The 70,056-nt window shown below is 34.5% G+C and overlaps 8 protein-coding genes, 1 non-coding gene and 3 pseudogenes across 10 annotated transcripts; 7 read left to right on the top strand and 5 right to left on the bottom strand.

Annotated features, from left to right (window-relative positions):
• Positions 1–489: 489 nt before the first annotated feature.
• LOC107633538 (uncharacterized) lies at positions 490–2,086 on the top strand. Its single transcript, XM_016337152.1, has 3 exons — positions 490–1,386; positions 1,490–1,643; positions 1,731–2,086. The coding sequence occupies exons 1-3, from the start codon at positions 490–492 to the stop codon at positions 2,084–2,086; spliced, it is 1,407 nt and encodes a 468-aa protein (XP_016192638.1).
• A 2,885-nt stretch (positions 2,087–4,971) lies between these two features.
• LOC148572294 (uncharacterized) lies at positions 4,972–5,691 on the bottom strand. The gene is made up of 2 exons (XM_088507442.1): positions 5,383–5,691; positions 4,972–5,313 (listed from the first exon to the last, which is right to left on the bottom strand). The coding sequence occupies exons 1-2, from the start codon at positions 5,689–5,691 to the stop codon at positions 4,972–4,974; spliced, it is 651 nt and encodes a 216-aa protein (XP_088363568.1).
• A 16,306-nt stretch (positions 5,692–21,997) lies between these two features.
• Positions 21,998–24,875, bottom strand: LOC148572293 (uncharacterized). Its single transcript, XM_088507441.1, has 4 exons — positions 24,768–24,875; positions 24,221–24,710; positions 23,544–23,938; positions 21,998–22,777 (listed from the first exon to the last, which is right to left on the bottom strand). Exons 1-4 carry the CDS (start codon positions 24,873–24,875, stop codon positions 21,998–22,000), a joined length of 1,773 nt encoding a protein of 590 aa, XP_088363567.1.
• Positions 24,876–25,761: 886 nt separating this feature from the next.
• LOC107630882 (calnexin homolog) lies at positions 25,762–30,008 on the top strand. Its single transcript, XM_016334159.3, has 6 exons — positions 25,762–26,167; positions 26,265–26,334; positions 27,855–28,984; positions 29,108–29,179; positions 29,285–29,401; positions 29,526–30,008. The coding sequence occupies exons 1-6, from the start codon at positions 26,063–26,065 to the stop codon at positions 29,655–29,657; spliced, it is 1,626 nt and encodes a 541-aa protein (XP_016189645.1). The 5' UTR covers positions 25,762–26,062; the 3' UTR covers positions 29,658–30,008.
• Positions 26,984–27,069, top strand: LOC148572292 (small nucleolar RNA Z221/R21b). Its single transcript, XR_015908950.1, has one exon. It is a non-coding gene; the product is annotated as a small nucleolar RNA Z221/R21b (small nucleolar RNA).
• Positions 30,009–32,540: 2,532 nt separating the features above from the next.
• On the top strand, positions 32,541–34,514 carry LOC107630881 (succinate dehydrogenase assembly factor 2, mitochondrial). The gene is made up of 4 exons (XM_016334158.3): positions 32,541–32,808; positions 32,878–33,004; positions 33,867–33,935; positions 34,043–34,514. Exons 1-4 carry the CDS (start codon positions 32,630–32,632, stop codon positions 34,187–34,189), a joined length of 522 nt encoding a protein of 173 aa, XP_016189644.1. The 5' UTR covers positions 32,541–32,629; the 3' UTR covers positions 34,190–34,514.
• A 1,579-nt stretch (positions 34,515–36,093) lies between these two features.
• On the top strand, positions 36,094–37,426 carry LOC107633537 (uncharacterized protein At4g14100 pseudogene; annotated as a pseudogene).
• Positions 37,427–38,443: 1,017 nt separating this feature from the next.
• On the bottom strand, positions 38,444–40,868 carry LOC107634603 (uncharacterized; annotated as a pseudogene). The gene is made up of 6 exons (XR_015906998.1): positions 40,403–40,868; positions 40,262–40,311; positions 39,679–39,976; positions 39,395–39,582; positions 39,103–39,285; positions 38,444–38,901 (listed from the first exon to the last, which is right to left on the bottom strand). The product of XR_015906998.1 is annotated as an uncharacterized LOC107634603 (transcript).
• A 6,279-nt stretch (positions 40,869–47,147) lies between these two features.
• Positions 47,148–48,629, top strand: LOC107633536 (uncharacterized). Its single transcript, XM_016337151.1, has 2 exons — positions 47,148–47,430; positions 47,710–48,629. Exons 1-2 carry the CDS (start codon positions 47,148–47,150, stop codon positions 48,627–48,629), a joined length of 1,203 nt encoding a protein of 400 aa, XP_016192637.1.
• Positions 48,630–51,734: 3,105 nt separating this feature from the next.
• On the bottom strand, positions 51,735–52,597 carry LOC148572291 (serine/threonine-protein phosphatase 7 long form homolog). Its single transcript, XM_088507440.1, has 3 exons — positions 52,131–52,597; positions 51,969–52,059; positions 51,735–51,881 (listed from the first exon to the last, which is right to left on the bottom strand). Exons 1-3 carry the CDS (start codon positions 52,595–52,597, stop codon positions 51,735–51,737), a joined length of 705 nt encoding a protein of 234 aa, XP_088363566.1.
• A 4,546-nt stretch (positions 52,598–57,143) lies between these two features.
• LOC107630880 (putative beta-1,4-xylosyltransferase IRX10L) lies at positions 57,144–60,028 on the bottom strand. The gene is made up of 4 exons (XM_016334156.3): positions 59,576–60,028; positions 58,566–58,954; positions 58,156–58,397; positions 57,144–57,896 (listed from the first exon to the last, which is right to left on the bottom strand). The coding sequence occupies exons 1-4, from the start codon at positions 59,679–59,681 to the stop codon at positions 57,383–57,385; spliced, it is 1,251 nt and encodes a 416-aa protein (XP_016189642.1). The 5' UTR covers positions 59,682–60,028; the 3' UTR covers positions 57,144–57,382.
• A 6,971-nt stretch (positions 60,029–66,999) lies between these two features.
• The window catches only part of LOC148572290 (uncharacterized), a 5,778-nt pseudogene continuing 2,721 nt past the window's right edge, over positions 67,000–70,056 (top strand).

Raw genomic sequence — 70,056 nt, 5'->3', positions numbered from 1 at the left:
ATGAGAATTCCTGATCTTCACCCCGAAGTCCATCTCCATGCCATTAAAAGTGGCCTTCGTCCAGGTAAATTTCAGGAGACAATTGATGTGGCTAAACCTAAAACTTTAGCCGAGTTTCGTGAAAAAGCCAAGGGGCAGATAGACGTTGAAGAACTTCGGCAAGCACGAAAGACAGAAAGGTTGGCCACCAGCAAAGATGATGATAAACCGCGGGATAGCAAGAAGGCCTTTAAACCAGTCCCCCGTTATGAGTCGTACACCCAGTTCAACACAAAGAAAGATGACATTATCAAGGAAATACTCAATTCCAAATTAATTAAGCCTCCCCGTAAACCTGGCAATTACCCAGAATAAAAAAGCATTGATAAATCTAAATATTGTACCTTTCACCAGAAACACGGACACACAACAGATGAATGTGTGATTGCCAAAGATCCCCTAGAGCGCCTCACAAGACAGGGCCACCTTGATAAATTTATTGTAGGACATATGCAGAAGAAAGCAATCCCTGGCTCTGACCCCTCAGCAACAGGACCATCATCAAAAGAAAAAGATAAAGCCTTGGCCCAACCTAGAGGGGTTATCAACTGTATTTCGGGAGGATACGCTGGAGGCGGACACACAAGCTCGGCCCGAAAGCGCACTTACAAGGCCATGTTGACGGTCACAGATGCCCCTAAGGATCCTCAGCCGGTTCAGGACTTCCTAGAAATGACTTTCCGATCTACCGACTTTAATTGTGCTGATACCAACTATGACGACCCCGTTGTAATTTCCGTTCAATTGGGGGACTTGATAGTCCAAAAAGTATTACTTGATCCCGGAAGCAGTGCCGACGTGTTATTCTTTACCACGTTTGAAAAAATGAAGTTAAGTAGCAACATTTTGCAACCGTATCTTGGAGACTTGGTCGGATTTTTAGGAGAACGAGTCCCTGTTTTGGGTTCTGTGTGGTTACAAACCACACTCGGTGAGCAACCATTATTTAAGACACAAGACATTCAGTATCCTATCGTCGACTGCTTTAGCCCTTATAACCTTATATTAGGCAGACCATTTTTAAATAGATTTACTACAATTGTATCCACGGTTCACCTTTGTGTTAAGTTTCCTGTGCAGGACAATGTAGTAGCTACAATCCACGGTGACCTTCATGAAGCTCGGCAATGCTGTAACACAAGCTTGAAGCCAATCAAAAAGAACAACACGGCACGGGTTAACTCCATACAATCTGAGCAACCAATGCTGGCCGAGCTAGACCCTAGGGCCGACTTTGAGGATCGGCCTATGCCAAATGAGGAATTAACAAAGGTTGCCTTAACCAAAGACCCAATGAAGTTCACTTTTGTGGGAACTTCGATCAATATCGAAGACAACGACCAACTCGTAAGTTTTTTGAGAGAGAATGCCAACTTGTTTGCTTGGACTTCCGGCGATATGCCGGGAATAGATCCATCTGTTATTACACACAAATTGGCGATCAATCCAGCAACTCGGAATCTTACAGAAGAAGAGAAATCTCGGAACAGAGAAGCGACTTGCATCCTTGGCCGAGGTTAAAAAGCTCATTGATGCTAATTTTATCAGAGAGATCAGGTTCACAACATGGCTAGCCAATGTTGTTATGGTAAAAAAGAGTAACGGTAAGTGGCGCATGTGCGTCGATTTTACTAACTTAAATAAGGCATGTCCTAAAGATGCTTATCCTTTACCTTGCATTGATACTTTAGTTGATAACTCTTGTGGTTATGGTACCTTGAGTTTCGTGGACGTATACTCTGGTTATAACCAAATTCTCATGCATCCATCAGACCAAGAAAAAACGGCCTTCATAACCGAGTATGGTAATTACTGCTATAATATTATGCCTTTTGGATTAAAGAATGCAGATGCAACGTACCAAAGGCTAATGAACAAGGTCTTCGAGCACCAAATAGGTCAGAATATCGAGGTGTACGTTGACGATATGGTCGCCAAAACTATAGTCGGCAATTCCCATATCCGCGACCTGGCTGAGATTTTTGGACAGATCCGACAATATAACATGAGATTAAATCCTGAAAAATGCGTCTTTGGTGTCCGCTGAGGAAAATTCCTCGGATTCATCCTCACAAGCCAAGGCATTGAAGCAAATCCAGAAAAATGTCAAGCAATACTTGACATGCAGAGTCCAACAACAGTAAAGGAAGTTCAAAGACTAACAGGAAGGCTAGCCGCTTTGTCAAGATTTTTACCCTGTTTAGCGCTTAAATACTTTAACTTTTTCCAGTGTTTAAAAAAGAATACAAAACGTTTTGAATGGAACGAAAACAGTGAAGCTGCATTCACGATTTTGAAACAATTTCTTTCAAAACCACCTATTTTGCAAAAACCAAAATTCAACAAGCCGTTATATATATACTTGTCTATTACTGATATGGCAATTAGTTCTGTCCTTATAACAGAAACTGACAAAGGTCAACGGCCGGTTTATTTTGTGAGTAAGTCATTACAAAGCGCCGAGCTTCGCTACCCGAGGCTGGAAAAGCTCGCCCTGGCCTTAGTCTTCTCATCAAGACAACTCCAACCATATTTCCAGAGTCATACAAGGACAACCTCTTCGGCAGATTCATTCTAAACCCGAATGCGTAGGTAGACTTATCAAATGGGCCATCAAGCTTTCAGAATTTGATATTCAATACCAACCAAGGGGATCCATCAAGTCCCAATACTTGGCCAATTTTGTTGCCGAACTCACAGAGCCATACCCGGACAAAGAAAGCTCGGAATGGACCTTGTTTGTTGACGGAGCATCAAACCCCCACGCATCTGGAGCGGAGATATTATTAGAAAGTCCAGAGAGCATAATCCTGGAACATTCTCTATGGTTCTCTTTCAAAGCCAGTAATAACTAAGCTGAATACGAAGCCCTCATTGCTGGGCTCAGGTTAGCCATCGATTTACACATCACTAGCTTAAAGGTCTATTGTGATTCGTTGTTAGTAGTTCGACAAGTAAATCAAACTTTTCAAACAAAGGATCAAATTTTGTCAAAATATTTAGATATTGTTCAACAGTTGATAAGCAGTTTTTCAAAAATTGAAATTTGCCATATCCCTAGAGACCAAAATAACAGGGCAGATATTTTATCAAAGTTAGCCACTACACAAGCACACACAGCAACACTCTTGCAATCAACTTTAGATAAGCCAAGCATTCACACAGTTAACATTTTAAGCATTTCAAGTGACAAAGGTTGGCAGCTGCCTTATATGCAATATCTCCGAGATGGTTCCATCCCTGAAGGGATCTCAGATGAGAAGAAATTTAGAAGATAGGCCTCTTTCTTTACACTAATGAATAACTTCATATATAGGCGGCGATATTCCCGACCACTTTTGAAATGTTTAGACAGGTCTGACGCCGATCTTGCATTAACTGAAGCTCACGAAGGAATTTGTGGAATACACTCTGGGGCAAGAAGCCTGGCACAGAAAATACTTCACGTCGGTTTTTACTGACCGACGTTGTGGGAAGACAGCAGACAAAAGGTCAGAACTTGCGACCATTGTCAAAAACATGCTCCGATCATCAATATACCGACCGAACACCTCCATCAGTCAATGGTAAGTTGGCCGTTAACCAATGGGGAATCGATATCCTCGGGCCATTCCCCACTGCCCCAAGACAGGTGAAATATTTGGTAGTCGCCATCGACTATTTCTCTAAATGGATCGAAGCACAGCCTTTAGCCAGAATCACATCCTCCCAAATGATATCCTTTGTTTGGAAAAATATCATATGTCGATTTGGTATTCCTCGTCATATTGTAACTGACAATGGTCGGCCGTTTACCGACCATAATTTCCAAGATTTTTTGCAAAATCTAAGGATAAAGCAACACTTCTCATCTGTAGAACACCCACAATCTAACGGATTAGCCGAAGCTACTAATAAGGTCCTCCTTCATGCCTTGAGGAAAAAGCTCGACCATGCCAAGGGACTTTGGGTCGTGCTTGTTCCAGAAGTACTGTGGTCATACAATACTACGATGCATTCAACCACCAAGGAAACCCCATTTCGCTTGGTATATGAGTCCGAGGCAATGATTCCGCTGGAGATTTCACAACACTCCATGCGAGCACATGCCGAGCACCATGATCAGGCTCACCGAGCAGAGCTTGACTTAATAGAAGAGGTTAGGAATACAGCAGCCATTCGCCACTAAGCTCTACAACAGCAGATTGGCCGACGACATGCTAAAAGGGTCCAACCGAGATCATTTAACATTGGATATTTGGTACTTAGAAAAACTGAAGAAGCTCACCGACCTTCCTCCCACGGAAAGCTTGCAGCAACCTGGGATGGCCCTTACCGAGTGTTGGAAGTCCTCGGACGGGGAGCATATAAACTAAAACAATTGGATGGCACAAGAATCCCAAATACATGGAATGTCAATTCTCTAAAGCAATATTACAGTTAGCAAGAAGTAGCATGCTAGTACTCTTTTTCCTAACTTGAGATTTTTTTCCCAAAAGGGTTTTGCTCAAGAAGGTTTTAATGAGGCTAGCTTACCTGGAGTCAATTGTAAAGGTAGTGCTTTGAATAAATTTTACCTCTATTTATAAACTTTTCTGACAACATATTCTTCTTATAAGTCAAGTCAATTTCAATTTGTCAAACAATATCAAAAGTGAATTTGTCATCTCACCAGAAAAACAGACGATATGCTAGCAATGCTTAAGCAAATCACAGTTAAACAATCCCTTTCAAGGGTATCCGATAAAGTAATTAGGAACAACCAACACCTAATTACACAGATCAATTAAGGACAACCAAAACGAAACAGTTATCATTCATGGTTCCCGGATCAAAGCAAATATAAAAACAACCAAACGATGTACATTCAAAACACAAAACAAGTTAATCAACCAAATTATCACCCCCCCTCTTCAACAACTTCTTCATCATCCACAAGCTGACCATCTCGAATCACCTTACTCTTTCAAATCCTTCAGCAAAGGCATCAAGAATATCCCCCTCTTTACTGCTTTCAAACTCCTTCATTTGTAAGGTCAACTCAATAACTTGCTTGTTTACGTCTTCCAGGTCATTATCTTTCTTTTTTATTAACTCAGCAACCCTCTCACGACTTTCCTTCTCCACTTTCAGCTCCCTTTCCACCTTAGAAAATTTTTTCTTCAATTCAGTCAGGGCTAGTTCCTTTGAACTCAATTGTTCCTTTAAAACAGCACCCTCTGCAGTTTCCAGTACAACTTTCTTGTGTTTTTTCTCCTGACTGCGGCCAATACAGGCCAAACGAAATCCCAGCACCTATAATCATAAGCTTAGAATTAGAATAAGCATAATCCTTCAAAAAAAGGTAATTACTGTAAACTTGACCTGAAGAAATTGATCGACACTTATATCCCCAGCTTCTTCCACCCGAGCTATATCTGAAAAACTTTGAACAACCTCGTCTGCAACCACATTAAAAGGGAACCCCCGATCCCAAACCGATGATCCATCCCCGTCGTTTTCAAAAACATGAAGTTTGTCTTGTTTTACTGTAAAGCTCGACAAATCTTCGAGATGCACCACTCCATCTTTGTTCTGTTCACCGTCGATAACAATCATGTCCGACTTTCTCTTCTTAAAGACAATCCCTTTCTTCTTGGGTGGGGGCTGGTTGACTTCACCCCCGACATCCATCTTTTCTGGGTTTAACGAAGAACCTTCGAAGTTCTTTGATTTAAATCGAGCTCTTAATGTAGAGGCAGACACTCTAGGAAATTTTCCAACTATATCATAAAGCAAATAATAATATCAATAAAACACATATTCAAATATAAATAAATATCAGTAAAATCTGATCATCTCACCAAAATATTTCATCACAGATGACTTATCCTCTTCCTATGGAAGCAATTCAGACACAGATATCAAACCTCCCTTATCTACCATCTCAATTAGAAATGATATGATACACTCGTTTCGACTAGTTATCAGTTCGGGACCCAATATATGTTGCGGTTGGCAACACCAATACAATGGGAATTTTTCCCCCAAATGCTCATCTAGATAAAACGAAAAATCCTCATCCACTGACTTCACCTTCAAGAACATTTCTTTGAAATCCTTGAAAGAAGATTTATATAATTTACAAACAGAAAAGCCAGGAGTACTATTAAAGTTGACCCACAACCCCTTCCACACTCCCTCAGCTTGGAACAGTGAAAAGAAAAGCTCCAGCTCCGGTTCAATCTCAAGAAATTGCATCAAAACCTGGAAGCACTTTATAAATGCCCAGCCGTTAGGATGAACTTGTGATGGAGCGCAGTTCATTTATTTTAGAATGTCGCATTCAAATTTTGTAAAGGGGAGTTGAACGCGTAATTCTTCCAGTACACAACTATACATAAAAAAGCTTTCAAAGTCCTTTTTCCTATGAAAAACACGATCAGAGCGATTGCATGGGAGCAATTCCAAATGAAATACAGGTTTCACTATCCTAGCTAGCTTAACCTGATTCACACTATCTTTATCAGAAAACAGGGAAGCCCGTATTTTGACGTCAGCATCAACCCAATCGTAAGACTCATCGTCTTCAACCTTGGGCAACAGTTTCCCTTTCTTCTCACTCATTTTTTGATAAAATCAGAAAAATGCTAGCAAAAAGAAAAAGAATAGCAAGAAGAATGTCACTAACCTCTGGTACTCATTGTGTTTAAAAGCTTCTGTAGATGTCACTTGGGTAGGCACACCAAGTTTATTGCAGGAAACAAAGAGTTAACCCCCTAGCCATTCATTTACTTAACTCTTTGGGTCCATAATCAAAATCCATACCATTAAATGAAACTCACTTTCGACGGTTAAAAACAAATCTTGGAACTTGTACCCATCTAGGAAAAATAATAAATAAAGTTACAAACGTCTCAAATAGTGGGAAGCCTTATAATTACAACCTCCCGTGCCCAAGCCTTTCCAGTTACCTCCAAGTAACTTTAAATGAGATATGCTGACCTGGGGGCTGTGATACCCTATGTACCGAGCTATAACTCATTAATTGTCATTCATAAAAGCTCAACCTATCTCTTTAAAGTCAGGTCAAGCTTGGGGGCTGTGATATGACCAGTAAACATCGGTTACAAGTTATAGCTCGGAAACGTCTAATTCCTAGTCATAACCGACGTATTCATAATAGCCATAATCAACCTTCAATCTATTAATTCTCTCCCCGGGCGTTACAGCACAAGGGAAACGGCCGACCTTGTCCGCTAGAGTATAAAACGGACGAGAAAACTTTAGAAGGTATGCAACTTCTTTTGAAAAATAACTCTTATCTATTCAACACTAACTTGAGCGTCGGAGTGCCTTTACAGGTACCCACCTTCACTGTTCCTCCATTGCCGATGTATATCACGCTCCAACTGAAAAGTCTGTCGATCTTCGCCAGAGGACGAGCTATACCTCGGATTAATCATGCAAGAACAATTTTAAAAACAATAATTATAGTTATGCATGATTGGTTCAAAGTAAAAAATTAATAAAGATTTTTAGTATAACTAATAATACATTTTCCCCTTTTTATATGGATATTTTATTATAATGTTAATAAAATTTGTTTGTACAACTAATAATATTTGAACGGATTTAGTTTTTGTATATTAATAATTTAAAATTATACGAAAATGAAGTCATTATTTATTATTAGCAGCATTTTTAACTTAATTATTGATATCTTTTTAGTTTTACTGGAAACTAATATAAATAAGTCTATAAATAAAAAAAATAAAAAAATTTAAAAATGACATATTCAAATTAAATAAATGTAACAAAGAAATTTAGATCAGCTTTTAAATTTCTCATAAATTGATCTAACCAAATCCTAATATTAGAATTAAATTATTTAAATAATATGTAAGCTATTCAAATTTAAACTTTAGATGCATATATATTAGAATCATTTTCATAATAATCAAATAAAATAATATCATCAGTTTGAACATTTAGATTTCTTACAAATTTAAACCATCATATTATTAAGAAAGCATCATTATCTGTTATCCATATAATGAGCACACTGAAAAACTAAATTAATATTTATTTCCCTTAATAGCATTACATTAATATCCCAGTCGGGTGATAGTTTCTTAAAAAAAGTCACAATATATTAAAAAAATATTTTTTATTATAAGAAATTTAAAAGAAGAAATTTTGAACACGATACCAATCTTTCAAGTTGCATCTCCAAGTTTAACATAATTGTTCGAAAGCTGAACTGAAAATTTTTAATATATTAGTATTTGATAGTGATAATTTAAATTTTGTGTTTTTAGCTTAAATAGCTTTAGTTTTAAAACTTTAAATAAGTGCTTTAAAATTCATCGTATTTTGGACATTGTTTTTTCTTTAAATGTGTGGATACTTTTTTTTTTGTTTTATAGGTCAAAGACTAATTCGTTATAAATTAAAATTTTATTTATAAGTTTGTTGTTGAAAAAATAGATTGTTGTAACACAAGGTGAGATTCAAACATCAACACTTAGACTTGATTTGGTAAAGCTTTTCGAAGAGTTATTTGTATTTTTTAAAAGTGCAAGCACCTTGTTTTGTGTCTGGTGAATTAAAAAGCTTATATGCTTGTACTTGCAGTTTTTAAAAGTTACGGGTACTTTTTAAGGGGAATGCTCCCATAAAGTTGCATAAAATATTTTTTTAAGACGCTTACGTGTCGTCATATTATTGGACGTTTTAATTAACCGTTTTTTTTTATTTTTTAACTAACCAAAATAAAACCAATTTTTTATAACAATAATCAATATTCTGAAGACTGACCGGTCTAACCGGTTCAACCGAGAACCAGCGTGAAAAATGGTCCGGTCCACTTTCCAAAACCTACCCCTTCCCTCTAACACCCACCCCACCCCCAATTCGTGAATCACTATCACTATCCCCCTGAACTCTGAACCCAAGGTCAAACTCACCCAACCAAAATCATAAGTTCTCCTTGCAACGGTTCTGCCGCCGTCCGTGCTGTCGGCGCCTCTGCTTCCTCTCTTGTAGCTCATTGTCCTCCTTCCCCCTATCCCTGTCCTCCCTGGCTTCTCTCGAACTTGGAGCAGCTTGCCGCTGTGTCGCCACTCGCTGTCGTCTCGCTGGTCGCCGTCCATGTCTTCGTCGAAGGTTAGCGTCACTGCCTTCACTTCTTCGGTTCTTCTCTTCCTTTTATGCCCTGTTACTGATTTTTGAATGTGAAACTATGAATGGATTAATGAAAAATCAAATAATTGATTTTGTGCTATTGCTCTTTTTTTAATTCCTGAAATTTTTGTTGAAATTTTCTTGCTGCTGCTAAAAATAGAAATCAAATCATTATTGAAATTTTTGTTTAGCTTTATTGATTTCAGGTTTAGTGTGATTAGGGATTACTTGTTACTGTTTTGTAACGATTGTTGCTTAGTGCTAAAAATGGAAATCAAATCAAGTGTTGTTTGTTGCTGAAGGATAATTTTTGTTACTAAATGCTGAATGTTGTTGGTAGTATTAATACTGTGCTGTTATTAATTTTCTGGTTATGTTGCTGTGGGTTCTGGGTTCTGGCTCTGGTGTGCTGTTGTGTGTTTTATGGCTCTGCTGTGTTGATCATCTTTCTCAATTGTCAATGTTCACTCTTCACTTGCATTGTGTTGATCATCTTTCTCAATTGTCAATTTTTTTTATCAGAACTGAGAAGAAAAATGGCAATCTGAACCAGCAAAAGGATGTCCTTAGCATCAGTGTGTTCTCACAATCGCAGGAACAAGAAAACTAACTCTTTTTCTGCCCTCTAGTACCTCTTCATCTTTCCTTCTATTTCTGCACTCGTTCATTGTATAGTAAGTCATCCCTTTGGATTACTAGCATAATTGAATTAGAGATTTAAGAGAGATAGTTGATTTCTTAATACTGAAAATTCACCTTTAGTTTTGATCTAATTGTTTTATTTAGTAGAAACTAATAGAATATCTTCATGGCTTTATCATTGTTGTTTTCTAAGTTATACTAGTTTCTTGTTAGAGAATTAATGCTAGCTAGTCTGGCCTTCCATTTTGCACAAATAGCAATATGTAAATACGGCCATTTTATCAAAACTATAGTCACAATTAGAAATTTAATTTAATAGTATATGATGCAGATATGCCTACGATACAGATATTTGAGCTAAAACAAAGTATTTGTACATTATAGCATATGTTGCGGAATAGGATAATAACAATTAAGAGTATTGAGTATTGATATACTTGTTATCTCTCTTTGAAATGTTACTTTCTGTATTTACTGTTTTAATTTAGCTTTGCATTCTCTCAGGACTTCTTGAAACAACGTTTTAATAAGGAGGATATATATTTTAGGTAAGTTTGTTTGATTATTTTAAAAAGACAAATTTCAGTTAAATACATTTTTTCAGCATCATTTTTAAGCATCAACCTTCATTCACTAGCTTAGCTTGCATATTCTTTGCATTTGATAAGACCAAGTATTTTTGCTACTTCATTTGCTGATTATTCTTTATTTCATCTAATGGATCGGAGCAAAGAATTATCACAACGAGTAATAGTCAGTCATTTTCAAAGGTTTTAATTAATTAATACTAATAGCTTTTAATCGAAAACTGATATTTATTGCCCTTTGGTTAATTCATCTCATTAGGGTGCAATGGATGTTGACTCGAAACCACTCAATTCACAAGACAACGTTGAAGATTGCATGATGACTGGTATAGAAGAAAATGTTAACTGCACTTGTGATTGCGGTGGGCCGGTGGCAGCAGTAGTAAGTGTGTCTGTGACGGCCAATGATATTATAAACCAGAGCTACTAGTAAGTAGTGAGAAAAAATGGACCAAAATCAAGTGTGACCATATCTCTACTAAGTCAAATTTGACCAGAGAAATTTACTACTATCGTAAAATCAAATTTGACCTATTTATTTGCCCCTTTTTTTTTCTATTTATTTTCATTTTTTTCTCCTGGGCTTGCCTCATGATGAGCAATTATTCTCGGATTTTGCAAAATAAATCGTAGAATAGCTAACAATTTCTGTTTACCAAAAATTGGGTCCTTGTATTAATCTCTTAAATAGAATTTTTGAATTAAATTTTGATAATAAAATAATATTTTTAATTTATTCTTTATTGAAAATTTCGTTATTAATTTGTTTTATATAGTTATTTTGAGATTTTATTTTCTGGCGTATTGGGTATAATTTTATTTTGATACTTTTTATTTTTCTGCCTACGCATAGGTGTTTTGTAAGACCCAGAACTTTTAAAAAGTATTATTATGATCAAGTCTCAAATCATATAGTTATTTATAGCCTTAATTTCGAAAATCAGTTTATTAAAGATGATTAAGGCAAGTTTTGATTTATTGGATTTGAGATAAGTTATGATTATTATCCAATTTCACAATTATTGGATTATTTTCTATATTTGAATTATAAAGTTGATAGTTATGAAATAATAAGGATTTTATATGATTTGGATTAGATAAGTAATATTTTAAATATTAATATTGCTATTTTAGAAAAATGAAGAAATTAAGTATATTATTTCTAATTATTTGATTTGGCCATTTTATTGAAAATAATTTGTGAAATTGGTGAGCAAATGATATTTTCTATATATAATTAGTGTTGGATTTAATTTGGGTTTCAATTACTATATTATTTCCAATTTTAAGTGAAATTACCAAAATGCCCTTAACCCTAAATTTAAAAATGAAACCCTAAAGCCTCCAACCCAGCAGCCGAAACCCTACCTGCCTTCCCTTTCACCCACGGACAGCAACACCCATGGTTTCCCCTTCCACGACTGAAAGTAGCAGAATCAAAGAGGGAAAGGGAGATTGAGCTGCAGCGAGAGCGGGAGGAGGGAGCTCATCGCTGCCATCGCGCCGCGCCGCCGCAGCAGTCCATGTTGCCAGGGTCACCGTCGCACCACCATGTTGCCACCGATTTGCCGCCGTCGAAGTTTCCTGCGTCGCCACTAGTCGTGCAGAAGAGGGTTTGAGGGGAAGCAGCTGTCGTGCGCAAGCCAGAGGAGCTCATCCTCGCCGATCTGTCGCCGTCGGGGTCACCGCGCCGTCGTCCTTGCCAGCTCCGAACGAGAAGCACGATGGGGCTCCGTTTCTGTTTCCCTGGTCCGCCGTGAGTGAGCGACGTTGGGAGAGAGGAGTCCCTGTGGAGCCACGAGCTGCGTCGGTCGCCACCACGTCGCGTCGGAGAGGAAGGCTGAGACTGAGCGCCGCTGGGAGAGAGGACGACGCGAGCTGGAGGTCCGGTCACCGCTGTGCTATGGAGCAGACTGAACCGCGCCGTGCTGTTGGGGTTCTCACCGTCGCCGGAAAAGGATTCAGGCCGCCGCAGGTGTCGCGGTCGAAAGAGGAAGCTGTGCCCTGTGTTTTGACCGCCGGGAGTGGTTCTGTGACTTCCGGGATCACCGCCGGAGCTCCGGGCTGAGCCTCTGCCACTTGAGACCCTGCTGCCGTCACCGGAAAAGGTTGCCGGTAAGGGTTTTAATTGTGGTTTCTGTCCTTTTTGAATTCTGGGAATACTATAGTCACTGCGTGTTGGTTTCAGTTGGCGCGATCGGAAATTGTCGTCGCTACCGCTTGAGGTGGCTTCCGGGCTGCCGTTGAACCGGTTTGAAGACCGCCGCTTGTTCCGGTTCAGTCGTTCCTTCTTCGTTCGGTAAGCGTTTTCGATTTGGAAGCTCTCTAGTTACTATTTTGTCATTATACACTAAGGTTTTGCGGCATCAATTGCTATAAGATTGAGTTTCTATTGTTATATGTCGCGATTAGTGTTGTTGTGGTTACCGCGAGAGTGGCTTGGAGCCGAGGTTGCGATTGTTGGCAATTTCGGTTTAAGAGAGGAGGTTCCGGTGACGCGTTTGGGTTATGGTTTGCGTTTTGAGGTAGGGGCGCTTTTCGAAAACTACAGTTTATTATTGGAATTATTACATATGGATACTGATGTGAGATATGGTGTAATTAGTGATTGTATCTGCCTTATGTATTATTTGATTGACTCGAACTATTATGGATGTTGGCTTGGCTGAATTGTTGTGTGGCTTGTGAAATGTAATGTTTGAAGTTGATTCTTTAAATATTTGAAATGAGTTTAATCCGTTGAGGATTGGTTTGAATTGAGTCAATTATTTTGATGATGTGAAAGATAGAATGCTCTTGAAATCCAGCCTGGGTTGCTTTAATTGCTCTGGTTTTGATAAATGATTTATTGCGGAACCGATTCTTTAAAGCTTTATAAATGAGTTAAATCGGTTGATATTGAGTTGATTTTTGAAATGGTTTCCTTGAGGTATGCCATTGAGGCGACTGTTGGATTTAGCCTGCTTTTGAATTGATTTCTGGTTTTGAGCTGTTGAAAAGGAATGAGAAACGGTTTAGTTGGGACCCGAATCGGGTGGCAAAAGTCCAAGTTTTAGGGGAGGTGCTGCCGAAATTTCTATAAAATCCGAGTCTTTATTGAAATGTTGTCTGGAAAATGATGAGTTAAATACTTCTGCTATTTTATTTGAATTATCAAGAAAAGGATGATTCATGCTTTCGAAATGAGTTATTAAAGAGGAAATTGTGATTTAGTCTTGCTTCTTAAGAAAGGCATTGTATCTCTTTCAAGAGAAAGTTATTTAGATGAAACTTGTGTTTTAAAGCTGTTTGAATGCGAAAAGGGTTTATGCCTTTGAATTTGACTTGGGGGTTTCAATTAAAGAAGTTTCAATGACTTTGAAAGAACCTGAATGTCTATTGACAAGTTTTATTTTGAAATATTTTGAGAAAGGTTTTAAGTACTCTTTGAACTCTGAACTTTTGCAAGACTAAAACAATTTTGAACAGTTGAAACGCTTTAGAATTTAGCATGGGGGTTGAAGCTGGTTTTGCCTAAGTAAAGGAAACGGCTTTGAAAGAAGTAAATGATTACGTGACTCGGTTTGGCTTAGATCCTATTTTATTACTCAAATCGGAAAGCCAAGGTTTTAATGATTTTAAATGAATTCGGCGAAATGAGTTATGCTATTCTCCCCTAAAGACTTGGGACTCTGCCGAGAAACTTTGTTATAAAATCCCATTGTGGGATGGGTGATTTTAAATGTTCCCAAAATGAATCTTTAACTTTCCATAGTTTTGGAAGTTTCGGAAAGAGGATGCCGAGAGCGGCTTTGTTTTAAAAAGGGAACTCACTTTGAGTAAATTTGGCTTATGAGCCTGAGATGATTTGAGAAACGAGATTTCTAAAAGCCAAGGCTAAAAAGAGTTGAAGTTTGATTTCAAAGTGAAATGGCTTGAGAAAAGTGATTTGTGGCTAAAATGCCGGTTTTATGAATTTGATGATGTTGAATGGCGGAAGTGCTATTTTGTTATGGGCCGGAATGGCTGTGTATGATTATGAATATTGGCTGGTTCTGGATTGAACCGTGAGCCGGAATGGTTATGTATGATATTGATTTATGGCTGATTGCCGAATGAGTTATGGGCCGTATGGCTGACTATGAATTATGAATTTAAGCCGGATGGCTGAGATGGATGTTGATCCATGACTGGGACTGAATGAATATATGCTTGAAATGCCTAGGCAGTAGCAAGGGTTGTGGTTCGTCCCACTTGCTTCAGGTCAGAGATTGTGACGCCTGGGTAGTAGCGGTAGTAGTGGTGATTCCACTCGCTCCAGGTTGAGCTTTTAAACACCCACCTGGGTAGTAGCCGCAGTAGTGGTTGTTCCACTGGCTCTGGGTTGAGCGGGTAGTAGCAATGGGGTTGTAGCTCAAACCTACTTGCTCCGCGAGGGGTGTTTCTGTCCATGGTTAGCTACCAGGACGTGTCGGGTTGGCTATATAACCGACAGATGATATCATCAGCCACTAGGGACAGGCATGCATCATATGCATTTATGTGACATTGTTTGGGTGTGCATATTATACTTGGTTTGCCTATGTGATTAATTGCTAATTGTTCTACTTGCAATAACTGTTTGCTTGAGCTTGCATCTTCCTATTTGTGTTTGCTACTGGGACTCTGTTGGATTGTGGTGATTGGTTGATGGTTGGATTGTTTGGGCCTAGGGCCGTGGTTGGAAGGAGATGAACCGATGGTTGATTTTGGTTTCGTGTTTCTGGTTTGGAATAAAATATGAAAAGCTATTTTGGTACAGTATAGATAAACCTTTTTGAAAGGCTTTGATGTTTTGAGAATAGAATGGTTCCTCTTTCAGAAAAGATTTCCGACTTTACTTTTATTGTAAACCGTTGTTTTTGAAAAGAGGCATAAGACGGTTATTAATCACTGGTACGGTTTATCTTCATGTATCCTATTACAGTAATTCCCAAAAACCCTCTACTGAGAACCCTTTCGAGGATGATGTTCTCACCCCCTACATTTTTCCCCTTTCAGGATATGGGCGCAGAAGTCACGAGGAGTTTATTTAGTTGTTGAAATGTTCTGTATTGCTTTAGATTATTACTTGTTGTACCCTCGCCATTATCTTGATATATTCTATAAGAGAGATAGGCATTGTATTGGTTAATACTTGTAATGTTATTTATATATATATATATATATATATATATATATATATATATATATATATATATATATATATATATATGGATGTACTCTTTATGAGTCTATGTGAGTTGTATGGTATCTATGGATGTACGTTATCGAACAAAAGTATTTTTGGAGCGGCTTTGCGGTTTAAAGTTTTAAACAGGCTCATATTTTAGTAGTAATTAATATAAGTGTCGTCGTAATGTCCGAACTATCAGAGTCGCGCAGCCGGAAGTGCGAGCTTTGGTAGTTAGGGTGTTACATGTTCTATGAGCGTACAACTATTTAAAAAATATTTTAAATAATATTAAATCTTTTTTATATTTATTTTATACAAAATCATAAACAGAATAACTTTTTGTAACTACAATTAAAAAAATATATGATAAAATAATCATTAAATATAACATATATTAATTGAATTGTTACGATTAATAAAAAAATTAGTGTAAATAGATACATAATTAATATATAATTATGAGATGAATAGTATCCTAATTTAATATCAATTAAAATGATCATTAGATTTATGTATTAAATTCGTGAAAAAAGAATCAAATATCATTTATATTTTCACAAATTATATGACATTTTTAAATTAGGCTTTTTTTATTTAAATAAGCATAACAAAATAATTAATTCCCAAAATGTGCATGGATGAAAATTTGGAACAAAATACGTATGACCATCTCAGAAGCAGTACACATAAAATGGAGCTTTCAATTCACTTGCATCACCCACGAAATGGAACTTCGAAAGCAGGCTCGGCGGACGCGAAGTAGAGCTTGCAGGTCTCCTTCCAAGCTGGGTGTGCTAGACACGAAATGGAGATTTCAAGTGGGGTACACATGAAATGGGCACCAGATTCTGGTGTACCACAAACGAAATGAGCCAACTAAGTGTATACCGCAAACGAAATGGAACCAAAATTAGGCTATATAAACGATGCTGCCACCGGGTGTCTTGCCACAACTTCAATTCACTCTTTTTTTACTCTCTCTTTCTCACCGTGAAACTCATTTTCTAAAATTTTGTTATCTTCTACTTTTGTTGTTAATATGGCATCTGAACACATATATCTAATCGTATATCCGAATAGAGAAATCTCTCATACATTTGAGAGTGTAACATTTATTTGTGATGATCCATTTTGGATGATGATTCCTCCACAAATATTTTTGCAACAACTGAAAAATTTGATTCTCATGAATACTATGATGATTGGAAAAAAGAAGATCAGTAAGTTGGCTTACAGAATTCCAGTTGCGTTAGCCAATTCATTTGCTTATCAGAAAATGAAGATTAAATTCGACTAGCATGTTTCGATGATGTTTTCTTATCATCGTAGTATTGCAAGCATCTATTCCATGGAACTTTGCGTGAATATTCAATATATTGGTGATAGCTCATCTAGTTCGAATAATGTGAAAGAAATTCAAAATTTCGATACAGCTGAAGCCATTTCCATTCTGAAAATTGGTACGGTAGAAGCCATATAATATATTACCTTGTAGCTAACGGAAACATATACGGACTCGTCACGTCTAATACCCAAAAAGGAAGCCTGTAGTATATCCATGACATTAGCAACGTATGACAGCCAGCCATACCCTCCATGTTATAATCTATTGCTAAGCACATGGCTCGATATAACCAACAGAGAACGGCGTTGCCTCAACTATAGGTACTAATAGCGTCATAGTTGGCCAAAAGCGGAAGATAACGGACGTGAACCGTGTTGTTTGCCTTGCCCGGTAGTAGAACGTCGCCCAACAAATACAAAATGTAACAACATGCATACCGTATGGCGGCTTCATCTGGAGAGTCAAGCAGCATCTGTTGGAGACGACTCCTGAGCTACTTTAATTTTATGTTAAACATCGTTGTCCTGATATGTCCATCAGGAACTTCACCGAGGAGTTCTTTACACTATTGCCATATATCCCTCTGGTGGAACTTACTCTAAGACCTCAGAGTGCCGCTGACAGGCTCGCCATCAATTGGTAACTCCAATTGCATTATGACGTACTCCAAAGTAACAATACACTCACCCCATGGGAGGTGAAATGTGTGGGTTTTAGGACGTCATTTTTTTACAAGGGCGCTTATCAATAGGTTGTCGTATTCAAAACATTTTATCAACGATGCATAATAGAATTCAGCTCTTCTTGGATACGGTTCAAGTATCTGCCGCCTAATCTCCATACTTGGATCCGGCTGATTTGAAGTAAAAACGTCAACTAGTGTGCCATACAGAATAAGCACACGTGTTGGCTAAAATAGAAAAGGATGAAAACAAGATTATTCAAAATAATCTAAGATAAAATAATAATAAAATTACTACTAGCAAGACTACTAATAGCATACTCGACAAAAAATATTCACATAACTGCCTAAATTTATACATTTTTTATGGTTTAATTACTTTGTTGATCCCTATAGTTTCGCAAAATTTTCAATTAGGTCCTTATACTTTTTTTCCTTTTAATTGAATCTTTGAACCAAATTTTATTTTTAATTGGGTCCCTATACTTCTTTTTCCTTTTATTTGGGTTCCTACTTCCTACACTATTTTTTTTTAAATTGGGTCCTTATATAATTAAACCAATTACTGTTAAGAGAGACCTAATTGAAAACAAAAAATTGGTGCAAAGACCCAATTAAAAAGAAAAAAAGTATAGAGACCCAATTGAAAATTTTGCAAAACTATAGGACTAACAGAATAATTAAACCTTTTTTTATCAATAACAATTATTTTTTAATTAATAAAAAAATTAACCTTTAGATGTAAATGTGTAGAAATGTAAAACTCATCCAACTTATTATGATTTTTTTTCAACATTGATTCTACTACTGCTCATTTTAATAAGACTTTTTTACCACACCACAATTTTTTTTATCACACAAAAAATATTTAGTTTTCCTCAACACTCTGTCTCTCCTAATCCTAATGACCCGGCGAATTGGTCCCCTCCCCCTTCACCCCTTTTATATTAATTCAGGCACAACCCTCCAAATCCTTGCCACCTAAACCATCCACTGCATGCTCGTACGGAAACTGTGATTACTGAAATTTGCTGCCATTATTGCTACCTCGTCATTTCGTACCTGCCACCACTGTCTTGGATTAATTTGCATCTGTCTCCCCTAAAGACCTCCAATTCGTGGCTGATGCTCAAGAGGTGGCCATTTCGTGTCTGTCTCGTCAGGAATAGCATGTGAGCTGCACAGTCAATCCTGTCAGCTCTATTTTGCTAGCGCTTGTCCTAGAATATAGTGCAATTCCATTTCGTGTATGCTGCCCCTGAGTTGGTCATGCACATTTTGTTCGAACTTTTTATCTATGCGTATTCTAGAAATTAAGCATTTTTTAAAATTTATTTAAATAAAAAAGCTTTAAAATTATGAATATCTAACCATTAAACTCCTTAAAATAACAATAATTAGAACCTAATTAATTCGTATGTACATGTGCGATGCTAAACATAATTGGAACCTAATAATTAGAATTATAGTCTCTTAATAAAAATAATTTTTCATTTGAATTTTGAGAATAAAAGAATGTTCTAAATAATACCAAACGTAAATGAATATAATATATAAATTTATATAATAAAATAGAAAGAATATGTATATTAATATATTAGTATACAAACGGTAACAATTATATATTACTAAAATTATGATGTGTGCATTAATACTTTAAATCAATTTATGGAAGAAAAGTATATTATTACATTATTAAAAAAAGATAATATTCTAATTTATTATTATTTACATGCGTTAAATGTGATATATATAAATTGTCCCACAATCATACATATTTTTTAAAATTAGAAAATTAAATTATTATATATAACAAAATTACCATGACTACTAAGTTATGTTCTAACATTTAATTTAATATATTGTTAAATGGAGTATTATCTAAAATTTTTAGATATATTTTATATTTTTTTATTTTTTTGTAAGTATGATCTTATTTATAGTTGTCAGAACCGAACCGGTGATCAAATCGGTCAGACTATTGGGTCATTGGGTTATTGGTTCAATCGGTGAGTCACTGATTGAACCGATTAACCCGGTCTTATATAAATAAAAAATAAAAAAATCAAAATACATATTTTTATTAATATTTTAAGAATATCTAGCTATTTTAAAATAATATGGAATAGAAACAATAAGTATTTTGTTAATTTTATTCTATCATAAATATTTTTATTTTATTTTTATATTAAAATAACTATTATTTTTAAATTTTAATAATTTATTAATTAGTTTATATCTATTATACTATTATATACTACAAGTATTTATTAAAAAATAATACTAATAGATATTATATAATTATAAAAAAAAATAAGTGAATTTATAATTATTGTTAAATAAAAATATTATTAATTTAAGAATGAGTGAGTTTATAACTAAAATTAAAATAAAATAAATAAAAATAAACTATTTGATAAAAGATATCTATATGTATTTTACATATGTATTATTAAAAAACTAAATAGTTTGGTGGCAAAGAAGGACGATTTCTTTTCAAATGGCAAGGATTCGAAATTCAATTCACACTTTTTGAAAAATTTTAAAAGTTAAGCGGTTCGATCAGCCCGAATTTACCGAATTTGACCGGTTCTACCAATTTGTTATGAGTTTGACCGATTTGTTCTGGTTCTGTACTTTGTGCGGTCCAAATAACGGACCGGACCGATAATGAATCTGGTTCACCGGTTTTTCGGTTGAACTGGCCGATCCAGTCCGATTTTAATAACAATGATCTTATTAGAAATATCAAGATAATGTTCGAGCATAAAATTTGAAAACTTAAAATTATAGTACTTCGAGTGTGAAGTGCAAATCGATTTGAGACACAAACACAAAAAACTCCAATCCAAATAGTTCTAATTGATGAAAAAGTAATTATAATTTGTATATCAATAATAAATCAATTATATATTTTATACGATTCTTTCTTTTGATATTATTTTATAAAGGTGTTCTGTACAGTGTACAATTAAAAATTTAAATATATCTCTATTTGAAATAATTGTAAAAATATTTTTAAATTTGATGTAAAAAACTGTTTCTAAATTTGTCTTAATGTGTTATAGGAGTAGACCTAAGTTAAGATTCACATTCTGTGAGAATTTTGTAAAACAATTATCAAACATATGTATAATCACATAAATAAAAAATATGTTAAATAAGTTAAATATGTTATAAAAAATTTATTATAGATACATATTTCAAACATAAATATAAATAAATAAATATTTTATGTGTATCGCACGAATACATATATTAATTTATTTTTAAAATAGCTAATCAAATTAATTCAATATTAACTATTTCTTTTATTCTAAAATAGATCAATTCTATCATTATTAGTATTACATAAACTAATATTAGAGATATAAACTAAAATTTTAGTTACTTACAAAAGAATATGTATACATATTTTTTCATAAAAATCAAGATATTTATTTATTATATACTCGTTTTTTTATTAATTTTTTTATTATATACTTTTATTTAGGTTTTACTTAAATAACAAAAAATATATGAACTTCATTTAAAGTTAAAGTATCGATGAATTTTTTTTAATTAAACATATCTAAAACATAAATAAAAAAAAAAACTTTTTTCATATATCACACAAATACATACACCAATTTAAAATTGTATTATATTTTAAATTTTTTTATATCAAATTATCTGCTGTTTTTTTTTTCTCAAAGATAGATATTATTTTATTATTATAAAATAATAATATTTCCATAAGGAAGTACAAAAGAAGTTGGGTATTCCCAATTATCACCAAACTTGATTCGAAGACATATAGCTTAAGAAAGAGTAAAGTAAGAATAAAAAGAAATTATTAGCATTCATCAGGTATGGCTATTGAGTTCACGCACTAGACTGCTGGTTTCTTGCACTATCTTCGGCGCTGGGTTTATTAGCTTCTCAAAGACACACCTATTCCTCGCTTTCCAAGTACTCCAACATAGCGCCACAATGAAGAGGATCTTTTGTCTACCTTCGATTTGAGTCGCTGCCCAAGGTAAGACTCGTTGCCACCAATTGATGAAGATATCCTCTTCTCTCTGGCATAAGTCAGAGGTTATTAAACTTAGACTCCAGATTATTGAAGATAGAGGACATTGGAACAAGGCGTGAGAAATTAATTCATCTTTCAGCATGCATCTTGGGTAAGTGGCGGGGGTGGTTGCAAACCGGCTATGGATTTGTTGCAAAACCGGAAGCTTTTCATGAAGACTCTTCCATAAAAAAATCTTAATTTTATGAGGTAATTTCAATTCCCAAATGTTATTCCATACTCTGTGGTTCTGTATGTTATGAGGCATCAATGAAGTAGGAGAATGAAAGAACCCATAAGCAACTTTGTATCATGACCCAACTTCATATATACCATATTTTGTCCAACACCAATTAACTTCATCCTCCTTCTCTGTTGGTTTGATGGAAAAAATTTTATTGCATATATCAACCGGAAAAATTGACTCAATCAGGTTTTTGTTCCAGCTTCTATCAGGATTTAGTAGCGCACTAACATAATACACTTGCAGATTCGGTAAGATTGTCACTGCAGCTTGAGGGACATTAAAGGGCAATAGTGGTGGGAGCCAGGGATCATGGAAGATGTGGACATTAGCACCAGAGCCTATTTTCCATAACAAGCCTTTCTCAATCACCTTGCGGCCTTCAAGAACACTTCTCCAACCCCACAACGGTATGCTTCCTATCTCTGCATGTAAGAAATCTGTATATCTGAAATATTTAGCTTTGAACATTCTTGACAGTGTAGAATTAGGGTATTTCATTAGACGCCAATATTGCTTGTTCAATAAGGCCAAATTTTGTGCCCTTAGATCTTTGATCTCCAACCCTCCATCTTTCTTTGGTCTCGTCATTGTGTCCCATTTAATCCAAACCATTCTTCGTTCTGCGCCTTTTTGACCCCACCAAAATTGCGAGAGCATGCTATGAATCTCAGTTAACAGCGTATCCGGGAGCTTGAAACAAGAGAGTGTGTAAATAGGAATCGCTTTCCCCACTGCTCTCAATAGCGTGTGCCTGCCACCTGAGGACAATAAACTTCTTTTCCAATGCATAATCTTCTTCTGAACTTTATCCTTGATAGCTCCAAAGGTTGCTTTCTTTGATTTCTGAACTATGGAGGGCAGCCCCAAGTATTTGTCATGGGCTCCGATATGTTCAATATTTAGTGTTTGCGCAATTGCTAGTCTTGTGTTCTAAGGTGTGTTGTGACTGAAAAAGATGGCCGACTTGTTCAAATTGACTTTTTGCCCACTGAAACCCTCGTAGATCTCTAGCAATTCCAAAATATTTTGGCTTGTATTAGGTGAGCCCTTGCAAAAAAAGGATTGAATCATCAGCAAACAAAAGGTGATTAACTGTTTGGCATCTCTGATTAACTTGAACTCCTTGAATTAATCTGTTTTGCTCTGCCTTGTGTAGCAAGAAGGAAAGCCCTTCCGCACAAAAAAGAAATAGATATGGAGATAGGGGGTCACCCTGTCGGATGCCCCTATTTGGCCTAAAGTAGCCAAAAGGTTGCCCTTCTACAACAACAGAGTAAGAAACAGTCGTTACCAATTCCTTAGTCCAGTTAATCCATTTAGCATCAAAGCTCAGCTTTTTCCTGATGTACCATAAGAAGTGCCATTCAACCCTATCATAAGCCTTGCTCATATCTAGTTTAATAGCCATCTTATGATCTGCTACACTTCTCTTATTTTTCAAATAGTGCATACATTCGTGGGCAATTAGAATATTATCTGAAATGAGTCTACCTTTGAGAAAAGCACTCTGATTTGGGTTTATGATTTTATTCATAATACCTTGTAGTCGGTGCACCATAACTTTAGAAATAATTTTATACATAACTAAGGACAAACTAATCGATCGTACTTGAGTAATGTCACTGACATCTGGCACCGTTGGAATCAAACAAATTTGAGTATGGTTGAATCTTTTTAGAATTCTGCCACTGTGAAAGAAACTTCGCATTGCCTTAAAAACGTCACCTCCAACTATATCCCAGAAAAAGTGAAAAAACATAGCTGTAAACCCGTCATCACCAGGAGCACTCTGAGCATGAACACTGAACATAGCTCTTTTGACCTCATCCATAGTTACCGGCCTTTGGAGCCTACGGTTCATGGAAGCTGTAACCTTAGGCTCCAAATCCTCCAAATATGGATTCAGATCAACCAAATAAGAAGAAGTAAAAATATCGCAGAAGTAGTCTTCAGCTACCTTTGCAATATCCTCCGATTTTGATGCAATCTCATTGTTCCTCCCAACTAATCTCCAAATTCTGTTCCTTCACACCCTTGATTGAAATTTATGGTGAAAGAATCTGGTGTTCTGATCTCCTTCTTTTAGCCATTTGACTCTAGATTTTTCTCTCCAATAGCTCTCTTCTTTCATATATGCTAGCTCCAACTTCTCTTCCAATCTGGTAATCTCCTATTCTCCATTGATTCCAGCCACCCGCAGCTCCTCTAGGCTAGCTTGAAGGTCCTCAATTTCTTTTCGAGAGTTTGCTTTGTGAGTTATCTGCCATTGAACTAATCTATGTTTACATTCTTTCAACTTTTGGGGCAAGGAGAACATAGCCGAGCCTACTACTTTTATTTTCCACACTTCGCTGACAATTCTTTTGACAACATCTTCTCCACACCAACGTTCCTGGTATTTAAAACGCCTTTTACTATGCCAGGATTGAGGTTCAATTTCCATCAAGATAGGAGCATGATCCGAGCCTGATTCTGTGAGCATGTGCACCACTGCATTTGAAAACTTCAGCTTCCATCCCATCCCTACTAAATAGCGGTTAATCCTCTCCTTCACCAAATCCTCTCCTTGTCTTCGGTTTATCCACGTGAAAGGCCACCCCACCATTCCAATATCCACTAATTCGTTTCTATCAATAAAGTTAATAAATATTGCAATGGTAGTTGCTGATTTTTGGCCTCCACTCTCCTTTTTCGCTTGACTTATTATAACATTAAAATCTCCCGCTATTACCACTTTTTCTTCCAGTTGTTGACTCATTGTTGTAAGCTCCTCAAACTGTAAGGCTCGAATTTGTTCCAAACAGCTCAAATGGACACCAATGAACGTTCATACCCCATTGTTTCCGAACTCCTTAACTTCAGCTGCTACAAAGAATTCCCCGCTGTTTATAATTTGAACATTGATGCTATCCTTCCAAGCTAGCGCAAGTCCTCCTGCCATTCCTGACGGGTTAACAATATGCCATTTTTCATAGCTGCATGCCCGGAGTTTTTCTTCCACCTGTCGAGATTGGTTCTTTGTTTCACTTATGAACACAATCTCGGGGGAGTGGGATTTACATATCCCTTTTAGGGTGTGAATTGTCAGGGGTCTCCCCAAACCCCAACAATTCCAAACTATAGTTCTCATGGCGCATTGGGTGCCATTTGTAGGCTGGCACCCTCCACCCCCTGTTCAACTACATTTTCATCCTCTGTTCTTTCTTTCTTTGTAGATCCTTCAACTATACCACTCATCAACCTTTTTTTGGATCCAGCTTTAGTCTCCAACCTTCCAGTGCCTTATCTTGCTAATTTTTTTCACTTCCTGTCTTCCTCTGTTGTGAGACATTGCCCAATAGTAAATTGCATAGGTTGTCCTTCATCCTCCTTGACATTGGACTGACCAGCTATGATAACCTCCATGCATTTTGTTCTAGAGTTGGCTGATTGAGGTGTCTCAGGTGCTACCTTGTTGCCAGCGTTTTGTGGTTTCAAACTTTGTTCCTCCTCTTACATTGACATTCCTGCAAATTCCTCCAATAAACAGTTTAAGACCGACTTTTTCTTACGTTGAGTAGTCTTATTCTGATTCTGGGCTGAATTGTTAAATGTGTTTTTTCTTTAAGAGTTAATTCGTATTTTTATTTGACTGGTTTTAACCCATTCGCCAATATTATCCTCTTTTATCCTATCACTCTATGTGTCCTTCAAAAAATCATGACAGTTTTTCACCTCGTGCCCCACAAATTATCTGCTGTTAAAAACCTCAGCAAGTGTATTATGTATTGATTATTTGATTTGGTAATTACTCCAAAATAAATGAAAAAAGGCGGATCATGGGATATATGGATTTTGATATTTAGGCGCAGGCAGCACGACATAAGAGTGATGCAAAAAGGCAACGTGGCAAGATATTATTGGCTAATGTCACGCGGCGCGTTTGATCATTGGTCGAAACAGCTCTAAGCTAAGTGGGAAGCAAGTCTATAAAGTGGAACAAACCCGAAATGGGGATGCTGTCATCTCCCTCACTACACGCTGTTATTTTATTAGGAAATTCTAGATCTCACTGTTGTTAAGATTTCACTCTTATTATCATTTCAAGATTAGGGTTTCACTGTGAGTCAGCTAGAGAGAGTGAGAATCATGGGAGAACGGAAGTTAACCCCTCCGGGGATCGTTACAGTGCTTCTCCTCGTCTGCGCTGCATCGTTTCAGCTCCTCCGCGCTTCAGATGACGTCGACGACGCCGTATTTACTCTTTCTCATTCTTTTATGCGTTGGATCTGTGTTTTTTGCTTTTGCTTTTGCGTTGACTGATTTTGTCTGTGTTACGCATGTGCTTCAGATCTTCTACGAGTCGTTCGATGAGAATTTCGAAGGCCGTTGGATTGTGTCGCAGAAGGAAGAGTACAATGGTAAGCCCTAGCTCATTTATTTCCTTGTTTGTATGATTGATTTGATTGTAGTTACTCTGAGTTTAGTTCTGATTATTTTACTGGCTGTTTGTCGAAAGTGTGATATCAACATGCTTTTGTGTGTTGTCTTCAATTGATTACTGTATATGCTTGTGTTATTATGATGAATTTCAAACTTAAAGAAGAAAGAAACTAAACGAATCTCACTCAAAATATTGAAATCCGAATCCACCAGACTTCTCTCTGGGCAGTTTGACGGAGTTCCTTCTATAAATGCTTTACGAATTGTAGAAACGACTAGCATTTTGATACATGGTTGGACGAACCGACGATGTTCAAAAGTATACTTTCTAGGTCTGTAATTTTGGAATGGCAAAATTTATTAGAGGAAGTGTAATCAAAGTAATAAAGAGATCCTATTGGCTTATTTGATAATATTCTTGCAACAATTTTTTTAAATAAATTAACGACTGTTGCTGGTCAGAATTTTCGCCAGATACTAATAACTAATAAGCATGTAAAGAAAGCATGAGTATTCTAGAGAGATCAATAAATTGTGGTAACTTTTGTGTTACTTCTCTCTCTAAGTCAACTCTTTAGATACATTTTTTGTGTTGTTTTTGTCGTTGCATTGAACATAGAATTTCGTGGGCTGTGATGAGTACTAGAGGAAGTCATGCACCACTCTGATGATTCAGTGTTGACAAGCTTCTCATACCCATTAAATCTGAGCCCTCCTTTCTTCAGAGTCCATTATTGTCTTTTTTCTTGTGGTTCATTTTATTTTTCCCGTTTGATTTTACTGCTATCTGTCATGTGTGTTGTGTGGATGGTGTCTGGAAAGTGGAAAACAAATTGAATGAAGAGGAAATCAAGTGATGTGGGGTTTTGTGACCCCAACCATGATGCGGACTGTATAGCTTATATAGCTTCTGGAGATAAAACTCTGGTTTCTGATGGTTTCTCTTATTCATAATTCCCTTTCTTCCTCTTTTGTCCCAATATATATTTTCATTTATACGCTCGGGTTCTCTCAACTTTACCTTGCTCATTATATTGTGTGATTGTGGTCAATGATTTTTATTCAAGAAAACTTAGTGTAAAAATGGAATCTATGTAAAGATCAATACCATTTATTTTCGGCAAATATCTCGTTGCTACAATTTTGTTTACAATATACATCCTTAATTTCCAAATGATTGTGTGTAAAGGAGAAGGGCCTCCTCTTATCACCTTGAGATAAGTGCTTCTCAGTCTGTATTTTGGAATTTTGCATTCGAGTCCTTGTAATGTCTTCTTTATATTTAGACTTGTATATGCAACAAGTTTGGTGCACTTGTTTCCCATAGTGTGGGGTGCTTTAGTAATGCATATTTGAAATTTCACCTGTTGTAAATTGACATCATAGATGTTTGAATTTAAAATTAAAATTACCAAAATGCCATTGGAAACTACCGTGATGTATAATTTTTTTTTACCTGAAAGTTGAAATATTTTTTTATTTGCTCCCTTTGTTCTAGGTGCGTGGAAGCATGAGAAGAGTGAGGGGCATGATGATTACGGACTTCTTGTAAGTGAGAAAGCAAGGAAGTATGCTATAGTTAAAGAACTTGATGAACCGGTGACTCTCAAGGATGAATCAGTTGTTCTTCAATTCGAGACTCGTCTTCAGAATGGTCTTGAGTGTGGTGGTGCATACCTAAAGTATCTTAGACCACAGGAGGCTGGATGGAAACCCAAAGGATTTGACAATGAATCTCCTTATTCTATCATGTTTGGTCCTGACAAGTGTGGAGCTACAAACAAGGTGCACTTCATCTTCAAGCATAAGAATCCCAAGACTGGGGAGTATGTTGAACACCATCTCAAGTATCCCCCTTCCGTTCCATCTGACAAACTAACCCATGTATACACTGCTATTCTGAAGCCTGACAATGAATTGCGTATCTTGATTGATGGGGAAGAGAAGAAGAAGGCAAACTTCTTATCTTCGGAGGATTTTGAACCTGCTCTTATCCCTCCCAAGACAATCCCAGATCCTGATGACAATAAACCTGAGGACTGGGATGAGAGAGCTAAAATTCCAGACCCAAATGCTGTAAAGCCAGATGACTGGGATGAGGATGCACCCATGGAAATTCTTGATGAAGAAGCTGAGAAACCTGAAGGATGGTTGGATGATGAGCCTGAAGAAATTGATGACCCCGAAGCCACAAAACCAGAAGATTGGGATGACGAGGAGGATGGTGAATGGGAAGCCCCCAAAATTGATAACCCCAAGTGTGATGCCGCCCCTGGTTGCGGTGAGTGGAAGAGGCCAATGAAGAGGAATCCTGCTTACAAGGGAAAATGGCATGCCCCTCTCATTGACAACCCAGCTTATAAGGGTATATGGAAGCCACGTGATATTCCAAACCCAGACTACTTTGAACTTGAAAAGCCTGATTTTGAGCCCATTGCTGCTATTGGTATTGAGATCTGGACAATGCAAGATGGCATATTGTTTGACAATATCTTGATAGCTAAAGATGACAAGGTTGCAGCCTCTTATAGAGAGACTACATGGAAGCCTAAGTTTGCAGTTGAGAAAGAGAAACAGAAGGAAGAAGAAGAATCTGTGGCTGCTTCAAGTGGTCTTGCAGACTTGCAGGTAATGATGTTGATTTGAGTGTTTTCCAGCTGTAACTCATTTTTACTGTGCAGCATGTCTCTAATATGGCTCTTCTGCCCTCTCCTATTTCTGATGCGTTATTTTATTTTTTTAACCATGCAGAAGAAGGTATTTGACCTCTTATACAAGATAGCTGACATTCCATTCCTGAGTGATTACAAGCTCAAAATACATGTAAGATTATCAACAAAATACTCCTATCTTTTGTGTATGTTTGTGCACACATCCTGTTATGTTGCACTCATTGGAGTTTAACGTGAATCCTGTGCTTCTGAACAGGATCTCATTGAAAAGGGTGAGAAGCAACCAAATCTCACTATTGGAATTCTCGTGTCTGTTGTGGTTGTCTTCTTGACAATCTTCTTCAAGCTCATATTTGGGGGAAAAAAGAAGCCGGTGAGTAATGAAATTCATTGATGTATGATTGTATCTTACCCAGTAAAATTGGTCTCCTCCAGTATTTATATTTCGGACAGTGTGTGTAGAACATTATGTTAATCCGTGGGCATGTCTTGTGTAGGCAAGCGTAGAGAAGCCAAGCCCAGCACCCAAAGAAACTAAGGCCAATGAAAGTGGCGTAGAGAATGAAGAAAACAAAGAGAAGGAGGAAACATCTGCTGCCGCACCACGTAGGAGGACAAGGCGAGATTGAAATGGTTGAAAACCTTTTCGCTCACGGGGGCTGCCGACCAAGATCATCAGAATAGAAAAATTTTGAGCTTAGTTGGACAATAGGTGTTTAGTCCATAGGCACTTTGTTCTCATTTTTATCCTTCACCTTATTTTAAAGTATGCTATGCATATGGGAGTGTAAACCAGATATGTGTTATGCCGGTCGTTTGAGGACTTTTTTGAAGCTAATTGAGGTTGTAAAATTATTTTTCTCTTAATTGTTTTTGCTTATAACGGTGAAGAGAGATCCAATCATCTAGCAAGTAGCAACACTTGTGTGGTTTAATGACATTGTAAGGTGCTTAAATGAAATTGCTAGATTTTAAAGAAACAACTGAAAGTTGCTATTTAGAATTGATAGTTTGTTTACAGGTAATGTTTACTTTAAAAATTCATCATTTAACTCACCTATTTGTTTCATCTAGGCATCAATCAAATTTTCAAACAATCAAATTACACATCTTCTCAATTTTTGTTTTATATGTTTAATCAATGTTTTAGCTAACTTTCAAGGTAAATTACTGAGTACTGAAAATTGTATATTAATTAAAATAATTCAAAATACCTAATTAGTAAATTCTAGTGGCCACTTTAACATTATGCTCATTGGAAATAGACGTTGGCAGAGTGATTAGCACACTTATCAAATTTTAAAAGTGATTAGCATGCTTTCAAATTTTAAAATTGTTTGGAGTTTTTTTCGCTGACATCTTTCAAAATTTTTTTATTAGTGCGAATTTTCTTTTTAATGAGTAATCATAAAAAAGTTTTATAGTTTCAAATTTAATTAAGAGTAAAGAATTAACCCAATCCCTATCTATTTTTACAATGATGAGACGATCCTTATCCAATAAAAAAGAGCACTTCGATTCTCAAACTATCATGATAATGTTGATGATGGTAGAGAAGATAATGATTATAAAGTATAATTGTACAATAGAAATAATAAAAGTAAAAATTATAATGATGATGATAAAAATGTGGCAATAGTGATGGTGTAGTTAGTTTTATTATTGAAAAAAATTTTGAGAGGTTAAAATCCCATAAATTATAAATAAAAGTATGGGTAAAGACCTAAAGTATTAAATTGGTCTTCTATGTTTGAAGGTAATTTTGTTTTGGTTTTAAAGTTTAAAGTGTCCTATGTGAATCCAAAAAGTTTTATTTTTTTTTTTTTATAATTTAAATAAAATATTTTCTATAGAACTAAAGAGAATGATAAATAAATGTATTGATACATCTACGGTTGATTTTTTGCCTCTGGAGCTTGTACTTGTTCTCCAGATTATCAATCTTGTTTCCGTTAATTATTTAACTTTGACCTTACAGTGAGACTATATTGAAGCTAAATGAATTTTTTTTGGATTCAAATAGGACATCTCCAGTAGGGAACTCATTCCAGTTCCTATTTATGGCCTACCTGTCATAAAAAGTAACTCTACATCAGCTTTTGCGTCATAAACAGTAAATAAGAACTCAAAGCATCTCTCTTCTCCATTAGGAGGAACTAACTTTAGTTTCTGTTTGTGGTCCCACTTAATGGATTTGGATTTTCTAAAGTTTAAATTTCACTTTAGAGAGTAAAGTGTGATCTCTCACCATTGATTTCATAGGTGGGACCAAATAATAAATATGAAAGAGAAAATATTCAAGGGTAGAAAATCACACTTTACTCTCTAAAGTGAAATTCAAACTTTAGAGGATCCAAATCTCCACTTAATTAATTAATTAAAATACTTAAAATTAATGTAATTATTTTTTCAATAATATTATTTAAATTTATAAATTTAAAAGTAATTCACTATTAAAAGATATTAATATTAAAAAAATTCATATATAACAATAAATATACACTATATAATTTGGGATTACACTAATTTATAAAATTACTTAATACAAATAAAAACATAAATAATTAATATAAATTATTAATTAAATAAAGATATAATTATTTAATATAATTAATTATTATAATTATTACTAAATTAATTATTATTTAATAATTTAAAATAATTATTTAATTAATTAAAGTTTTATACAATTAATTATTTTTATAATAACTTACCAAGTGGCAAGTTATTATTGGACAATATGAGTTCCTAATCAAAGGTACTCACTCTTTTCAAAAGCTGTGTAAGAACTCCTTCTCTCTTCTCTCCAACGTTAAGTTCCTGCTCCTGTTATAGGTTTCAACTTCTTGTTTGTTGGAGTTGCTCTTAAAATCTAAAAGATTATGTCCAAACGTAAGGGACTAATTTAATACTTTATTCTAAAAATATAAAATTTTATAAAATTAATTTTTATTACTATTTAACAGATTTTTTAATAAAAAATCATATTATCCCAAATAAAAAGTTGGAGATCGAAATCTCCCTTATTTTTAAATAAAAATGGCCTTGTTTGTAAAAATAGATAACCACTAAATTGAGTATTTACTCTTTAATTAATACACAACAATTTTTGAAATGAGAATGCTAGACAATGAATTGAAATTTAAGTATTTGTTGGGATGATATTAAGTTAAAAGATTTTTTATTTTTTATTTTTTAGTGTGTTTGATAAAATTTTAATAGTACCAGTAAAAATATTAAAAAATAGAAAAAGCATTTTTTAAAAAATTATAATTTATATTTTTTCAAATATTTTTTTATTTAAAAAACATTTTTAATAAAATAAATAATTAAAAAAATAATTTTATATTATTATATTTAAACATAATTATTAAATATTTTTTTTTTTTAAAAATCACTTGAAAAAACATTTTTGTAGAAGTTCATGCAAACAAACAGAGTAGTTTGTGTGGCGTAATAACTAATAAATTAATAATAGATGAGTGCGGTGTGTCAGGAGGAAGGAGGGCCACGGTAGTACTGTGTAAGCCATACAAATACAACTAAAAACACAATTCAATTTTCACTCATTCATTCCTCCTATTTTCCCATTCGCAATCAAATGGGTTCGCTGAGACGAGGTGTTATCAACCTCCGCAGATTCCTCACTTCATCTAATCCCACCGCATCTCCTCTTCCTCGCTATTCTCTTTCTTCTCCTTTCAGCTCCCTCCCTCCCGATCCTCTCTCCCTTCATATCGATTTGTCTGACGAAGAAAGCAAAAGGCGCTTGTTTAACAGGTCCCCCTTCCCCTCCCCTCTTTTCTTTCTATTCTTCCTCTTTTGATTTTGTTCTTTCTTTCTGAACAGGCTAATTTATAGAAGCAAACAACGAGGGTTCTTGGAACTCGACTTGGTTCTCGGCAAATGGGTGGAGGACAATGTTCACTCCTTGGATGAAAATCGTATTCGAGCTCTCGTTCATGTCCTCGACTTGGTAATTCCCCATTTCCTCCCTTGGTAATTCACCGCCATGAGTAGTTTCCTTCATTCTAGTATTGATTGGTTGTAAATATTACCGAGGATCATCTGAGTTCCACTTGGATCCATTGTACAACTGCACAAGTATGTTATCTTCTAATTTCACTGGTACACCTAAACTCCGTCATTACGATATGGAACTCTTTGATTTACACCAACTTGATTGTAATTGATAGGGTCAGGAATTTTGAAGTTTGCACGCTTATCCATTAAATTTGTATATATTACTGTGTGTTTTGATTCTGATTATCTACAAATGTACTTCATTTGATTAATATGTGCCTTTGAGGGGAAAGAAACATTTTCACATTCAATTCAGGTTGGATTGCCATTGATGTTTCATCTTTAAGGCTTATAGGAAATTTTCATTTTAGAGTTTGGTATGTTAAATTACACCTGGAGCTCGTTTATCCAATCAGACATACCATAAGAGGGAGGGTTTTGGTTTTGGTTTTGGTTTTGAATCTCTGGAATGTATGTATCATTGCAACTATTTTGTATTGCAAGCTAGGCAAAATTCTAACTTGCAGTTGCATCATTGTTTAACTAGTGAGGTTAATCTGAAAAAATCTAGTTAGGCTACATCACATTTATTGCCAAAAAACTTCCAAACTTGCACATGTAGGATCCAGATTCCAAACAAGCTTGCGAGTCTGTAAACTGAGAAGGATGAGTTAGAAAATTCATATGATGTTTTTGTTATTTTGCAAGCTCTGATCTGATGGAAAAGAAATAGATAGAGAGCTGCTAGGCTAGTTTGGTTGATATATTTCTTTGCTCGAGTCATGGCACTTCAAAATCCTATTTCTGTTCTATAGGAGAATCCAGATCTATGGAAGTGGCTATCTGGACAGGAGAAACCTCCAGAATCAGTTAGCAGTAATCCAGTGAGTTTCATTTCATTATTTAATTGATGGAGTTTCAAGTTACTTGTTTGATTTGATTTTTGCTTTCCTTGGGGTTAAAATTCACATTTGAGTTATCTATTGCTTAGGTTTTTGCTGCAATGCATGAAAGAGTTATGAAGAACCTTGAGAGCCATTCTTCCCCAGAAACAAGAGCAACACCTGGCCAACCATGGGTAAGGGGTTGGGATGATATCAAGAAAGGTCGGGACGGTCCCATTGCTGGGAATCAGTAGCTTGAGAACACAAGATCTTGTCATTTGTAACAATGAAAAAAAATGCCTTTTTTACTATTTTTATTACTATAAATAAGTAACGGGTAACTGCAACTCAAAGGTTTGTATTAGCAAGTGGAGATATCTTGACGTTTTGTTCTAACAGAGAATCTCATCCCGGAATTTATTTGTTTGGACAAAAGGCTAATGCTCAAATGATCTACTACTTATGTTAGGGAGCTATATAGGAGGAATACTAGGTGACAGCAACTTTGTGATTTGTAACTATCAAATAGCCATCAATGATGGTTTTAATGGTGTGAGATGGGTATGAAATTTCATCCAATGGTTCACTTTTTTTTGCTGGTTACATGCTGATCAGAATTTAACAAAGTTACTGCCTCCTAAACTTTTTCAGCTATATAGTGCTCTGTTATAAACTTATAATTAAACTATAAGTAGATATATACACGAGGCATTGAAAATTAACTAATAATTAATTATGGTGTATTTGATATTTTATATAAAAAATATTATATTTTATCTATTATCTATTTAATTATTTTATTATAATAAATTTGACTATTTTAATGGTTAATTATTTAATAAAAAGATATAAATTAATATGTATAAATATATATAAATATATAATAAGTAATTTAATAATAAATTTTAATGTATGCATAATATTTTTATAATTTTTTTCATGCAAAAGTTACGGTATTTGAATTCTTTTTGACATATTTAATGCTGTTGAAAAGTTTAAGAAAATAATTTTTTTTATATCCATAAGAACTTGCTCACCTTTATATTATTAATATTTTTTATAATTAATTTTAATATTAAAAATAAAAAATATAAGATGTATAAAATATTAAATATGTCCACAAAAATATTGCGAAAGTCTATTCATATTTCATACTCAAAGCGGAGCGTGGATAGAATTGGTCCTGCTTTATTTGCGATTAAAAGATAAAAAGAGAAAGGAAAAAAGGACGAGTGAGGATTGAGCTCGGTACTCGCACTGATACTCACAGCAAAGCACGAGAATGGCCTCTGCAACCGGCATTAGACCATTTCCAGTAGGGAACTCATTCAGTTTCTGTTTATGGCCCACCTGTCATAAAAAGTAACTCCACATCACCTTTTGCGTCAACAGTAAATAGGAACTCAAAGCATCTCTCTTCTCCATTAGGAGGAACTAACTTTAATCCCTGTTGTGGTCCCACTTAATTAATTAATTAATTAATTAAAATACTTAAAATAAATGTAATTAAATTTTTTTAATAATATAATTTAAATTTATAAATTTAAAAATAATTCACAGTTAAAAGATATTAATATTAAATAAATTCATATATAACAATAATACACAATATATAATTCAAGATTACACTAATTTGTAAAATTAATTAATACAAAGAAAAACATAATTAAGCTCTATAGTTGACGACAAACATTATGAAATTGCCATATGTATTCAATCAAGTCCTCTTTCAATTGTCTATGCTACTGTCTATTTCGAAATTGGATATTTTTTTGGAGAAATATAAAAATTAAATTTATTTTTTAACGTAAGTAAATTTAATTAATTATAATTTAATATGATATTATAAATAATATTTAATATTAATTATGATATAAATAATTAATATAAATTATTAATTAAATAAAAATTTAATTATTTAATCTAATTAATTATTATAATTATTAATAAATTAATTATAATTTAATTACTTAATTAATAATATAAATTATTAATTAAATAAAAATATAATTATTTAATATAATTAATTATTATAATTATTATTGTATTAATTATTATTTAATTATTTAATATATTTATTTAGTTAATTAACATTATATATAATTATTTATTTTCTAACTAACTTGCCAAATTGTTGATTGTTTCATAGAAGTCCCTGTTTAGAGGGACTCCTCCTCCTTGGAATTTGTGTGGGAACTCCCTTCCTTCCTACTCCAACGCATAAGCCTTCTTTCCTTCTTACATAATAGTAATTGGGCTTTAATTTTTACTCTCATTGGAGATGCTCTTAGACCCGTCTGTGTGTTTCTTCTACTTCTTCCTCTGTTTCTTCAGCTGTCGCCGTTAATGGCAGAGGAGCCACTTCCAGCAACATGGCCTGATCAATTCCACTCGGTGCTCTTCAACAACAGAAGCGGTTCTCTGCACAAGGTAGACTTATGGTACGACTGGCCCAACGGCCGCAACTTCAACATCATCCAGCACCAGCTGGGTGTCCTCACCTACGACCTCGAATGGGATAACGGCACCTCCTACTGCACCCTCCACCCATTCAACACCACCTGCAAGGTGGTCCATTTCGATGTTGGCATTCTCCGCCCCAACTGGCTCGACGGTGCTACTACCTTTCTGGGTCAAAAGAATGTTTGACCATTTCTGCTGCAATGTTTGGGAGGAACCAGCGACAACATACACCACATCTAATTCAAAATTTTACGCTATCAAATTATTGGGGTTTTTATCTTATAAATTACTCACTTTTTCTTTTTTTTTCTTTTAATTTAATGTGAGATTAATTCATGACACTTTTTACATTTGTCACTTAACATTTCAAGAAACAACCAGAAGTTTATAAAATAAGAAATCTGTTAATTTAACACCTTGAAATTTTGAATTAGATGTGATATCTTCTTATTTACTTTTAACATTTTAAGATTTTGAGTTAAATATAATATCTTTTTATTTGATCTTTTCTCGTTTAGTTACTCTCGAAAATTTCCTGGGTGGTTAAGAACTCCTTACCGTAGCCCAACAATTTGTAATGAATGCTGTTGCCATTGGGTGATTCCAGGAATGGATGACATTTGAGGTTGGTGCGGTGCTTGATGATCCCAATTGGCAGGCATCTGTGTATTGTTTACAAGCAGCCCCCTCTTAGAACCATCTCTTGATGTTGTTTCTCATGGGACATTGATCAGAGGGATACCCCATACATGCCATACTGCTCATGCTTAATAGTTGAGTTGAAGTTCTTTATCAATGTTGTTTAGAATGATATGAACTGTTATTATAGCCCTTTGGGAACTTTAAGTAGCGAGTACGAATGGCCGTGTATATGTCATTCAAGCTGATGCCATAGCTTCATTGCATGTTATTTTCAAGAATTCTTTCTCTCTTTTGGAGAATGTTCCTGTATAAATCATGGGAAGAAATTCTTTGCATCAAATCTTAGAAAACTCTACCATCTTTCTTGTCGACATTGTTGAAAATATAAAAATATATTGCTCTTTTTAATAATGTGAATGGAGACTGAAGAGAGTGAAATGAACTCTTCCACTCTTGATTAGCCAGGGTTTATAAACATGACCAATAATGTATTCCTCTATGAATGAAACATAAGGTACAAAAAGAAAGAAAGAAAAGAAAACAAGAGTAACACATTAAACGCCACATTTCAGAGGTAATGAGGAGTGCAACCTAGTATTGGGTGTTGAGGTAGAAGTACAATCCAACAAGTGCTGCAATTCCCACCAAAATTGCAGTAAGAAATAAAAGTTAAATCCAGCAATGTTTGTGTAATTCAATTTTTCTTGCATATCCTTCAAAAAGAAAAAGATGGAGGATTCACCCAACGGCTTCATCCCTCTGGAGCTCTGCCTTTCTAACGGATGTATCATTTGCAACTCTTGTGACAGCTGGTGCATAAGGCTTAAATCTTCTTGGTGCTTATGTAATGAAGTATTTGATGAAATTAAGCAGAGGAAAAAATAATTACCGGGGCAGAAGTAGTTATCATGCAACTTATCAAAGGGAGTCCTATCGTTATCACCATGAAAATTTCGGATTTCGAAGTTCAAACAACGTGTATATCATCATATCATGATTGAGAATGAGACAAGCCCCGCAATCGCCATGGAAATCCTTGGTGCTGCTGAAGTAAGGTGTTTCTAATTGGGATGATGCAAGAGGTTGATTGAGCCCGAGAAGAACGATGACTTGAGACCCGAAGTCATGGGTTCCATTTCAAGGGTGGTCGTAATCCACCACCACCATTTACTGAACAAGGGCCACACTTTGCAGTGGTGTTGAGGCCATTGCTGTGGCTGCCTGTGCCATTTTTTGCTACTTTCTTTGCTGTTCCTTTTTCTATCTCTCTGAAGAAGATGAAGAAGATAAGAGAATGGTTTTGTGTGGAAAGAATGGTTTTTTCGTTCGTCTCTTCTTATCCAGCACAAGTTCTTCTAGATTTACTACTAATAAGTAATAACTTTTAATCTCACAAAACAAAATTTGTATCATGAAACTTTCCTAATTTATTACAGGCAAGACTGCAAGAGTGAGTTTAGTGATTATGTTGTTCATAGGGGGCAAATTAAAGTAAAAAATTATGAGGTGATATAGTTTAAGGTACATAACAGCAAGCAAGGTGCCTAATCTATATATCTTTGGCATTGAGTTTTACTGATAAACTTGAAATGTAGAAGGGTCTATAATCTTAAAATATATTCTATATGCTGATGAGATCACTATGCTTAGCCTTCAAGCAGTGAAGAACATTGTCAAAGCTTTTTGTGAAAGAATCCAACACTTGATGCTCCAGTTGTGATCCATCAGAACTCCAATCAATCCCCAGCCTCTCAATTGCATTGTAAACTCCTTCAGCCTCTGATACATTTGAATAAATGATCCTTGAAAGAGTACCATGCTCCATAAATGCTTCAAGAGCTTGGGGTGGTATAGTTGATATCTGTGGAGACATAAAAAATAAGAGTTTTTCTTCTTACAATGAGATGATAATCTTAGCATTTACTAACCTACATTCATCTATAATTGTTGGCTGTGAGTTTTTTTTTTTTCATTTGTTACCTTTGTAAATCTTATCTTATATTTATATTATCACAAACACATTATTCAAGGTAAATATAGAAAGGCAACTGATATGGCTTACTGTATCTGGTCCAATAAGAGAATCAACATATAAGGTGTCAGGGTATACTACACTTTTCACATTGGTTGATGCTCACATCAACCTCTGCTTCTTGGCACCTCTCTTCTCCAGCCACTCCCATCGCGGGACCTAAAACTTTTTCTGGTCAAGCTGGTACGGCAAAACTGCTTGTGCAACTGAGGAATTGTCAAGTAAACCAAACATTATTTGGTTGTCTGATATTTATACAACAAAAACAACTAAGTATTTTCTCATTAGGTGAAGTCAGCATTATGATTGGTTCTAATCATACCTTTCCCCTAAGATCAAGAAACTCAGAAGTACCAAGTTGCTCAAGTTTCTTGTCAATTGTAATGTCCACTCTACTGATGTAGAAAGCAGCAGAACTTGAAACCTTGAGAGATCAGCCATCTCAGAAGCTTCAAGACCATCCAAGTAAGCATCGATTACTGCTTCGTATTGAGAGAGACAGAATATAAGCTGTTAAAAAATACACAAAAACAATGAGCATATTGTTGCTTCTGTATGCTGCAAGGATAAAATTTTGGTGACATCATAATGCGCATAACAACTTGCAGTGACATTTACACTTATTCCATGAGAAATGACCTCCTTTACAGAAGAGATGGACTCTTTAGTTGCAGGTATTTTTATATAAACATTTGGAAATCCAATCCTATTGTGAAGCCATTTTGCTGCCTCAGTTGTCCCTTTGGTGTTATTTGCAAGTTTTGAAGAAACTTCAACAGAAACATACCCATGTAACCCATTATTTTCATTAATTGGCTCCAAGGGTTTGCATGCATCCTTTAAGTCCTTTACGACCACTTCCCAATAGGCACTTTCTAAGTCCTTCCCTGACCCTACCAAATTCCTGATTGACCACAAATCAAATTATTAGCCCTTTGAATTACGTTACTAACAGTCAACGAATTTCTGTGTCACAAGTCTGAATCTTTTTTCTCAATACGGAAGATCAGAATAATGAGTTCACCAATTTGATTCAATAGAATTTACCCAAATTTTTTTATCTAGAGTTTATACCTTTGGCTTAATCATAAGAGATAAAGTAGATAAAAAAGTATATCACAACCTACTTCAAATCTATATTCTATGCAAAACATTATGTATTGAAAATCAAGTACAAAAGAAAACTTACATCAACTGTTCATTGTAAGCATTTGACAAAGTTATGGCTCTTTCAAAAATCTGCCAAGTAAGAAGATTGTAAAGGAATTAAATGCAATACACAAAAGAAGTTTTCTGTTAAAGATGTTGATGAAGATAAATCATAAAGTACCGCGGAGTTGCTAGTAATACCCCTGATTCCAGCAGCAATGAATGGAGGAAGCAAATCGGAGATGGGACGAGAAAGATTATCATAGTAAGGGCTCTGACTGTGCTTCTCATACAGATCATGCAGAATAGTTCTGTTACCATTACTAATCTTTCCCCCAAACATTGCAATCTGTGGATTCGTAAGTGCAACTAAACTAGAACACAGATAGAAAGTGTTATTTATTTATGGCATGACATGGAAAAGCAACTAACATTGTAATAATATATCCTGGTATGGTGCAAATGCAACTGTTTTGGTAGTTACAAAAGAAGCAGCATTATAACTAACTTCAATCTGAAGGGTCTAGTGTGGCATGTGGAACAATGTGATTGACCATGTAACTCATGAAAGGTTTTGGTGTGAAAGGAACTTATTATTGTGGAGGGGGTTGCTGAAGCCGTTGCAATTTGTCATTTGGCATCACGTGATGCGGACATGATTCAAGGAAGGTGAAAACTCAGTGCAGTGGACTTCACGTGAAGTTTTGATAATTAAGAGCCGTTAAATGAAAATTTAGTCAAATCAGTCAAATCATCTAACGGCTCTCAGTTATCAATTTTACGTGAAGTCGACTGCACCTGAGTTTCCACCTTTAAAGAAACGTTGAAAAGGAAAATTTTCTGAATCTAGTAAATTGTAATGGATGGTTCTCAGTGCATCTGATAAGATTCTAGCAACAAGCAGCATTCTTTCGTTCATTCATTTCATTTAAGTGAGGATAAGGCTTGCTCGTAGGGATGGCGACGGAGATTCTGCATTCATTGGAGACTTGAGTTTTTGTGGACATTCGCGGATTTTTCTAAAAAATAATAAAAATTGAAAAAATTAAAGAAATTAAAAAAAATAAAAATAATTGAGAATTTATCTAAAAAATAATAAAAATTAAAAAAAATAAAAAAAATAAAAATAGTCTTCAATTGTTAATACAAACATAATTTTTATAGTCTTCAAAAACTTAAATTGTAATAACCAACAAATATTTGATATCAAACATATTCACAAACAACTAGACATAATTCATTATGTTATAAAAACATAATTTTAAATCCTTTTTTTTATCACATTGTGTAGCACTCAAATCCTATGTTAGTTGTGGTGCCAAATTCATTTTAAAGTCAATCTTAAGAATAAATGATCATTTGTACCCATAAAAGATGATAACGCTGACATATGTACTCATGATAGATCGAAACTGATCTTGTATCCACAAAAGTTGCCTTCCATGTGACAAAAATACCCTGTTTTGGTTAAGTGCTTGCTTTATTATTATCCGAACCTACGTGGCACCTCAACCCTCCAAAACCATATCCCTCTTCAATTCCATTTCTAATTTCAACCACCTATTCCTCTTTTATGACGGCAGCTTCCTCCTCCTCTGCCGCCACTGCTGCTTTTCCGTTACTTGGCACTATCGATCATTCCCGCGCTTTCCTTCCCAAATCCCAACTCTCCCTCTTTTCCAAACCCCCTTCATCAATCAGTGAGAAGCTCCAAACAATCACAAAACATCTATGGGTATGGAAAATACCATGCCATGCCTCCATCAAAAGCAAGCTTTGGAATTACTTGGCACTTTTGTCCAGAGAAAAAAAAAAGTACAAAGTGAATGTGAATAATATTACTCTCAAGAAAAGCACTTGAACTCCAAAAGCAAAAACTCGTCTATAAATAAAAGTTAGTTCTGAACAACACAAATACAAACACATATCCTACTAATTTTTCACTACTCTAGCAAATAATAATTTAGCAAATAATAATGGCTTTGCTTAATCTCTTTTCCATCTTCATGCTTTTACCCTCATCATTTGAGGCTTCACTTTCATCAGCATCGAAGTCCAAAACTAAACTCCATTATTGCACAAGCCTGCATGAACATCGAAAACCAAAACTCAGGCCTCACCAACATCCAAAACGAGCTCGTCGAGATCAGCCCCCAAGCCCTACTTCCGTGTTGAGCGCTGCACTCGATGAACAAAGTTCACCACGTTCTCCGTGAGTAACTGCGAGCAACTAGACATAGAAGACTATAAAGAGCTTCTAGACTATTCCGTTTCGGAGCTGGCATGGTCCATGGGAGGGATGAGAAGAATCCGTGGCAGAAATACAAGCGCGTAATAGAGTTGATAGATGGTGTTGATTTTGCGAAAAGTCGAACACCAGCGATGGAGAAGGGTTTAAAAAAGAGGGAGAGTTGGGAAAGAGAGCGTGAGGATGAGACGAAGGTGCAAAGAGACGGAAGAGCAGTGGTGGCGGCAGAGGAGGAGGAAGCTGCCGCTATGAAATAGGGATGGGTGGTTGAAATTAGAAATGAAATTGAAGAGGGATAGGATTTTGGAGGGTTGCCACGTAGGTTCGGATAATAACGAAGCAAGCACTTAACCAAAACAGGGTATTTTTGTCACACGGAGGGCAACTCTCGTGGGTACAAGATCAGTTTCGATCTATCATGGGTACATAGGTCAGCGTTATCATCTTTCATGGGTACAAATGGTCATTTATTCCCAATCTTAATTACACATTAAAGCCTCTAATGTATTCGGGTGCAACCTACTATAACGTGGTGTAATAAATCGACTACCCGTACTAAATAAAGATTCAGAGACAACTTTAGAGATAAGAATTGCCAAAAAATTTCTAGCAATAGCTTGCAAAGTAGGAAACTTTGCTCCATTTGATTCCCACCAATTTAAGATATCAAAATTATGCTCAATTTGTGGCACTGGTCTCTTTCAATATAATAATTCAACTCGCTCTTTGTATCAATAAATGAATATTCCTCACTTGCATGTGCAGCAAAATCAGCTTGCCAAGATTTATAACAAAATTTTTTCTCCCTTGAACTAGATGGAATTGGTGGTGGCGGCGGCATATCTAATTGAGTAACTTGGTCTCTCTCTCTCTTTCCTTTGTTGCATATTCTAAAACTAAATCTTGCACTATCTTTTTCATTTGACCAATTACATCACATGCTTTCGTCTCACCATATATTTTATGGAAAAAAATTTAACAAATACATCTTGTACCTAGGATCTAAAAGAGTCTCAATAGACATAGCTACATTAATCACACCCCAATACTTTTCAAACTTAGCTATCATGTAGCCATTACTTCAATTACCTCATTTTCATAATTTTTTCACTTCATCAAAACCAACTTAATCACACAAACTTTAGAAAAATAAAGATTTGATGTATGATAAGTTGTTTCAGAAAATAATTTAGTCACATAAAAAAAATCTTTAATCTTTGAAAAATTTCATTTGCCATATTCCAATTCTTATCAATAGGCAAAGATTTGTATTGACTTTCACGCATTGACAATCTTTCAAACACATTTTTATATATAGTTGCAACTTTAAGCATAAAAAAAATTGAATAATAGAACAAAATTTTTCATAATGTGTAACTTAAAACTCAAAAGATAATGAATGTGTTTAGAAATTTTAATGAGATGGAATTGAATTGAATTCTGAAAAAAATTGATTTGTAATTCAATTTTTGTTATCAATTCTTAAATTTGGAACAAAAAAAATTGAATAGAAAATAATGGTTAAAGTATATGTAATATTATTATGTTACTCTTAATAAGAGTAAAAAGAAAGAAAAAGAGAATTTGGTATATTTGCAAAACCAAATTATGTTAGGGTTAATTTAGATATTTTAATTTAAATATAAATTTTATTAGATTGAATTTGTAAATTAGACCTATTTTAGTCAAGTTTACTTTGGACTTAAAAGATGAAAATTATAATTTTTTAAAAGAGTTTAAACTTTAAATTTATGTATTTTTTATGTTTCAAAATAAGAAAAAGAATTCAATTTTTAAAGAGAATTCTAATTCTATGGTTTCTAAACACGCTCAATGTGTTTTTATTTGTGTGCTAAGTGTAACATTGACGCATCATAGCTATATTAGCTAACACTAGAGATTGATTAGATAATATATAAACCAATATTAAATGTAAAGTATTTTATATTGTAAATATTTTACAAAATATTTATTTGACAATTTGTATATAACTTTATATAATTATTCAACTAAAATATAATACAAATTAAAAAAGATAATTTTTTTATTATAGTTGTACAAAATTATATCTTTATTTATTGTTTTTATTTTTATATTTACTTTAATAAATTAAGAAAAAAAATGAATGAGAATAAAAATAACAAAAATGTAATGTAAAGTTTTGAATTAATTTTATATTCATAATATATTTGAATATATTTAGTAAGAAGATATATTAAATTTGAACTTGTTTAATTTACGGGAGTTTTTGACAATTCATACCTGATATTAAGAAATGAATTAATAGTAGTAAGAGGTAGGCCAAATAATATAGTACTAAAAGCTCTATACATCATGTATAAATTGTGAATTTGAATATTTATAATTGAAATTTTTTATAATAATAATAATTATTATTATGACACTTTTAATGTATATATTTATTATATTTAATTATAATTTTATGTTTTAGTTAAATAATAATAAGTAAGACCTTTTTTTTAATTTTTTATTAAAATATGATTGGTTGATTCCTATTTTTTTACAAGTAATTAGAAGGGGTAAGTATTGTTTTGATCCCTAATATTTAGGGTCAGAATCGAAATTGTCCTCAACGTAATTTTTTATTTAGAATCGTTCTTAACGTTTTATTTCGTATTAAAATCGTCCTTTTAACTTTTTACGGACAAAAATACCCTCCACCACCACCAGCACTTTTACCACCATCAACACCTCCCTTACTCCCATCAAATATTAATAACAGATTCAAGAACACCAATAATAACACATTATTCAAATTCAGAAACAACAATATCAAATTCAACAATAAAATCAACACACAACAACAATGAAATCAGAAAAATAATAAATCAAAATCAGAATCAAAAGCAGAAGCAAAGCAGAAACAAAAGCAGACACAGACACAGAAGCAGAAGAAGAAGCAGATGCAGATCCAGAAGCAGAATTAGAAGCAGATGCAGAAGAAGAAGCAGATGCAGAAGCCGAAGCAGAAGAAGAAGCAGATGTAGAAGCAGAATCGAAAGCAGATGTAGAAGAAGAAGCAGATGCAGATGCATGAGCCGAAGCAGAACCACCGGCACTGCCTGTGCCTCTTCCCCTTCTGTCACTGCCTCGCACTTCGTCCTTTCTCCTTCCTCGCACGCCACCCACCGCGAAACGAGCCAAGCTCTCTCCCTGGCTCGCGTCTCCTCTCTCCCTCGCGAGCTCTGATTCCTGACGGCGACGGCGACTCTAAGCTTCGCCGGCGCCGTCCCCCCTCCTCCCCCTTCCCCTTCCCCCTTGCCCCTCTCCCTTTTCTCTTTTCCTCCCCCCTTTGCATCCTTTTCCCTTTTCCTTTCTCCCTTCTCCCCACGTTCTTTTTTTTAATTTTATAATTTTTTTATTAGAATAGGGGTATTTTAGTAATAAATTAAAAATTTTATTAAAAAGAACGATTTTAATACGAAATAAAATGTTAAGAACGATTCTAAATAAAAAATTACGTTGGGGACGGTTTCGATTCTAATTCTAAACGTTAGGGACCAAAACAATATTTATCCCTAATTTAAATTGTTAATATGACATTATTAAAAAAATGGCTTAAACTTGTTGTGTAGAAAATTGGTATCAATTTTTATATGTTATAAATAGATAAGTAGATCGAAAGAAGAGGAATCTGTGCCATTAATATATTGTAACGTGTATAAACTAATTCAATTTTTTATTTTGATATTGTTGTGTGAAACACACATATTGGACAAAAAATTGTTTAACGGAAAGTTAGAAATTGACAATACACCTCTCACAGATTGACAATACGTCCTATAAATTGTATTTTTGCTAACAAAAAAAAATTTTTTTCTTATAATACACTCTCGCATATTGACAATACGTTTTACGACTCATTTTTTTATATTGAAAATGTATGTGTGTTATACTTCGTTATGGACATGGGGGTGCAATACAGGTACGTGGGACAGCTTTATTTCAAGTTTAGAAGTGAGAAATTGGACCGTTCGATTTATTTGTTATGAAATTTTGGGGTCACAAATCGGACGGTCCGATTTGTGTGGAGGGAAAATTTTGAATTTTGGGACATTGTAATCGGACCGTCCGATTTCAGTAGGATTAATTTTTTTTTTAAATTCGCAAAATGCAAATCGGTCCGTCCGATTTTAGTATAATATAAAATATTTCAACGGATAAATAGAAATTGGGTGGTACGATTCCTTATATATATATATATATATATATATCTCTGTGTGCCATTCGAGTTTCTAAATCTCTTCTTCTCTTTCGAGCTGTTATTCTTCTTCCTTGAGGTGTATCTCCATTGTTTCAGTTGAGTGTTAAAAAACTGAGAGTGGAGTTTATAGTAATGTGAGTGAGAAATATGGATGATAGAGTCCTGTTAAAAATATATTATTTTGGTCAGATTTTGTTACAAACATCTGAAGGAGTGAAATTTTTCTGTGAAAATCCATTAGATATTGTTATTCCATTCATAATCTCATTCGAGGAACTAAAAGGTGTGATTTATGAGAAGATAGATTATGAGGTGTCAAGAAAAATATCATGCATTTTATACAGGTATCCTATACCGGTATTTGGCGGATTCATTCAATTTCAAACCAAATATATAACTGATGAAGCGAGCATGCAAGAGATGTTTTCAGTGTATATGGAAAGTCGCGCTTAGATGCCGTTCATTGAGTTGTATATTGAGTTTGAGCAATTTGAGGCCGACCGAAATATCGAACGGGAAGATTACATTAGTAACAGTGAAGAAGAGTTTGAAAGCAATTACGAAGTTGTTGGTCCAGAGGGAGACGAAGTTCAAGGTGATGGCACTATGGAGGCAAATGTGACAGACGTGGAAAATGCATTGGCAAACGACCATCCGTTTGAGGAACCATCTTTCATGCGAGCGTTGGATTTGGAAGCCATGCATGCTCCGGAGTTTCCTCAATATATGAATGCAAGTACGTGATGTAAAATTGAGATAATTACTTGATGTAAAATTTATTTATATTAATATAACTGTAGTGAGTATTGATTTTTTATATTAATATTAAACTATAAATTAATATGATGGTAGATATTGATTTGACATATGAAAATTTATTTATGTTAGTATGAAATTTTTGGTATGATTGATTTACAAGTTATAGAGAGATTTGACTTTTAATTTCAGTTATTAAATATTTGTTTATAAAATTTTAAGGTACGACTGTTTTTGTGGCAAAAATTCCTATTGGCAGATGGTGAATTTTCCATGGAAATAGAATTCAGTTCCAGGGAAGCTGTTATTATGGCGATGAAAGATTATACTATTCGAAGAGGTGTAGACTACAGAGTGTATGAGTCGGAGCCGCTGACCTTTTATGCCAAGTGTACGCAGTATGGATCAGGCTGTGATTGGCTTATCAGGGTTAGCATGATCAGCAGAAAGTACTGTTGGGTTATAAGGAGGTATAATGGTAGTCACACTTGTACCAGAGCAACCATTTCTCAGGATCATTCGAAGCTGGATTCAAACACTATTGCAGAAGCGATAAAGCCGTTGGTTGAGGCTGACCCCTCGATAAAGGTGAAATCAGTTATTGCGGAAGTGCAGTCAAAGTTCAATTACACCATCAGCTATCGGAAAGCATGGTTGGTAAAGCAAAAGTCAGTGAAAAAAATTTTTGGAGGTTGGGAAGCATCGTACGAAGCTTTGCCCATATGGTTTGAGGCAATGTGTCATAAGGAGCCATCAGCAGTCGTCCATTTTGAGACTATGCATGCATATCAAGGTGATGACTTGGTTATTGATATCCGGGTGTTGCATCGAGTCTTCTGGAGTTATTACCCATGTATTAGAGCATTCAGACATTGTAAACCCGTTGTCCAGGTAGATGGGATCCACTTGTACGGAAAGTATAAGGGTTGTCTGTTGGTTGCAGTTTCACAGGATGATAACAACAATATCGTCCCAATTGCATTTGCTATTGTGGAGGGAGAGACTTCTGATGCATGGCACTTTTTTCTTAGTAACCTGCGACAACATGTGGTGACTCGAGATGGTGTGGGACTGATCTCTGATCGACATGAATCCATCAATGCAGCTGTGGCCCGCAGTAACGGAACTTGGTCGCCTCCCAGAGCCTTCCACATGATTTGCATCAGGCATATAAAGTAGGGGTGTTCATAAAAAAACCAAAATGTGGTTAACCGGTTAAAAAACCATAACCACATTTTGGTTAACCAGTTTAATGAAACAATTTAAAAACCATATCCATATTTTTTAGAATTGGTTAACCAAAACCAAATTAAAAAAAAACCGGTTTTTAATCGGTTAACCAAAACCAAAACCAAATTAAAATCAAAACTTAATTTCAAAACCAAATTACATACTCTTTCTCTCTCTCTCTCCCCCTTCCTCTCCCTTTCTCTCTCCCTCCCTCTCCCCTTTACTCTCTCTTTCTCTCTCTCCCTCCCTTCTTTCTCTCTCTCTCTCTCTCTCTCTCTCTCTCTCTCTCTTTCTCTCTCTCTCTCTCTCCTCTTTCTCTCCCTTCTCTCTCTCCTCCTATCTCTCTTTTCCCTATTCTCCCTCCTCTCTCTCTCTCCTCTCTCTCTCTCTCTCATTTTCCTCTTTCTCCTCCTCTCATTTTCTCTCTCCCTATCCTCTCTCTCTCTCTCTCTATTCTCTATCCCCTTATCTCTCTCTTCTTTTCCCCTATTTCTCTCCCTTTTCCCTCTCTCTCCCCTTTCCTTCCCCTCTCTCTCTCCCTTCTCTCTCTAACTCATTTTTCTCTTTATCTCCTCTCTCCTTTCCTTCTCTCTCCGCTTCTCTCTCTCTCTCTCTCTCTCTCTCTCTCTCTCTCCTTTTTCCCTCTTTCTCTCCTCCTCTCTCTCCCCTATCTCTCTCTTTCCCTATCTTCCTCTCTCTCTCTCTCTCTCCCCTCTTCCTCCTCTCTCTCCCCTTTCTCTCTCTCTCTCTCTCTCTCTCTCTTTCTCTCTCTCCCTCTCTCTTTCTCTCTTTCTCTCCTTCTCTCTCTATCTCTCTCTCCTTCTCTCTGCTCTATCACTTCCTCTCTCTCTCTCTCTCTCTCTTTCCTTGCCCTCTTTCTCCCCCTACGTTCTCTCTCTTCCTCTCTCTCCTCTCCTTTCTCTCTCTAATCATCTCTTCCCTTTTTCTATCTCTCCCCTCCTCTCTCTCTCTCTCCTCTCCTCTCCTTTTCTCTCTCTCTCCCATATCTCTCTACTTTCTCCTCTCTTTTCCCTTCTCTCTCTCTTTCTCTCTCTCTCCCCTCTCCTTCCTCTCTCTCTCTCTCCTTTACCTCCCCTCTCTTTCTCTCTCTCTCTTTTTTCTTTTCTCTCTTTCTCTCTCTCGCTCATCTCTCTTTTCTTTTCTTCTTTCTCTCTCTCCTCCTCTTCCTCTCTTCATTTTCTCTCCTTCTCCTCTTTCTTTTCTTACGCTCTCTTTTCTCTTTCCTTCTCAACCTTCTCTCAATCTCTATCCCTCTTCTATCTCTTTTCTCCTCTTCTCTCTAAAGCGAGAGAGAAGAGAGAGATGAGGCGAAGATAGAGGAGGTGAAAGAAAAAAGGAGAGAGATAAGAAGAGAGAAGAAGGATAAGAGAGAGAGAAGCAGAGAGAGAAAGAGGACAAAGAGAGAGAAAGAGAGAGGGGAGAGAGAATGAGAGAGAGAAAGAAAAAGAGAAGGAGAGAGAGAAAAGAGAAGAGGGGAGAGAGAAGGAGAGAGGGAGAGGAGGGGAGAGAGAAAGAGGGAGGGGGAGAGAGAGAGCATGGGGAGAGAGAGGAAGAGAAGGATAGAGAGAACGAAATGGGAGGGGGAGAAAGAGGGGGAAGGGGAAGGGGAGAGAGAGAGATAGATAGAGAGGAGGGGGAGAGAGAGAAGAGAAAGAGAGGAAGAGAGAGAAAAGAAAGAGAAGAGGAGAGAGAGAGAGAAAGAGAAAGAGAAAAATTATTTATAGAAAATATTGAAAAGAGATAAGAAAGAAAAAGGAACGAAAGCAATGGAAGGGACTTCATTATTTACAAATGTTACTCGTATCATTTAGAAAGAAAAAATTAGATTAAAAAAATTCAATTAAAAAAAAGTTTAAAATTTTGGGTTTTTGTATGTAAAAATATTAATTTTTGTGTAAAAATCTATTTTTACATGTAAAAACCAATTTTATGGTATAAAAATCAATTTTTTAGTATAAAACCCGGTTTTTGGGACAAAAACCGGTTTTTTGTGTAAAAGTTTGGGTTTTATATGTAAAAATATTAATTTTTGTGTAAAAATATATTTTTACATGTAAAAACCAATTTTATGGTATAAAAACCAATTTTTTGGTACAAAAACCAGTTTTTTGGTACAAAACCGGTTTTTTGGTAAAAAACCGGTTATTTTTTAAAAACCGGTTTTTATTTTAATAACCGGTTAAAAACCGGTTTTAAAATTTACTAACCGGTTAATAACCGGTTTCATCATGTAAAACCAATTTGGTTAATTAACCAATACTATATATTTGGTTAACCAAAAAATTGGTTTGGTTTTTTGATTAACCAAACCATGAACACCCCTAATATAAAGTCGAATTTTTTGAGAAAGTTTAAGGCACCTTATCTGCAGAAACTTGTGGTCAATATAGGTAACATCTAGTAATTCGAAGTTCATAATTAACAGAGTTATCTCCATACAGTGATTCTCATCTATTTTTTCCTCTGTTTTTTCTTATTACACAGGATATTCAAGGATAGTCTGCGAGTACGAGTTGTGTTTTCAGCATTTACGGGAACGGGACGAGGCTTATACTAACTGGTTAAGTCGTATCCCCCGCGAACAGTATGCATTGGTATTCGACGGGGGTTACCGATGGGGTCACATGACCACGAACCTAGTGGAATGCATAAACCCAGTCTTGAAGGGTGCACGAAATTTTCCTATCACTGCACTTGTCAAAGCAACATTCTACAGGCTTAATGTGTTGTTCACCCAAAAACGATCCGAGGCGGTGGCTGTGGTTCATCATTCTCTTGCACTACAAGATCCGACAAGTTCAAGTGGTTGCCATATTTTGTACGGTACCAATGCATGTAAATCTCTAAAGGATGCTGTGGAGGCACTGGAATCTCAGTAAGAACGTGATTATACCTATTTGTCCACTGCATCACCCAAAATGAATGAGTCGGGACTGTGGCCCAGTCAAGATTCTTAGGACCAGTAAGGACTTCCCCGTGTTCCATATCCAAACTCCGTTCCTGGTGAGGAACTACCTGAATGAAACCGAACTATCACGTAATCCGATCGGTTGCATGCCACTCAATGCATTCAAATGATACTAATGGCACCGTAGCGCTCCACACAACTGAGTCAATGTAGATTTTTGGAGGAATTGTGTCTGGCTCAATGCGATCAACGGCATAGGCCTGCCACACAAACTGCACACAATAAAAGAAACAAATAATTACTAAACATCTAACAATTACACTAAAATGAAAACAAATACTCCTTTAATCAAAACAAACCTGGCCTTCCTGAAGATCATCAAATGCCTTCCTAAAGTGAGCAAGACTAAGATATCTATAGCATCCACCTCCACGGTCCCAGTTATGCCACCTAAGATAATTTATTTCATTAACACAATACGATGCTAAATATGAATATACGATGTAAGTTAATAATGTTACCTGTTTGCAAGCGGAAAACTGTGGGGCTCCCTAGGAACCGGCGCAAGATGTGGTAGACGGAGCCAAGCCCAAGCTAGCAACAGTGTTAGCGGACCGTCGATTTCCTTGCAGTCAAAACGAGAAGCCCTGCATAACGACCTGTACAGGTGTGCTAGGCATGCTGATCCCCAACTATACTGTCCGATACTGCCAAAATCACGAAGTAAAGGCAGAAACTTCCAGTGCACAGCTGCCCCAGACTTGTCTCCAAACAATATCATACCAAATAACAACATAATGTGGCACTTCACGTACCTCTGAATACTGTCTTCATCAATGCATTGTAAATACTCCTTTAAATCCCGAAGCCATACCAATTTTATAAAGCTTCCTCTACAGTCTGACTTTCTCGGTGCAATTCCAAAATGGTGCAAACACTCAGCCTCTAAGGCTTCCTGACTACTCATAGTCACTCCTGTCACTGGCATACCGTTTGTCGAAAGACCGAGAATCAAAGCCACATCTTCTAATATCACAGCACACTCACCAACTGAAAGGTGAAATATGTGTGTGTCTAGATGCCACCTCTCGACAAGAGCATTTACTAGTGATTTCTGGCATTGAACTATTCCAATTTAAGAAACATAATAAAAATCGGTGAACCGTAAATGCTCCTCTACTGCATGATTGTATCTATCTAGAGGCAATAGGTAATTACATGTCAAATTTTGTGAACTCTACAAAAATATAACAAATTATTAGTAAATCAATAGTAAACCCTAATTCAATACTAAAAGTTTATAATTCTCTAATAATAATAACTAATTTATTGGACTAATACTAATTTAGTAACTAACATGGATGCGCATATATATAGAAACAACTAACTTACTAATTATTTAACTATCATTATTAAAAACATTTCGATCGAACTAATTCTCTAATAATAGTAGCTAATTAATTTATTATAATAATGCTAATTCAAATATTTACATCAAGAATATTAATAATTATTAATAATACTAATTATTTAATCTAACTCCAACATACTGTTACGTAAATATTTGAATAAAATTTTTGTTACATAATTATTTATTTACATATTCATAGTTGAACGGATAATAATAATTCCTAGATCACCAATAATTATAATTACTAACTATTAATAACAACTAATAATTAAATAAATCCAATTCTTATTTAACTAATAATACTTCACTTATTAAATCTTCAACTACAATAATATATTTATATGAATTTAAATATCTAATAATAAATAACTAATTATTACCGTAACAAAATATATCAATAATATATATCATATATTACACAAAATTTAATTCTTAACCATAATTCCCAAAATTTTTACAAATAATTAGACTAAACGTAACTAAACATATAATCTCCAAAATTATTACAAGATCTAAACATATATTTTTGACTAACCAATCATATTAATCTAATTCAAACATTATTATTCATTACAACTAACTAAATCTAAATATATATATTTTTAACTAATCCTTAAATATACATTCTTAAACTTCTAATAATAATAATAAATCTGTAATAATAATAACATAAATATTAAAATAAAAAAATTTTAAAAAATTAACTTACATAATCAGAATGACAGAGATAATTGATAATATGTAGTTCAGGACGATCAACATTTTTATATTTTTTTTTGGTATTGTAATTTTTTTTACAGTAGAAGAAGCAAAAATTTATGATAGTGAAGATGAAGAAGAAGAGAGGAAATGATAAAAGTTGAGTTACCGAAAAAGAAAATAACTTCTAAAGAAGAGTGGGGATTGAAGGGGAGATAGGCATGGAGGGACAACACTGCTAGAGGAGGCTGCATGCTCGACACCTGGCCTACAACACACAAATCGGACGGTCCGATTTGTGTCTCTCTAATCAGACCGTCCGATTATCTACTCTAAATTCGGACCGTCCGATTTTAGTTTTGTTGATACTACATTCATGTATTGCACCTATGTACCCATATCGATGTTCTACACCATTCTTAACTCTATAACAAAAATAAAAAGCGACGTTTTATGCTGATGGTATTTTATAAATAAAAAAAAATATTTTTCTCTACAATACACTTCTGTCGAATTGTTTGTGTCACAAAGACTCCTAAAAGTTTGTTAAACACCAAATCACCAATATTTGAGTGATTCATCAATACTAAAATAATATATAAAATAATTAGATAAACTAGTTAGCTCTAACAAATGAATACTATATCTATCATTTTTTATTAAATTAAAACAACATTAAAATGTTATATTAGTTTTTTCTGTTGTGCATGATTTAACTTTACATTATGTTTAGTTTAAGAGAAAATAAGAGAAAAGAAAAAGAATGAAAAAAAATGAGTGAAAATTTTTATTTTTTTTTGTTTGGATACTTAAGAATATTGAAAGGAAAAAAAATTTTGGTGTGGACTCCACTAAAAAATTTTTCTCTTTATTACAAGTATGAAAATAAGAAAAAAATGTTATTTTTGTGTAATTTCATAGTTCTATTATTATTAATAATTATCAATATAAATTTAATTTTAATAGTTTTAATATATTATTATAATAGAAATTCACATTTAAACATTATATATGTATTAAATAAATAATTTAAATCAAATATATAAAATTATAAATATTTTATAATATTTATAAAATGCAATAAAATATAACTAAATAAAAATATTTATACTTTATTTTATTATTATAAGAGTATTAATGTAATTTTATACCATTATGATTTTCTTTCTTATCACTTTTCTTTTTATCTAAATATTTTTTTTTATTTTCTTTCTATCTATTTTCTCTTCATCCAAACAACACACAAATAACTCTACTTTTTTTATTTTTTTTTCTTATTTTTTTTCTCTAATTTTTTTTTCTATTTTCTTTCCTATATCCAAACAAAACCTTAATGATATGTTATTCCTCGATGTTCCCTGATAGAAACCAAAGTAAACGCTAAATGGAATAAAAAAAAAATTCAAACAGTGTTACCTATAAAAAAAAAAAGAAAATGCTACTTGCACAATAAAATTCAATTTTTATTCAACCTTTAAATTTAATATTTTATTATTTTAATTTTTTAATTAATTATTTTTTTTAAGGAACCACTCTTGTTTTGAATACTTGTCACCGTAAAATTTGTAACCACTTGCAATAAAAAAGGATTTTGCAAACCAAACCATAATATTCGTAACAACTTTTTGTGTACTAATTTTTAAAAAATCAGTGAAATTTTCAAAATTAATTAAACTCACTTCAATTATTTTTTTTATTCAAAACATTTAAAATTCATGCCAAAAACACATCTAAAATTAAATAAACAACATAAATACATTTAAAATTATGTATTAACACATCTAAATTATTGTCATTGTAGTTCTAAATTACATATTGAATACAAAAAAAAATTAAACTCAAATATACATCCAAAATTATAAGAATACACTCTAAATATTTTATCAACACATCCAAAACTCATGTAAAAAAACTTATATATGTACATAAGAACATAATGAACAAAATAAACACATCCAAAATTAAGTATTGACACATCCAAATTAGGTTAACATTACAACTTTCAAATCAAACATATGAGTGTGAAAAAAAATTATAATCACAAATACATTTAAAAAAAAGAAAAAAAACACAAACACTTCCAATATTATACATAAATTTTAAAAAATAGAACTTTTTATTAAGTGGAAAAAGAAGGATAACATATCTTTATGAATGAACTCAACCAAATTTTTTTAGAATTTTGCAAGCAGAATTACCAGAGACAGAAGGAGTGCGACGTGGGGGAAGAGATAGGGGAGGCGCGGGAGAAGGGGGCGGTTGTGCGTGGCGCGAGATAGGAGACCAGGGACGGGGAGGAGCCCATCGATTGAGGAGGCACGGGGTGTGTGCAGGAGAAGTGCGCGTCGCGGGGAAGAACGCGTCGCCGAAGGAGGAGATCGTCGCAGAGGAGTGCGCAATGCGGGAGAAGACGAAAGCGGCCACAGACGAGGAGGGGGAGGCGTTGCAGCTTTTGGATCTTTACAAAGCGAAGATTTTACTAGTGATTTAAGATGGTTTAAGATTTATTTTAGAATTTTAAATTTGAAATTTTGAATTCTAACTAATTTGATTTTTGGATGTGTATTTAAATTGTAATATATTAATAATTAAATATATTAAATTTAAAACAAAAATTTAAAATTAAAATTAAAATTTTAAATTTCTGTTTTATTTAGTTTATATTTTGAATGTGTATTTAATTTTAAAAAGACACTAAATCTATTTAAAATTTTTAGATGTGTTTGTTTTATTTTTTTAAATTATTGTAATAAAATGTTAAATATTGTACAATTTTTAAAGAATACCTAGTTGAACTGAAAAGAAAATTAACGACTCAACTAATTGAGAAGGTAAATCACCCGATAGCTATAGAATAAGACTTCTTGTTGATTTTTTTTTTAATAAAGAAAAGTTCGTCATTTATTATTATTGATATAATTTTAACGTTTATAGATATCGATGGAGCATCAGATTGACCTTATTAAGTTATTCCACAAACACTGCCAACAAAATAAAAACAAATTGGCCTTCCTAATAGGAGGGGCATTAGATTATATGACAAATTTATACACACCATGAATCAAAATCAATTCAACTATAAATAAATAAATAAATGGATCACAAAAGAAAATCGAATTTAACAACTAGCCAACTACAAAAATGTAAGAAGAATAAGCAGTATTTATCTCTTTACCACCAACCACCCTATCCAAAACAAATGTGAAATGGTACGTAGTCAATAGCTTCCTCAAAATAAGAATAATAATAATAAATTGGATAATTTGAAGAACAAAACCAGAAGTTTACCAAAACATGAAACCATGTTAATTTTTATTGTTCTCATGACAAGCACAAACAGGTCAATCCATCAAAGTCCTCATTTGAGATTGTAGAGTTAATTACTATAATCAGAACAGGAAAACATAGATATGAGACATTTGTATTGCCACCAATTTGATTTTGATTTCAATAGTCGTGATCAGCAATAAGTGCAAGCATACTATGATATCAATCAACCTGCAAAATGGATTACATGATCTAATGATTTGTCCAACAAGACATCAAAATTTACAATGTCAAAAAAGAAAATGCATCTCAAGTACCAAACCCCTATGAACAATTTGGGAGGACTAACCAAGAAATATAAAATATCCTGATAGCCTCAGAAAACTGTTACAATTGCTACCAAGGTTTAAGGTCACCCACAGGTCCAGCAGTCCAATTCAAGACCTTCTCCCCTGGTTTCAAGAACGCATTCTTGTCGTGTGGCAATTTCCGGGCAAGGCCATTCAAAACTTGATGGAAAGCATCTCCCGGTTGAGCAGGTTGCGGGAAAAGCATAGCTTGCTTCATGGAAGGGTTAGCAAGCAATCTTTGTTTCCTTAGTATAACTTCTGGTGGGATGGATGTGAGTATAGTATCCAACTTAGGGACATCCTCCTCATCGACAAACACCCCAATCTCTTCCCATGGAATTGCATCAGCAAATGGCAGGACAATATCATCTGCAATAATAACAGGGATGCAACCAAATATCACAGCCTCAACCAATCTTGGGCTCCAAGGGGCCCATCCAAGCGGACACAAACAAAACACGGCTCGTTGCATGTCCTCATAGTATGTGGTTGGATGTTCGGTGGAAATGTCAAATAATGGATTGTCCTTAAAGTTCTCCCACACTGCTGCTCTTGCACCTCTGTAAGATTCAAAAACAAAGTCAGGATAATTTTTCCATCTGAGTTTGATCTGTTATGAAAGCATAAATGCATTAACCAAACATCATTTTTTATTTTCTTCAATTTTCAATCAGAGGCTTCGGCCATGAATATAATTAATCTCAATATGGTTAACCAGTTTTTATTAATTATATAACTCAGTCATTCATTCTTCATAAGATGAAAATAAATGAAAAGGTCCCGCATACGAAAATTCCAACGAACTTGTAAAAGAACAACCTTGCATAGTATCCACCTTCAGGGTCATTTCCAACATCATAAAAAAGTCCTCTGAAGTAAACAAAAATGGACCTGGGGGTCTTATCAGGAATTAAGTGTGTATGCATTTTTTGTGGTGGAGCATATGGAGGAATGGTGATTGAGCCCTCTTTCAAGCATACATGATTCCTCTGTCCAAATGTTTGAACCAATGTTGCACGCTGTAGCAGCGGAAGAATCCCTCTCTCAATTGCCTTTTCTTCCTGAGACAACATAAATAATATAAATGCACAAAGGATAATCCACAACCTGCATTAATGGTGGAAGTGGGAGTACTTCTCAAGAAATTACACATTTGGTTCAAATAGTTAAGTAGCACTAATAGTGATATAAATAATAGAAAGTAAAAATTTATATACTAAATTTCTTACTTGATAATGAAAACATGCCCCAAAGTCATGAGGAACTACAAAGAAATGATCAGCACCTTCTGTCCGGTTCCAATATGGCCAATTTGCAGAAATAAGCTGTATGGCACTTCTCATCATTCGTGGTGATTTGAAGGGCAAAGGGAGACCATTTGGTGTCAAGTCACAGGTAGTATATACAGGGGTATAAAACCAATCAGCTTCTTCAGGATTAAGAGTTCGGACAGGGCTAGATAACAGAAACCGGTGCATAAAGATCTCGGCAGCAAACATATGGTTGAGGCATCTCGGGTCCTTTTGCAGAATTTTCTTATTATATTTACTTGGAAGTTCATAAACAAAAACTTTCAACCTTCCCACTGGATCATCTTCCAATACATCACCAGCACTACCTACAATCAATTTGACAACAGCACGCTAAATGCTTAAAGAATGATCTCTCCAGAAACAAAATTGCTTAATGCAAGTGTAGAAATAGCACACAAGACTGCGTAGAAGGCTATAAGCACCTTACATATGCAGTTATGCATTTTCAAAGCTCTAGACCTAATTGTCGGCACTGATCTTTAGGAAGATGTAAATAAAATACCAACTAGAGCAGAACTACAAAAGACAAGAATCTGTCTGGGGCACGACCTTCAAGTGAAATCCTTCTTTAACTAGTCGAAGTAATTTCAATGCATAACTTACTATTGCTAAACACAGAGCATTTACGGAAAACAGGTAAGAGTCAGCACAGCCAATCCGTCAATTCGGAAGTTACTCAATATAGTTAATAGGTAATTATAGCATTGCCAATCATTGGAGAAAACAACCTCAGCTCCTAAATGGATTATGCTACGTCATTAAACTTGAAACAACAGATGTTTTAGTATTTATAGTATCTAACTAGAAGGCTTGGAACTTCAAAAAATTTGGATCTTAAGAGTAACTAACAATGCTTTCTGATTGAAATTGCAACCTCAATCCAAAATAAAGAAGTAGAGAAAACCAAAATCAGAAGAAAAACCCACCTGATATCCTTTCGGTGGGTTGGTTCCTGCGCAGCTCGACCGAATCAATCGCAAAGAGAGAAGCAGAAAGAAGAACCCCAAGAAGAGCCCACTTCAAAGGTCCCATTTTTATACTTAGCTCGGTGACACAACCCCAAGATGAAAAGGAAGAAGGGTAAGTGAAGAGCTATAATAATAAGGAAACGAATGTTTGCGAGGAGGTGATGGTTAAGAAGTCGCGAGGGAAAGCAGTTGTGGGAGGGTTTCTTAGGAATGGGGCTTCTTCTTCACACAGCAAATCAGCTTCAACGAAAGGGAAAGACAAGAGAAACAAGTGAATTTGCTTTGAATCTTGGGCTTGGATGGGGATTTTTCTGGTTTAGTGCGGTTATCTTCAAGGCAGGTTGGATGACACGTCAATCTCAGACAACCATTTACGTCAACTTGTATTCTAAACGACTCCATTATTCCCCTAATATATTTTCATTTCAAAAAAATAGTCAAGATTTGGATATATTTTTTTTATATTAACTAGTTAAGAATTTAATTTTAAAATATTTTTTATGGTTATCTAATTAAATTATGTATTTAAATATTAATTAATCTTATTTATGTAATAATATACTATTTGTTAGAATATTTTTATACAAAACAATGTATAAAAATTATATTTTTAGTTAAATATACATAAATTAACTAATTATTTTTCTTTATTATATATTTTTTGTTTTTATTGAAAACTTTGACAAATATTCTAAGTATTTGTTAGTTAAATGTTCAAATTTGATATTATCAATTTTTTGAACTAACATGAGTAATAATTATTGAGAAATTATTATTTTTATTCATAAAACTTAGAATACTGATAAATCTGTTTATAAAAAAAATAAAATTTATTTTGTATCTATAAAAAATAAATTTTAATGGATAAAAATTTTTAAATCTTAAATATTACCTAAAAATTTCAAATGCACCCTCTTTAATCCAACACAATCCCAAATTTTTAATTTCTAACACTCATTTCACTTATTATTGTCTCACTTCACTCTTCAATTCTATTTTACTGTTCTGGATGAATTTTAGTTTGAGCCTGGCAAAATCAAGTTTTCCATAAACCTGATATGCTATGATACATTTTGGAGAAAACACACAACTCAGTCCCTGTCCATATCAAATTAGGACAATACGATCCCTCACCAAAAAAGTAACCCACGCCGGTCCCTATCTATGCATAAAATAACTCATTGCGCCCCCTCCCATGTATCCCCGTCCATAGACAGGGACCGGCGTGGGTTACTTTTTTGGTGAGGAATCACGTTGTCCTAAATTAAAATGGACAGGACCGGGTTGGGTGTTTACTAAAAAAAATATTAAAATTAATAGTATCAAAAAATATTACAAATTTTTTATTTTTATTAAGATATAATTAGTTAAAAATATGACACTTCTATATGTTGAATATATTTTAAATATGATACTTCTCGATATTCATCCGATACAGTAAATCAGTAAAATTGTTCGCACTTCATAATTGATATAACATGGAAAAATATGTATTAAAATATTGAATCATTTGTTATATTGACACATTGTGTAATAAATACAAATAATGCAACATAATTGTTAAAGATATAAAAGATAAGAGAAGATTAACGGAAAAGAATGACACAAAAGTAAAAAAATTGATAATACACAATAAAATTAGTGAATATTACCTTGGTCATAAGATGTTTCATGTTGGCTATGTGAAAAGATTTTAGTAAAAAGAATTGGTAAAATATCTATTATACCCTTAGTAATGAACTAGTTATATTCGAAATTTCCTATTAACTTCTTTATTTTTTCACTGGCGAGCAGCCACGAAGCAAAGTTAGATTCTATACTTTCCAAAGAAAACAAAATCTGATATAAGAGAATAATAAATTTGTCAATAATAAAAAAATTAATTTTTTCATAACAAAAAAAGTATTTTTTTATGAATATTAAACTTATTTTTATATGGTGATTAATTTTTTGTGTTAAGGTAATATAATTGTATAAAATAAGTTCTATATCTACATTATTAAAATATTTTAACTTTTTAAATTTATTGAAAAATTAATATATTTAGGTGAATTTTTTCTAATATATTAATTTTAATAAATTGAATAAGAATTAATTTAAAAATGAAAGAATATCATGGCTTAATTTTTTCTATAAGAAAAAAATTTGAATATTTTTGTTGAAAATTGGCCTTTTACTGAAAAAATTTGGATATTGCTGTAGGTGGAACAGGTCTAATATATAAGGTGGATCATAAGTCATAACTAAAACACAAAATACGTGTTGAACACTATATGTGTGCCATGCTTGGACGAATTTTTGACGACGCTGTAGTAACATCCCTTGCGTATCCAATTGTCAAATATCAATATTAGACAAAACACCACTTTTATTTCTATACTTACTAAAAATAATTTCTAAAATATCAACTGTAGTAAAATTTTAAAAATTAGTCAACTAGTCTTTATATAATTTTTTTATAATATTAAATTTGTAATATTTTTTGATACTATTAATTTTAATATTTTTTTTAGTAAACACCCAACCCGGTTCCTATCCATTTTAAATTAGGACAACGCGATTCCTCACCAAAAAAGTAACCCACGCCGGTCTCTGTCTATGGACGGGGATACATGGGAGGGGGGCGCGATGAGTTATTTTATGCATAGATAGAGATCGGCGTGGGTTACTTTTTTGGTGAGGGATCGCGTTGTCCTAATTTGATATGGACAGGGACCGGGTTGAATGTTTACTCCACATTTTGACACGGTTTATAAGTTTTATTGTGCTTTTCAGTTTGAGCCACAATGATATTTGTAATTATGTTTTAGGACCAACTAACTCTGATTTTGTATTTCACCCCTTATTGAGTTTTTTTCAAAGAGGTGGAGTTGGGCCATGGAAGAGAAAAAGGCTCGCGTTTTACCAAAGCTTTTTTTATGGAACATTATGAGCGACAAAAAATATTAAATACAAAGGGCATTGCTAGACCAAACAATAAATCAAAATAAAACATGTTGAATTTCTAAATAATTCACAGTTTTATGAAATTGGATAGAGAAACGAAATGAAAGTCCAATGTCTCAGCATAAAAAATGAGACGCATCTTCGTTAATAGTGAGAAAGTGGAAGCCATTGAAGAGGGTGAAAGTTCAGCAACTGAGCATCCAGATCGGAGGTGGTAGGTCAGACGTCTACTTCTTTTTCTTTCAGATCCAACCATCTCAAGGTGTGTAGCTCTCTTGGCATCAATAGAAGCCATTCTAGACTTAAAACAAAGCACTGCTTGCTCGTAGCTATTGAATCTGTGATACTCCAAGAACGTGAAATTAGCAACCTACTTATTGGTATCTTTTTAACTTGAGTAAACATCAGGACAAAATTTCTTCGCCACAGCAAAGAATAAATATCTCTGCATTACTTCTTCCATCTTAAACAACCTCTAGGAATATCACAATGAACCCCTATTCCCTGTATAACTCGTATATCTATTTATTGAGTATTCTTTGCAATGAATTTTGAAGTTGTTGTTACTTAAATGAATTTTTTATTGCCACAAAACAATATGGACTTCGAACACCACTTAAAATTGTCAAACAACAAAAGATAAATGAAACCACATTCGGCCCAAATAAAAATTAAATGAATAAAAAGCAATTTGCAAAAAAAAAAAAATTTCCACGTTGACTCCTAATTTTTTAAACATTTATATATTCTACCACATATGTTGGTCTCTAATAGAATATGCTGAGAGACTGATTCACTGTTCTGCTGGTGAAATTGGAATAAACACTTTGCCAGCACATCATTCAGTAATTGACACAGCAAATTTCTTTCATATACAATGCCACATACCATACTAGGTTCATGGGGAACCTGATTTTGCCAGGCCCAGGCTAGAATTTACCCACTGTCTTTACCCTGCCTTTCTCACTTCCATCGTCTTTGCCCCTTTTCAATCTTCACTCTGCAAAAATTCAATTGATTTTCTGCTGGAACAGTGCCTCCACGACATAATTCAACTAACCCTTTATTCCTAGACATTGTCAATACAGGTAAATCATTTTATTCAATTTCTTACCCCACATTTACACCCATCGTAGTAGTATACATTATAATGTGTATTTGTAAGATTTCAAGGACAATGTTGCACTATGAGAAAAACTCTTGACATAGGTAATAAGAGAGCTAGTGTTGGCGAAGGACTGAAAGTTGGCCCCAAGGAATATGTAAAGGTAGGGTGTTCATAAAAAAACCAAAATGTGGTTAACAGGTTAAAAAACCATAACTACATTTTGGTTAACCAGTTTAGTAAAACAATTTTAAAAATTATATCCATATTTTTTAAAATTGGTTAACTAAAATCAAATTAAAAAAACCGATTTTTAATCGATTAACCAAAACTAAAACTAAATTAAATTCCCCTTACTCTCGGTCATTTCTCTCTCTTCTTTTCCCCCCTCTTTCTCTCTCCTTTCTCTCTCTCCCCCTTCCTTCCCCTCTCCCCTCTCTCTTCTTTTCTCTCTCTCTCTCTCTCTCTCTCTCTCTCTCTCTCACTCTTTTCCCTCTCTATCTCCTATCCCCTTCTCTCTCCTTCCCCTCTTTCTCTCCTCCTCTCTCTCCCATGTCTCTCTTTTCTCTCTCTCCTATCTCTCTCTTTTTCATTCTCCATCTCTTTCTCTTTCTCTCTCTCCCCTCCCTTTCTCTCTCTCTCTCTCTCTCTCTCCACCTTTCCTTTCTTTCTCTCTCCCTTGTCTCTCTATCCTTCTCTCTCTCTCTCTTCCCTTCCCTCTTTCTCTCTCTTATTTGCTCTCTCCCTCTCTCCTTCTCTCCCCTCTCTCTCTTTCTCTCTCTCTCTTTACCCTCTTTCTCCCCCTCTCTTCTCTCTCTTCCTCTCTCTACTCATCTCTCCCCTTTCCCTCTCTCCCCTTCTCTATCTCCTCCTCTCTCTCTCTCTCTATCCCCTCTCCCTCCTCTCTCTCTATCTCTCTCTCCCTCCCCTCTCTTTCTCTCTCTCTCTCTCTCTCTCCTTTTTTTCTTTTCTCTCTTTCTCTTTCTCGCTCCTCTTTCTTTCCTTTTCTTCTTTCTTTCTCTCTCCTCTTCTTCCTCTCTTTCTTCTCTCTTCTTCTCCTCTTTCTTTTTCTACTCTCTCTTTTCTCCTTTTCTCTCAGCCTTCTCTCACTCTCTATCCTTTTTTCTCTCTTTCCTCTTCTTCTCTCTAAAGTGAGAGAAAGGGAGATGAGAGAGAAGAGAGAGAGAGGAGGAGGAGATAGAGAAGGAGAGAGAAAGGGGTGAGTTGAGAAGAGAGAAGAAGGGGAAGAGAGAGAGAAGAAGAAGAAGAAGAGAGAGAAAGAGGGAGAGAAAGAGGACAAAGAGAGAGAGAGGAAGAGGGGGAGGAGAGAGAGAGGGGGAAAGCAGAGAGAGACAGAAAGAGAAAAGGAGAGAGAGAGAGAGAAAGAGAGGAGGGGAGAAGGAAGGAGAGAGGGAGAGGAGGGGAGTGAGAAAGAGGAAAGGGGAGAGGGAAAGCATGGGGAGAAAGAGAAAGAAAGGGGAGGGAAAGAAAGAGGGAAAGGGGAGAGAGAGAGATAGATAAAGAGGAGGGGGAGAGAGAGAAAAAGAAGAGAGAAGAGGGCGGAGAGAGAAATGGGATAGAGGTGGAGAGAGAGAGAGAGGGAGAAGGAAGAGAGGAGAGGAGGGAGAGAAAAAAGGAGAGAGATGGAGAGAAGGAGATAAGAAAAAGTTATTCGTATCATTTAGAAAGAAAATTATTTACATTAGAAAAAATTATTTATAGAAAATGCTAAAAAGAGATAAGAAAAAAAAGGAACGAAGCAATAGAAGGGATTTCATTATTTACAAATGTTACTCATATCATTTAGAAAGAAAAAAAAATTAATTTTTAGATTAAAAAATTCAATTTAAAAAAAGGTTAAAATTTGGGTTTTTGTATGTAAAAAAATTAATTTGTGTAAAAACCGGTTTTTAGTTGTAAAAACCGGTTTTTTATATAAAAATTGGTTATTTTTTAAAAATCGGTTTTTATTTTAATAACCGGTTAAAAATCAATATCAAATTTTACTAACCGGTTAATAACCAGTTTTATCATGTACAACCAATTTGGTTAATTAATCAAAACTATATTTTTGGTTAACCAAAAAACTGGTTTTGTTTTTGGATTAACCAAACCATGAACACCCCTATGTAAAGGAGCAATTGCCAAAGGTCGGGTTTGGAAAGCTTGGATGTGATGGAATGCCATCTCATGAAGTAGTCACAAAAGTTTATGAAGGAGCTCATGGTGAGGACCCTATGGAGGGGCGATCTCGTTATTAAGGCTGAAGAGAACACCCAAGTTGAAGATCAGGTCCTTGAAGAAGTTTAGGAGGTTGAAGGTGGTTTGATCATAGCCTGAAAAATTTTTGATGTCGTTAGAGTAGAAACCAAACATGTGGGTTCCTCCTGAGGTTGATGTGACTAGGAAGGATGCAAACCCCACGAGTCACCACCCTGTTATGACTTGCACAGTTAGAGCCTTTATGTCTGTTGCCATGGATGAAGCTTTTCTTACTCCTCCTCCTACTACTTCAACTGCAATAGCTATAATGCTTTGAGAGTGAGAGAGAGAGAGAGAGAGAGAGAGAGAGAGAGAGAGAGAGAGAGAGAGAGAGAGAGAGAGAGAGAGATTGCTAGAGGAGGTGAAGTGGAATTGCCATGGTGATGGTGAAACTAAGGGCTAGCATGGATAAGGATGAGATAGGATGAGATATTGGTGGCTCATGTTAGAATGGAGTGGTAGTAAAGAGTTGGAATTGAAAATTTGGGATTGGGTTAGGTTAAGAAGAATAATTTAAAAATTTTGGATAAATTGTTAAGATTTGAGTAGTTTTGTCCATTGAAATTCATCTTTTATAGGTATAAAATCAATTTTATTTTTTTCGTAAGTAAATTTGTCAACTTCTAAATTTTTATTGGTAGGAATTGTAGTTTAATTAATAGGTGTTATAATTATTTTTTACATTTTGATGGCAAGTTGTGGTATACAAATAAGACATTCTTTTACAAAAATAGCAAATAAAACATCAATTTGACTCTTAAAAATTTATAGTTTTGAATTTTGATAAAATGATCTTGAAAATAAGAAATGATTATTTAAAACTTTGAAACAAAGACAAAAGATTTATGACCTTTTGTTCTTCTGATATTTTAGTCTCGAACTATTTGAAAATACTTCTAAATTCCTAACCTCTTTAAAATTAGACATATGTATTCCTCCGTCTATATAAATCAGTCAGGCTTAAAGAATATGTGTGACATGGCTCCTATTGTGCTGATCTAACTGTTACGAATGCACACGTGGTGGGAGAGAGCCAATCTGCTCCCCGGATCCAAACTCCTCCACTTCAATGGATAACAATTCTGAGCAACAAATGGGTCGTTCATTAGTAAAGCAGCTAGCTTGCTGCAACAAACCACTTGTGATAGGGCTCTCTACATTCTCCTCAAAACATGTCTTCTTTCCCTCTCTGACCACCTTTTCGACAATGACACTAAGAAGCTCTAGAGGGCCTCTTCTACTGCTTTTGGAACTCCGACAAGCCCCTCCCTTAGATTGAACTCGCCAACCGCCTCTCCTATCTCCTTCTCTCTCTCTCTCTCCTCCATTTCATTCTTTCTCCAATACCTCTCCACCTTTTTCCTCACCATACGCCGCGAGTAGCCTTCCACTGATGCCCTTTGTCTCAACAAATTATACCTTTTCCTCTGCAGGTTTATTTCTACTCTCTTGTTTCTCTTGGAAAAGAATTCCTCATATTTAGAACTTGTTCGCCGGTACGTCGACATTTTGGACAAGGAGACTTTCTCCGTCGAGGATAAGTTTCAAGGTAGTAATGGCGTTTGTTAACATTTTGCCATTATTTTTCTAGAGAAGTTTAAGCCGTTTCTTCCTATTAGAGTTGAGATTCTCGATATTCTATTTGTGCCATTTTTTCTATTATAGGGAGGATGTCAGATAGGGTTTTGTTAGGGAATATTAAGTTTGTCTTGTTTAATGTGTTGCTAAAGAATGGGAAGAAATTGTTGGAGGCAAGGATGGGTGGCGAGGAGGTTGGTTCGGGGGACGATGATAGTGTTCTTGAGACTATGGGTTTGGTTATGGGGTATTCTGGTTAGATTTATGGTATTGGTTCTAATCCTGGGTGTTGTCAATGGAATAGGAAGGTACTGTTTGGGCTTCCTGAACAGTTTTTGAAGCTTGATAAGGATGCTGTAGCCTCTGGATTTGAGTTCTCAATTTTGCATTCCATTGATCAGAATGATGAAGATGTTGAGGTACCAATTCTGGTTCTCATTGATAATATCATGGAGGTGGATGCTCAAGAGGCCAAGGGCAAAGGTGATGACTTTGCTAATGCTAACGACGTCATTTTTAAAATGGGATCTAATTTGTCCTGTTTTAAAATCTCCGGCTCCACGTGTGCAACTATAACGGTCAGATCAATATAACAAGGGTCACATCACATATTTTCATTAGGTCTAACGAACCCATATGGATGGAGAGATACATATGTCCAACTTTTGAAAAGATTAGAGACTTAAAAATATTTTCAAATGGTAAAGGACTAAAATGTCCATAAAACAAAAGGTTAAAATCCTATTTCTTCTTTTCTCTAAAACTTTAAAATTAGTTTAATTTGATAAAATATAAAAATATTGTTTAAAAAAAGAACTTTAGGATTAAAAATTTAATACGATTTTTTGTAAGCTTCTTTAGTGAAATAAAATATTTTTATATTCTAAATTTGATAATTTTATGTTAAGTGATTTTTGTTTATATAAATGAGAAAGTTCAACAAAATATTAAAAAGTTTTAATTTTTTCTTTTATTTTTTATATGTATTTAAAATGAAATTTTAAATATTTTTAAAAAATGTGCACTATTTGTCATTTATATATAAAAAAAAGAGTAGAATTTGTCAACTTAAATTATTAAAAAAAATCAAAATATCATTTTCCTAAGACTATTTTATATTAAAAGTTAAATATCTTTAGGATAAAAATAATAATTTAGTCTATAATTGGTTCTTTTATGTAGAAAATATTTTTCGTTTTATGCAATATAAATGCGATGTGATGCCAAGAGACATAGCATATCCAAAAAAATGAGTAAATTGATGGAGTGAGGGACTATGAATCAACGATGTAAATTGTGCAAATAAACCAGATATAGATATAAGCAAAAATTGTCCACAAACAAAGTTTTGAACTACATCCTAATCGTAATTAATAATTAATTGTGGCTTCAACTCGAGATATCCATTAATTTCTTCCTATCTTTTTTCCTCTCCACAAATAAGGCATTAAGACCTAATGAGTCAGTGTATAATTTGGTGATGGGCCTAATATTTAGTTTTGATTGAAATATGCAGTTAACAAATTAAGTGCACTCTCGTTCCAATACCTTGCATTGGTGTCATTCAACTCTCTCATTGTTACAGCAATTTCAACAACAAAAAAAATTCTGTCATTGTTATGTTATATTAGAGCTGCTCGCGCATATGCGTGCGCGAGACATATTTTTTTTATAAATTTGATCTTTTATATTAAATATGATTATTTTAAGTATAATCGATGCATGGTATAATATATGATAAAAAACTAATGAAATTTTAAATTTGAATAAGTAACCTATATAGTAGTAAATATAAATAAAAGATGAGTATGTTGGTACATGTGTCATTGTAGTTTGTGTTTGTGTTTGTGATAGAGATTTAATAAAATTTGACATTTTAATAAATTAATACTAAATAATTTAGATTCAAATTCTTAAGGTCATGTACTTATCAAAACTAATATGACTAAGAGTCTTACACAACATAAGTAATTAGACATAAAATATAAGCTGGCTAACCAAAAATGAAATAGATGGCATTATGGTAAGCTTTCTTGTATAATCTGTCATTGTTAATATATATATATATTAATTGAATATGATATTGTAGTTTATGTTTGTTATAGATGAGAAATATTGATAAATAAAAGCTACCAATGATTGACATATCTATAATTGGCATTTTGAAATAATTTTTACTTGTTTAAGTATGTCATATAATTAAATATTCCTGAAAACCTCATGATAAACCACATTATTTATTGCAGTAGAATTTTCTAAGTGATCATGGAATATGACAATTTCGAGTCATTTTTTGTGGTTACCCTTAATACTATAACATAAAAATTTTTGTGTGTAAAAACTAGTTGTTTTAGAAGTAAGCCTACATAGCCTAGTAATTATCCTCGATTTTTATTTATAGTCATTGCATATGATAACATCAAAGAAAATTTACGACGTTGAAACTTGAAAGGTAGTTTAGTATATGATGGAGTTAATGTCATTCTTAAAATAAAGACTTTTTTCCCGGTATTATTTCTAGATAAGATTTTTGCTTCAATGACTTCCT

The sequence above is a fragment of the Arachis ipaensis genome, chromosome B3 (assembly GCF_059453495.1).
Source record: "Arachis ipaensis isolate K30076 ecotype BB chromosome B3, ASM5945349v1, whole genome shotgun sequence".
Taxonomy (NCBI): Eukaryota; Viridiplantae; Streptophyta; class Magnoliopsida; order Fabales; family Fabaceae; genus Arachis; species Arachis ipaensis.
The sequence above is the reverse complement of the archived record's forward strand: the minus strand, read 5'-3'. Positions and strand labels throughout refer to the sequence as shown.

Excerpts from the sequence above, each read along its gene's own strand:
- LOC107633536 (XM_016337151.1), top strand. The coding sequence starts at position 47,148 with ATGCCGTTCATTGAGTTGTATATTGAGTTTGAGCAATTTGAGGCCGAC. Across the intron at positions 47,431-47,709 it reads TCCTCAATATATGAATGCAA|ATGGTGAATTTTCCATGGAA; the intron begins GTACGTGATGTA and ends TCCTATTGGCAG.
- LOC107630882 (XM_016334159.3), top strand. The coding sequence starts at position 26,063 with ATGGGAGAACGGAAGTTAACCCCTCCGGGGATCGTTACAGTGCTTCTC. Across the intron at positions 28,985-29,107 it reads GTGGTCTTGCAGACTTGCAG|AAGAAGGTATTTGACCTCTT; the intron begins GTAATGATGTTG and ends TTAACCATGCAG. Across the intron at positions 29,402-29,525 it reads TTGGGGGAAAAAAGAAGCCG|GCAAGCGTAGAGAAGCCAAG; the intron begins GTGAGTAATGAA and ends TGTCTTGTGTAG.
- LOC107630881 (XM_016334158.3), top strand. The coding sequence starts at position 32,630 with ATGGGTTCGCTGAGACGAGGTGTTATCAACCTCCGCAGATTCCTCACT. Across the intron at positions 32,809-32,877 it reads AAAAGGCGCTTGTTTAACAG|GCTAATTTATAGAAGCAAAC; the intron begins GTCCCCCTTCCC and ends CTTTCTGAACAG. Across the intron at positions 33,005-33,866 it reads TCGTTCATGTCCTCGACTTG|GAGAATCCAGATCTATGGAA; the intron begins GTAATTCCCCAT and ends TCTGTTCTATAG.
- LOC107633538 (XM_016337152.1), top strand. The coding sequence starts at position 490 with ATGCAGAAGAAAGCAATCCCTGGCTCTGACCCCTCAGCAACAGGACCA. Across the intron at positions 1,387-1,489 it reads TCGAAGACAACGACCAACTC|CAACTCGGAATCTTACAGAA; the intron begins GTAAGTTTTTTG and ends CGATCAATCCAG. Across the intron at positions 1,644-1,730 it reads TATGGTAAAAAAGAGTAACG|TTGATAACTCTTGTGGTTAT; the intron begins GTAAGTGGCGCA and ends TTGATACTTTAG.
- LOC148572294 (XM_088507442.1), bottom strand. The coding sequence starts at position 5,691 with ATGGATGTCGGGGGTGAAGTCAACCAGCCCCCACCCAAGAAGAAAGGG. Across the intron at positions 5,314-5,382 it reads GTGTCGATCAATTTCTTCAG|GTGCTGGGATTTCGTTTGGC; the intron begins GTCAAGTTTACA and ends TTATGATTATAG.
- LOC107630880 (XM_016334156.3), bottom strand. The coding sequence starts at position 59,681 with ATGGGACCTTTGAAGTGGGCTCTTCTTGGGGTTCTTCTTTCTGCTTCT. Across the intron at positions 58,955-59,575 it reads ACCCACCGAAAGGATATCAG|GTAGTGCTGGTGATGTATTG; the intron begins GTGGGTTTTTCT and ends AATTGATTGTAG. Across the intron at positions 57,897-58,155 it reads GAAGGTGGATACTATGCAAG|AGGTGCAAGAGCAGCAGTGT; the intron begins GTTGTTCTTTTA and ends TGAATCTTACAG.
- LOC148572291 (XM_088507440.1), bottom strand. The coding sequence starts at position 52,597 with ATGCCAGTGACAGGAGTGACTATGAGTAGTCAGGAAGCCTTAGAGGCT. Across the intron at positions 52,060-52,130 it reads AGTTTTCCGCTTGCAAACAG|GTGGCATAACTGGGACCGTG; the intron begins GTAACATTATTA and ends AAATTATCTTAG. Across the intron at positions 51,882-51,968 it reads ATGATCTTCAGGAAGGCCAG|TTTGTGTGGCAGGCCTATGC; the intron begins GTTTGTTTTGAT and ends TATTGTGTGCAG.
- LOC148572293 (XM_088507441.1), bottom strand. The coding sequence starts at position 24,875 with ATGGCAGGAGGACTTGCGCTAGCTTGGAAGGATAGCATCAATGTTCAA. Across the intron at positions 24,711-24,767 it reads AGGAGTTCGGAAACAATGGG|TTTGAGGAGCTTACAACAAT; the intron begins GTATGAACGTTC and ends CGAGCCTTACAG. Across the intron at positions 22,778-23,543 it reads ATGTCAGTGACATTACTCAA|AAATCAAAGAAAGCAACCTT; the intron begins GTACGATCGATT and ends TCCATAGTTCAG.